Source organism: Leuresthes tenuis, unplaced genomic scaffold (assembly GCF_036924035.1).
Source record: "Leuresthes tenuis unplaced genomic scaffold, fLeuTen1.0.hap1 SCAF_2, whole genome shotgun sequence".
In the NCBI taxonomy this organism is placed as follows: domain Eukaryota; kingdom Metazoa; phylum Chordata; class Actinopteri; order Atheriniformes; family Atherinopsidae; genus Leuresthes; species Leuresthes tenuis.
In genome coordinates, this window is record NW_027325356.1 from 36,869,730 (window position 1) to 36,941,818 (window position 72,089).

Sequence of the window (72,089 nt, forward strand, 5' to 3'; positions counted from 1 at the left end):
ATGTAATGCTAAAACATAAATCTATTGCTCAGAAGGAGAACCAAGCTGACAAAACTTTAACATGCAGTCATCAAGATAAAGATATAATAAGAACAAGACATATTTTGTGTATTCAAATATAAGAAATGGACACTATATCAATGTCTGTACACACGAGTGTCCTGGAAAACTTACAAATGTCTGGGATTTCAAATCAGATACACATAGAAGCCTCTGAAAGAGGGGGAAAAGAAACCCCACAACAACTAGAAAATAAAAAAATATTTAAGAAAATAAGCGGCATAGATGTTGGCTGCAAGATTTAAAAAGAAAATGCATTTGATTAGTTTATTTCTTTTACTGCTCAGCAATGCCTGTCTTGAAGAGAAGTGACTTTGTGGGAAGTGGTTTCTTTAGATTTAAATTTGTACAGTGGTTTAACTGCACAAATTTAAGACTTTATCAAAGCCTCACAACCTACTTCTTTCTCTCCCTCTCTATCTCTTTTGCTCACTCTCTCTCTTTCTCTCAAACACACACCGCTGCAGTCCTGTATCTCTATCTAACATTACCTAAAGACTTCTGGACTCTCCTGGGCAGGCGTCCCCCCTTGAGGCTAGTCTGTGCAGAGGGACAACTTGATGGAGTGGCACAGGATGGTGGTGAGACAGACTGCAGAGGGGCTCGGACTCTGACATATTACCTTTGCAGAGCAGCAGCAGGGCCACTCGCAAGAAACCTATTAACAGGGGCAACTGCAGCCAAACCGAACACAGTTAAGTGCCATTACTGCTAGGTTAAAGATACACACTTCTAAACGGAAGCATGCACTGTGCAACCATCAAATCCTTTTGAGAATGCTTTTTTACTTTCTTTCTTCCCTGCAGAGTTGGATAAGTGTATTATTATGTCTGTACACTAAACATACATATATATGAAACCAATAGTATGCTTTGCTAATTGCTGTCAACAGAAGCATCCACCTTTTCTTATGATTTTTTCATTAAACCATACTAAGTGCCAAATATCAGTTTGCCATTTCAGTCGCTCTTCTATGTGCAAATTTATGTCTTGGTTGGGGATAGTGACCTCCTGAAGTGTATGCTTATACATGCGAACCAGTTTTTGGCAGCAATAGGTTAGTTGAGCTTGTAGTCATAATCAGACAATTCAATGGCAACGCTGCACCATTTGATAACAGACAACAATCTTCACTGTTGACTTCCCCCTCTGCCAGCTTCTGACTCTGAGTTAGACTATGGTCTACTGTGAGCCATACATACACCTCTGGAACATCAAAGCAGATTAGCATATGTTCATCTAGCACTATGAGGAATTCAGGCATTAGATCCAGGGATTTTTGAATTATGTGAACTTCAGAATCTCTGCAGTGATATGATAATTCCAAAATCCAAAGGACTGGTAAAAGTATGTGTATGAAAGCGTGCTTGAGGTAATTATAACAGAATACAATGTAGTTGTGCTTCCAAACGTACGTATACACGAGCGTGAGAAAAGGCATGTTTGGCTGTCCTCATGTGGATTTGACAACAGCGATGGATTATCATAAATTTGTTTTATGAGAACACAGTAGAAACTGAAGAATGGCAAGAAGAGAGGAGATTATTACAATCTCTGAGTGTCAGGGAATTTTGTACGTCACTGTTTCTATTTTTTTTCTGAAGAGATGTGAAGAAGGAATTGAAGTGTCAGGAAGGGCAAAGAAGGGATTCTCTGCTGAAAAAGTCACTCTGTTGCCTGTACAGGGGATAATAAGTGATAGGCCTACCAAGTGCCAAATGAGAGGAAGGAAGGTATCGCACGGTTGGTTTCTTCACCCACTTTTCTATTTTTTTATTTTTTTATTTCTTGAAGATAGGTTAATTGAACTCTATAAAAAATAATCATATCTGAAACTGGTATTTAGGGTGAGGTCCATTTTTTTGTTCATTGTACTATGCATCCATACAAAGGTTTCTTTTGGCATTATGATGAAAAATATATACATTTGCATTGTATAGCATAAAGACCAATCAAATAACATAAAAGCTTATATTTCTCGCACAAAAGGCAAAGTCTACAGGCAAGATTGTTGCTTTGTTGCTGGGTTTCCATTCAAATACATCTATTTATGTTGTCAACTCCACGATTTAAAGTATTCATACCCCTCCAGCGACTTTTTTTTTTTTTTTTTAAAGCGATTAGCGACAAATTCAGGACTTTTTCTGGTGTTATTGAAGACTTTTTCAAGACTCTGAAAGCACATATTGTTCTCACTCTTCTCAAAAGCAGAAGAGTGGGACCCTCCCCATCCCAAAGCACTCACAGTCGGCCCACTCTTCACGCAGAGGTCCCCCACAGCTGCAGTCAGAGCAGGTGATGTTCACCCCTCTGCGTCTATGAATTATCACTTTGTGCACTGACTGAAAATGTAAAATTTTCTTTGTCTTCAAAGAAATAATCACTGCACTAAAACAAATCACTGCAAAAAGTCCATTTGTAGTCCCAAACATATTTAGGGTTTTCTTTCCTCAGTTTTTGTCTCTCCAACATTATTTCTCTGTCCTACAGAGTCTATTACAATTACATGCACATGGCCAATTACGGAAATTAGGCAATGACAATCTTCTAGCGATTTTTAGGACAGCCAATAGCTACTTTCCTTACCGAGGAGTTGGCAACATTGTATCTAAGGTCTTTGGTTAAGAGTGTTTAACCAAAAAAAAATTGGCAAAACGTAATGGAAATTATTACCTTTTTCCTTCTACTACAATGCTGCATAAAGGGTACATGCATACGCCATACTTGAAAGTGTGCTGGTGTAACCTGGATTACTTGAACTTCATGTTATAATTACACAAAATCTGTTGAAGTGTTCAACAAGGATTACTAAAACCTCTGAGTTTCACTTTAAGTTATAAGTCCCTTCTTTCTGGTTTCTTCCTCTATAGATTCCTTTGGCTCCCTTACACCTGCCCCTTTTTGTACAATTCATTTTACATGGTGGTTTTTGTGACTCTCAGAAAATAAACGAGACTGTCTCTCCAAGAGATCACGCTGTGTCACGGCAATTTAACAACCAGCAATTTAATAACTAGCACAATGCAGGAACTTACCGGTTACACTGGTCTAACCTCAAATGGTGAGGAGGAATGTTGAAACTATATGGTTTTTCATGTTTCTCATTGAGGAGGGCTATAATTTCAACATCTCTCCACACAGATCTCACATTTTTTGTCTGCTGCTGTTCTTTTCCCTTGAAGCGTACACGCTTCAGTGATTGATGTGTCACATTCAAACTGAAATTGTGCGTAAAATGGATAGATGTAAGTATCAAATCCATCAAATTTATGGTGAACCTTTGAACAGTTCATCTAGAAATTACTTGAGAAGCAACACAAGGTCTTTTAAGGTAATTATTTAACATTTGTCTTCCAACATGGCCTCAGTAGACCTGGATTTTACATACTTTTTAATTGCAACAATTACAATATGATACTAGCAAGTTATTCAAAATGGATAGTTAGTTTTCACCCTTTGGATTTTCATACACACAGGGAGCAACATGTTCACAAAAATAACTTTATTTAAAGGGATTTTGGCCAATGTGCCATCAATGCTCAAACGTCCCAGCTGGCATATTACAATTGTACTTAACTCATTATATTCATTGATAACAGCGCCCAGGCAGGTGATTGTCAAACCATAGCAACATCTGAGCTTATCAGGTTAGCAAGTGAACTTTGAACTTAACTCAAGTTTTTCTGCTTTCACATACATTCAAAACAGGTGCAGCACCCAAACTATAATGATTGGAAATGGTTTATATTCAGGCTGTTGAATCCTATTTGCTTCAATTATTGTCAGCCCATTTCATGAAAGTTGTAGTCTCTTACAAGGGCACTTAAGGGCACCTCCATATTTTGCATGGAGGTGCCCTTCTCCACCTGCTAGTAGGCTCAAGTGGTCATTTTTACGAATCCTACATCTGATAAATAGAAAAGGACTCAAATTGAATAAATAAACTCCTGTGGTGGAGTGAATAAATGCATGTAAAGTCTCATGTGGTGTCATAATTGTTCATTTTAAAGCAAGTAGTTTGATTACTTAAACTGAACCAAGGAAATTCAATTTAAGCTTGAATTAATCTGATTAATTTACTCAAATGTGGTTATCGAGACAGGTGTGGTCAATATTGTAATTTTCTTTTCATCTGTTAAACTGGTTAAATGTCTGGAGTTGATTCCAGGTATAACATTTGGATTTGAAAGCCTTTACTCGGAGCAAAACAAGAAAAAAACATTTATGGAATATCATGAACATTAAGATCATTGAAAATATAACAGTTAGGTACATTCTGAGAGAAAAGAAGGAAATTGAAGGAAGAATAAGATAAACGCAAGGATGAGCTTAGCTTAGTTGATTACCTGCTGAAGACCACAGTGCTGGATGATCACAGCATTATTTTCATGGTAGGGACAAAACCCTTTTTCTATATCCTGCCAAGTAAGGAACGCTCTTAAGGAGGAAGGCACATACATTAAAGTCTTTCATAACTACCCTTTTACCTGATCAAATATGGTTCACCACAAAGTGAACCATTCATAAGCCTCAAGAAAAGAAATGCTGGAAAAAACTTGTTAAAAGCCTGCACAGATGATACTTATTTAGTATCCAGTAATTTGAGCTCATATTAAAAGATAAATCATAATTATATTTTTACACCAAGTTATCAAAATGTGGCCTCTTTCCAAATATTTCTGGTCCATCCTTTCTATTCAGAAACTTCCCTTCAAATGAATGACTTACTGACCATTAGAGAACCACACAGCACATATTATTTTCAGCAGCAGACGGGAATGACTTACTGAAGAAAGTGAAAGATGAGGGTGCATAAACCTATTATAGTATGCTGACACAGTTTAGACTTGCCCTTATAGTGCAGTCACCTTTGTAGTCATTTGGTAAACGTATTTGCCTATACAAAGAAATTATTGTCCCATTATTTTCTTATAAAGGATTGTAGCTGCTCTTGGTCATATTTTGTGCCACAAGCAAACCGGAGTGTGATCAGTGCATATCAGACCGTGTTATACAGTATGTACAGTCTATCAAATGACAGCCATCCCAGATCTACTCTTTAATGTCTGTGCATTACTTTTCTTCCAAATATGAACCTTTTGAGGGAGAAATATTTGCTTGTCACTGATGCTTATGTATAGACCCACTTGCTGTCCACATGACAGATCTCAATATACCCTCTGGAAATAGGCCACTTTTTGCAACCACCATCACAGTATTAAATTACAGTTTGGTACCACTTCCCCTCAGAGGACGTGAAAATGTTAGAAAAAATGAGTACATTTTCAAAGGCAACCAAGGAAATAAATGTGCCTTTACTACTTAGGCCAATACATGCAAATACAATCATAATGTCATGATAGCATTGCTGTCACACTCAAATAAAAACAATTTTTGATCTTAAGCCCTCCAGTGGTCAAAGTGTCCAATGCTCTCTTGTGTGAGTGCATTTATGATAGAAAAATATAGTTGCATGAAGTAGAGTGTGCACGAATGCGTTGATGAGAAACACATCATGAAGTACTTTGTGAAAACCTATCTGAGGTTTAAAAAGTGCCGCTTGAATACAGAACAGTCACCACCATACAGTTGCTCATCCAATAAGTCGAACATGCAATCAATCATTACTGCAGAATTTCCATCTAATTCATGTCCATTTGTATGAGAGGAAGAGCTCTGTTTGAAAGATTGCTTTGTGTTTGAAGTGAGAAGGAACTTGTGTGTTGTGAATACAAAGAGTAAATGCTGTCCTGCCACAGTGTTCTTTTTTAAAAGAGAAATTGTTCTCCAGGAAATATGGGTTATTCCATGAATGGTTTTATTTACATTGTACTTCGATTTCATGACAACATGGCATTATAGGTATTGAAGAGGGTATTAACAAGACTTTACAGAGTAATCCAAGAATTACCTATGATTAACATAAAGTGAACACTGTGCTTTGGTTTTCACTGCTTATTAAAATACTCTGAATAGAGTAGCATCAGTCCACGTCTGTGCACAGCGATATGTCATTTTCGTCTCCTTCCACATGCATTCTTTGCAACGTTTTCTTTCTTTCTTTTTTTTCCTCAAGCAAGCGGCTTGAAGCTGTCAGAGCTTGCGTGGTGATAACAACCTGGGGTGGAGAATGACACCTTGAGAGTGACAGATGAAAAGGAATCAAATTCTCCCTGGAGCCAACTGTATGAAACTGATACAGGATTCATCCCCATTTCTCTCCTCATAAACAGTAAACTATATTAACTTATTTAAATAAGGGGTCAAGCCTTAGTTTAGACACAGGACCTGTCCCAAAGTGCAGTGCTGGAAGAAGGAAGAGAATGACAAAGATTTTGGGAAAGGAAGTTGAGTAATTGTACTTGCTAAATTAATGCTCTTTTAATCTCTCCGTTGGCCATTGAGTGATAATGAAAAAAGTAAGAAAAGGGCATACAGTGCTGAGAGTTTGCAAGGCATTGTGACTTCATAAAAAGACAGACTCACCAACACATTACAAAGGCAACCAAACAGACATCTTGTGATGAGAGCCCTCAAGAATCCCCTCTCAAGAGTCCCTTTGCATTTTATCCATATGGTCAGGAATCAGAATCCTAATAAGAGAGGTGACTGAAATTCACACTGCATACACCCAGCGCCATTCTGATATTTACCACCGTCTGTGAAGGACACTCAGAACCAACCCTTACCTGATCCTTCAATTAAGAGTAAGCAGCACAGGATAGAGTGGGTCTGGCTCTTATGAAGGTTGCTGACATTATAAGATGTGCTTGTTTTGCTCCTTGAAGTTGAACCCAAGGAAAGGGTAAAGGTTGGGTGACACACACACTGCTGCAGAGATTAGAGATCGCTCCCCTGGCACAAGTCTTTTCCTGTGTACTCTGGGCTTCTACCACCGTCTCACACTTTTCCTCTTATGTCTTCTTGGAGCGAGGTCCCATGCTGTGTTGCAGATTGAAGACGCTGCGTTTGGAAATCAACTGCTTGGCTAGGTAATTTGGCTAATGGACTAATCTCAGCTAAACTTTTGTAAATGAGGGTTTTATGAGGTGACTCTGGGAAAGAAACATTTCGCCAATGTCATGGGTGATAAACATGCAATTGAGCAATCACATTGAGATGAAAGCTGTACCGGAGCTGTAGGGGAATGGAACTCTGTGTCCTTATATCTCCCCATGGTAATGATGACTAGATCTATTATATCGATATACAATCTCAATTGAACTCTCACTAAATCACAGAAATGATTGAATATTTTTTCAGTTGTGGTGAAGAAGGGTACTAAAAACTTTCCTGCAATAACTTAATTGTAAGGAACATTTCATTTCTGGTTACCACCATCTGTTGCCAAAGAACGTGTCTACATGTTGACACATTTGTTTAATGGCTTCCACCTGTAGTCTAAACTGAACCAAAAACATTTCTCAGGTACCTATAGACTTTCAGGTTCTGAATTCCCTGCATGTGTTTTACTTCTACAGCTTGAGTGCTTTGCTTTTTGGTACTGTGGTAATTTTAGGGAACACAATGTTGCACAGTTTGCCACTTTCGCCTGCAAGTATCTGCATAATAAGAGACAGCTACTAAAATACCATTCAGAGTTCCTTAAGTCGTTAGTTTTCCATCCTGAGCTTATGTGAGACTGGAAAGCTTAATCATGTGAGAGCCTTACAAATGACTCACATTTGCAGAAATTAAATGATTAGGTCTGTAGGAATTCAACTAAAAAATAAAAATGCAAATATCACCAAGCATGGTTGCAGCCACTCACCTAATGATTTAAAAGCTCTTGCCCTGATCAAGGCTTTTCTTTACATGTACATCCTTATTCATTATATTCTTAGTCCATTTCCCTCCTCTGTCTGTAGCGATGAAATCACAAACCTCCTTTAGAGATTTAATGGATATTATTTGGACACGCAAATGAATCCCATCAACCAATCATGACCAGACAAGAGAGATGGATAGAAAGCTGAGGCAGCATTAGAGAGTTTCATATGATTTAACATGGAAGCATTACCAAATTTAATTTCAATGCTTTTTTTGTGAGCTGTATTCTTTCTATCTCTACTTTTAGGAGTAGGACGATTATGCATCCACACAAAGACTTTACACATCAAGGCAATTTGCAACTGCACTAGCATAAGCCATAACTCTTATTATGTCCTTCATCTCCAAACTCAGAAAGCAATATCTTGCAATAGCACAAACTCTGAAGTCAACATGGCCGTTGAATAAACTGACAGACAGACAATATGTCAGGTTTGATTAGGACTAACTGGCGGTGTGATAGAGGAGGACAGGGCCAGTGAGGTCTGCTACGCCATCTCCACTCATACTGCTTGAAGGAACTCCAAATTGTCTCACCCTGGAGGTCAAAAGCACTCTGGATGCAAAACTCCTAACCCCCCCCACACACACACATGCATATATCTTGTTTGCCTGCTGACTGTGGATATTGCAGATCCGCAGATCCGTGTCCAGTCCTCCAGCGAAGGGCTGGTGATTGGCAGGTAAATGGCTGCTCTGTATACAACATGGCTGTGGGATTCAAGCCCACACTGTCCTTGACCTGAAGCTCTACCTGAGGTGCATAAATTTGGATTAAATGTCCTTCCCATCAAAGGCACCCAGAGGACTTGAGCCTGTTGATTTCTATTGCATTAATAACTTGGCACTTCACTGACATAAACAGCATGGAGATAATTGAGAATAAAAGGTAAGAGATGTCATGGATCGTTTTTGCTCTCATTGTATTTATTTGGTTTCTCTCATGATAAACATTCGATTTGCTAGAGAACATCAAATATATGCTGATGTTCCAGCTACTTAAAGTATTATACTGATTCAGAGCCTAACCTATACATTTTTTTTTTTTACTGTCTCTTACATATTTTGTCGATAAGCACCTTCTTCATAAGGATAACTGATTGGACAGCATGACACAACAACCATGTGTTTTTGTATTGGATACTCTAAGGAGTTTGATATGAGCTTTTAAAGGTTAGCTACAGGCTGTTTTTGTTGTGAAATTTGTTGTGTTCAGACGGAGTGCTCTGTATGTACTCTCTAGGTGCCTCCTGCAAGTTAAATTTCTTGTGCGGTCCAACAGGCTGGAGAAGGGAGGGTGCTGCAGATTGACAGTTTGAAGAAAGTTGCCTGGAGGAGGCCTCAGCATGTGTGTGTATAAAGCAAAGTGTGCACATATATGCTGTGTTTGTTCGATGAGTTTTTCTCCTGCAGGTGGTGCTCTTATGGCAACTGGAAGACAGTTTACTTCCACTTAACCCCCTACTATCTAGTTGCCTCTAGGAAGGGACCATGTGTGTTTTCTGAGGCTCATTCTACCCCAACATATACAAACACGCATGATACTAAAAGGCACGTCCATCCACTGGCATATCCTTGCCTCCTACTTGGCTCAACCCTTCCATTACCCCCCCACCATGTTCCCCCACCCTCCCCGCAGTTGGAAAACACCTGCAGTTAAGGTCGTAGCCCCTCCTGCCAGCCCCCTCTACTGCATCAAAGCTTCACTCTGTTCTTCAGATAACTCTCTGCCTTTTGATCATTTGTTTACATCACAGAATGTATTTTTACGATGCATTCAGATTCCCTTTGAATGTCTCAGTCTTGCCTTTGGGGATCATCACATAGCTCTAATCAGCCAACTCTAGAACTGTCTGAAAATGGCACTTGCTTCTTCATCTTTGAAAATTTCTGAAATCATTTTCCTATGTGTTCAGTCCCAATCTTTATTTCCCCACATATTCTATAAATTTCTAATCAGTGTTTTCAGTGAAAATTATGGTACAAATGTCAATTTGTCCATGTTGCAATCTCAAGTGTGGAATTTAATACAAACTCAAGACTTTAAATGACTCCAAAATTATTTTGTGGGGATGGTCAGTGTATAAAGACCAGATGGTGGATTTCTACACCAAGGAAGAGAAATTTACAACAAATTTTGCCCCATGAAAGTATTTTGGGGAAATTTCTCCGCCCCTCTTTCACAGACCTGTGCCATAAACTTAGGTGGATGCATTAATGACTTAGTGCTAACTAAGCTGAACAAACTATGGACCCTCATAGGATAGTATTGGAGAAAACCCAGACTTTAACACCCCACCTCATCTGGACAAAGTAAACCAAGGGTGACATATACCCTGACTCTAATCCAGCCTGACGAGAGACAGACGTCTCATGGTCTCATAGTCTCATGGTCTCATGGAACTCTTAAAATGACCTAACTCAGAGTCACTTTCAGTCGAATCTTTGTACAAGTTCTTTCAGGTTCTCAGTGAAATCACGAGTTGCATTTTAAGACCTTTTTCACGATTGTACTTGGAAGAATAACGAAGAAATCATGATTTTGGAAAATGACTAACCTGCCTATGGAGCCACATTGCCCCTTAGTGGTCTGTAGTATTGAATAGTTAAATCCAAAAGGAAGTAAATAACTGGACATTTATATGAAATAATCCAACTGTTAACCAATGTTTCCTGCTGTTTCTTCATGTATTCCAGGTTTAACACAGGAAAATAACATTGTTTGGTTCGTTATTCATATGCCATCATTTTACAGATATCCATCTGAACTTTGAAAATCATAATCAGTATGTTATGTTATGTTATGTTGTTATTTGATGTCTTTATATCATAAATCTATGTTATATCTTTAATCTTTATATCTTAACAAGTTGTGGTGTTATCAGAATCCACTAGACAAATGTCTATAAACGGAGGAATGGAGAAATCAAGTTTCTTTGTTTCATCCAAAATCTCTTAAAGCTAGATTGTCTTACAAAACACACCCAGGCAGACGTCACAGCAGTTTCAGGCATAACATTGGATGAAAGTGTAGCATACGCCTACGTCATGCCCTGCCTCCGTGAGTCAAACTCCGGAACCAGCGATCCAAAGTCAGAAAATGATGGAATGAAAGAAGTCCAAGAGATCGAAGAGAGAATAGAATGAAATTACCAGGAACAGAGGTCAGAACAGAGAGCAGCAGAAGAGAGAGAGAAAATTGGAGTAACCAGAAGGATGAAGGAACAAAGGAGAAGAAGATGGAAAGAAAGGATGAAGTAGTAGAAAGACGCTTTTGTGTTTTTCGTTTGCCCACTGTCTCGTCTACATGTTTTAACCTCCGCTGCTGCACGTGTCATCACATGGTTTTGCCATAAGAAAAGTTTTGCCAAGAGAGCCAGTGTTAAGCTGGTCAAACTTTTGTTCATATTTTGTGAATTTAAGTTCACCTCATCAGAGTTTGTCAGCAACCAAACCAACTCAGACACTTGGACATTTTTGTCATTCTTTGCTATGAACCCTCTATACCTCCCAGTTCCGTCTCCTTGCACGGAGAAGCTCCTGTGTAGAAGCAGTGACCTGCCTCAGACGACTTGAAAGTCCACAAAGTCACCCAAGACTAACCGGGCGCTCACACCAAAAGCGTCTTGAGCGGCCGAAGCGGCCAGCTACCATTCATTTTCAATGTAAACTGGCGTCGATGAGTGGCCGGCGTTGTGAGCTTCTTGAGCTTCTTGAGCTTCATGAGCGTCGTGAGCTTCAAAAGTTGAGAGAGGCTAAACTTTATGCAAATGAGCAGCGACACGACACAGTCGATCTGAATTCCGAAGGCAGAAAAAAGGCGGAAAAGGGCAGAGCGAGAGTAAAATCCATGGAGGAGAAACTTATTATTGCAGGAACCGATGTATAGATGGATTATTAAATATGCCTGCTATTTGAAAGCCCCACCCCTTTGGCCGCTTTGGCCTCTTTGGCCACTTGGGCTTCTCTGGCCGCTTCTGGCAGCAGAGGCAGTGGGTTGTGAGCGCCCTGCCAGCAACCACGGCCGCTCAAGGCGCTTTTGGTGTGAGCACTTGGTAAGGAAGGCCGTGAGACACGGAACCAAGAGAAACCACTTGGATCCCCTGATGACCAGCTGTTGTTCGGAGCTGACTAAACAGGAGGAAGGCGTCAACCATATAAGATCCACCCTGTTCTTACATTTCAGACGGAATGTGGTGGGTGTTGAGAGAATTCACTGTTAAAATGATAAATTAATCCAAGCTGTCAGCCTTTAACTTCAAACAGTAACAAACCTAGACTATTTGAATAATTCCGGTATTCCTCCATTCACCCCCCTTATTTCTTTTCAATTCACTCAATGTTTCCTATATAATCCTCCATATTCAAAGCATTTCTACTGTTGTCTTAAGGTTCATGTCTTTGGTCATATCGTTTTAATAAATGGTTCATATTTATATATATATATATATATAAATATATAATTAACCGGTCGTGTCGTATGTTTGCTTTTCGTATTCGTCAGTCCAACCAAACGAGAATTTCAAGAGTAGCGCATGAGACTGTAATATTAATTTTGACATACCAGAATCATAAGTTTCTGTCTTTTCCTTCGATTCAGGTGGTGCCCAAAACATGAAGTAATATAACGCCATCTCTGCTGCCTTTAATAACTGCCATTATCCATTCCTCTGTCCCACCATCTTTTAAATCTGCTGCAGTGACACCAATATTTAAAAAAACCTGGTTCAGACCCCAGCAACTACAATAACCTTCGTCCCATCTCCAACCTGCCACTTCTATCAAAAATTCAGGAAAAGGCAGTCACATCACAGGTTCAGGCTCAGGCTCATCTCTCCAACAACCTCTATGACCAATTCCAATCCGGCTTTTGCCCCCGCCACAGCACAGAAACGACCCTCCTTAAAATTACAAACGACCTCCTAATGGCAGCTGACTCCGGACTATTATCCATCCTCATCCTTCTTGACCTGAGCACGGCCTTCGATACCATCTCACACTCCTCCTCCTTGACAGATTGGCTTCAATTGGCATAACTGACACACCCCTTGACTGGTTCCACTCATATCTCTCTGGCTGTACTCAGTTCATCCATTTGAAATCATTCACATCCCATCGATCCTTCCCACTCCTCCGGTGTTCCCCAGGGCTCTGTCCTGGGCCCTCTCCTATTTATTATTTATCTCCTCCCACTTGGACTGATATTCCACAAACATAAAATCCTTTTCCACTGTTATGCGGACGACACCCAGCTCTACGTTTCTTCCAAACCCCCTTCCACCTTCCCATCCTCCTCCCTCTGTGCCTGCTTACAGGAAATCAAAGCCTGGTTTTCCTCAAATTTCCTCAAACTCAACAGTAACTCAACTGAGCTAGTCCCAATTGGTACAAAGTCTACCCTCTCCAAACATCCCAGCTTCACCCTTAACATCGACAATTACTCTGGTTCCCCCACTCCACAGGCTAATAGTCTGGGTGTCGTCCTCAACAGCACCCTATCTTTCCACACCCACATCAACAACACCATCCGGTCCGCCTACTTCCACCTCCGGAACATTAACCGCCTCTGCTCTTCACTCACTCCCAACAGCGCAGCTATCCTGGTTCACTCTCTGGTCACTTCCCGCCTGGACTATTGCAATTCCCTTTTATTTGGTCTTCCCCACAAGCTCCTCCATAAACTCCAGCTGGTCCAGAACGCTGCTGCCCGGATCATCACCATCCATCAGTCACATCATCCCCGTTCTACACCAACTCCACTGGCTTCCCATCAAACACCGTATCAACTTCAAAATCCTCCTCTTGAAGTTTAAGGCCATTCATAACTTCGCCCCCCCCATACCTCTCTGCCCTCCTATACATCAGTACCCCCACCCAGTCTTTCAGATCTTTCTCCTCCATCAGCCTTACTGTCCCCCCAGCATGTCTGTCCACCATGGGGTTTAGAGCCTTCAGTCGCTCTGTCCCTCTTCTCTGGAACTCCCTGCCCCCTGACATCAGGACTATTGACTCAGTTTCAGTTTTTAAGACTGATCTCAAAACCCACTTATTTAGACAGGCATTTGACCTGTCATTGTCTTTTTGTTCTGCTGCAAAATCTGCTGTTGTCTGTTGTTTAAATTGTGTTTTATATTTTGATTGTTGTACGGCGACCTTGAGTGCCATGAAAGGCGCCTAACAAATAAAATGTATTATTATTATTATTATTATTAAGGCTGGTTTAGATAGTGAGAACTTTCTTATAAATCCTTATCTTATCACATCACACTACATCAGATTCTTCGCATTTAATAAGTTATTAAAGTTATGTATTTCCAGTGTTACTACATGTACCGGTATTTATGTGTATGTATGTGTGTGTAGGCTAATAGAAGAAAAAAATGTATTTAACTGTTTTCATTCATACTATTAAAGATGTTTATCACAAGTTAAAGATTACCAGCTGTTATCACCAGTCCAGAGCCATTGTACAAAAGAATAAAATGCATTTAGAATTTTGAACTCATACACACACAAAAAGAAAACAAATTATCAGAAAATAAGATTTCTAAACCACATGTACAGTGCTCTGTAACATGCATCCAGCTAATGTTCATATTTAAAGCCAAAAATGCCAGAAGCTAATATAAAATCTATAAACTGTTCAGTCACCGCCTCCTATGGATTTGAAAAACATAAATCTAAGTCTCTTTTTGCATGAACACATGTAAACAGAGAAGGTAGACATATACAGTGACGGATATGACAGAGAACACACAACAGGCCTGCAACACGTTCCATATAAACCACTTTGTAATATTGACATTCTCACAACACTTAAAACATGTTCTGAAAATAAGGATAGCAAGCAATTAAGTGTTTGAAGATTTTATTTTTTCCCATTTGTCCTGCAAACAAGTGTCAAAGTGTATCATTGAATTCTTTTATTCTAAAATTCCCCAAACATTCTCTGTTTGGACAGGTAAGAACTGCAGGCAGGTCAGTCCAGTACTGGTAACCCCTTTTTCTATTGCCATGCCTTTGTAATGTGTGCAGAATGAGGTTTTACCTTGTTGAAAAAACATGACAATTCTTAAATAGATGTCAGAATCGATGACATCTAGTCATCTTGTCATCATGTCAGATTCTAAAATCTAAACTTTTTATGCATTTTACTGCCCTCAAAAAAGTGTAAATTAGTTTGGCCAAGGACATTAATATCATCATAGAGTGTAGCATTTTGACTTGTTGATAACAGTCTGGATAGTTATTTGGTCCAGAGGTGTCAATTTCCTTCCAAAAAGATCTGGAACAATGATTCATCTGACCATACATATTTCCATTGTGTGATGGTTCATCTCAGATACCTCCAAGCCCAATTAAATCTTTTTTGGATAACCAAATAATAAAGGATTACAGTGGTCCTTCTTGAAGTAACACATGCATGGGCCAGTTTTTCTGTATCACCGTGAGACAGGATGTTCATAGTTTTGGCAATATTACGAAGGTGAAAGAAGGCAGTCCTAGAAAGCAACAATTTTAATTTTGTCTGAATTTAGGAGCAGAAAATTGGCTTCAGGTCTTTATGTCTTTAAGACATGCTTGTAGTCTGACCAACCTATTGCTGTCATAGATAAGTACAGCTGAGTATCATCAGCATAGCAATGGAAATTTATGCCATGCTGTCTAAAAGAATTGGTCCAAGCACTGCACCTTGCGGAACTACATAACTTACTTTGGTGTGCAAGGAAAGATTCTTTGTTTACAAGAACAAACTTTATCTTTCAGATAAATATGACTTAAACCAGCCGAATGCAGTTCCCAAATAAAATGTTCATGTCTCTGTAATAGAATGCTGTGCTCTATTGTATCAAATGCAGCACTGAGATCCAACAGGAGAAGCACAGACACAAGTCCGCTTTCAGAGGCTAAGAGGAGATCATAGGTGACTTTCACCAGTGTTATTTCTGTATTGTGATGCACTCTGAATCCTGACTGAAACTTTTCAAACAGATTATTTATATCTAAATGATCACAATGTTGAGCTGCAACAATTTTCTCAAAAACTTTAGACATAAAAGGGAGATTGGATATAGGTCGATAATTAGTTAACACTCCAGGAAACTCCAGAAAAAAAAAAAAAAAGTTAACACTCCAGGATCAAGAGCAGGGGCCCCAAAGACTTGCGTGGATTTCTTACTGAAACATGGCGTACGCTCAAACCAAAATACCCTCCAACGTACAAAAATATCCGGATGTATCAATGTGGAATTGTGCACACATGTCTGAGTACCCGACTCCTCCCTGTCCACGCCCTTACTTAAATATGCAAATCATATTTTAATGAGCCGTGCACTTGCGATTCCTCTCTCTGCACGATCAGAAAATAAAGAAAAAAGAATGAGTAAGACGGAAAAAAGAAAAACTTTACAGAAAGCGAGATGGAGGTTCTACTTTCTGAAGTGGAGGCCCACAAAAATGTGCTCTTTGGCACGCTGTCCTCCGACATAAATAGCTAGTAAAATGAGTGGGTCCACGCCGTGCGTGAGCAAAGCCTTTAATGCTGTGGGGTCTGAGAAGCACACACAAGCAGAGGTGAAAAAGAAGTGGTCCGATATCAAGGTGGATGTGAAGCGCAGACTGGTTGCCCAAAGTGTGGCTAAAACAGGCGGGGGAGGCTGTTTGAACAGAGAGTTCCATTGTTGAACTAGTTGAGAGCACTATTGTTGTTAGTTCAGAGAGATCGACTGGAGAAAAACAAATTGTCTAAATCCAAATCAGGCTCTAAAGACACTTCTTAAGCTGCTGTACTCGATGATACATCAGTGATAATAGTGGGAAGGATTCGATGAATCTTCTCTCTAATAGAAAGAATTTTACTGGTTAAAAAGCTCATGAAATCATCGTTGCTGAAAGTTAAAGGAATACATGGCTCAGCAGAGCCTGAAAAGAAACCTACTACTACTACTTTATTTATAAAGCACTTCAAATGACGGTGAACCAAAGTGCTGTAAAGAAAAATAAGTATAGAGTGAGTAAAAGTCCTGAAAACAATAGAAATTAAATAAATAGAAACAACATCTCAAAAAGTGTCAAAAGGCCAGAGAGAACAGGTGGGTTTTAAGAAGAGATTTAAAAACAGACAACAAGGAGACCTGTCTGATGTGCAGATGTTCAATTTGGGATCAGCAACAGCAAAGGCACAATCCCCTCTGAGCTCCTGCTTTGTTCTTGGCACACTTAAGAGCAGCTGATCAACTGATCTTAGAGAATGTGCAAGTGTGTAAGGGTGAAGGAGCTCAGAGAGGTAGGGTGGTGACCATCGAGGGATTTAAAAACAAGAAGTGATTTCAAAATGGATTCTAAAATGAACAGGCAGCCAATGGAGCGACATTAAAATGGGAGAAATGTGTTCATGTTTATCTGTGCAGGTTAAAAGACACACAGCAGCATTTTGTACCAACTGAAGATGTGCGATGGAGGACACGCTAACCCCCAAATACAATGCATTACAGTAATCCAGCCGAGTGGTGATAAAGGCGTGAACAACTCAAAATGCTGCCTCAGAATGATTGGCTCACTTTGGCCAGCTGCCTTATGTTAAAAAAGCTTGACTTTTTGACTGCTTTGACTTGACTGTCAAGCTTAAAATCAGAGTCCATAATAATGGGATTTTTCTTATTCTCTTCTATAAATAATATCAATAATGAATAGTAAGCAGTTCTTGCCTTACGAAGGGCTTTCTTATGTTATTATACTATCTTTCCAGACTATCAAAGTAAGAGGAGCCATTTTCTTTCCAACTTTCTTGCAGTCTGCTTTAAAGCATACAGGCAAGGCAAAGCAAGGCAATTTTATTTATATAGCATTCATACACAAGGCAATTCAATGTGCTTTACAAGAGAAATACATTAAAGGAACAATAGATCATCAAAAACAAAATCTAAAAGCAAGACAAAACAGTGCAGAAAATGCATTTTTAAAAAGCAAACATAAAGCAAAAGCAACAGCAGACATATAAAAACAAAAGCTACAGATTATCCTACAATATCTAGTTCACTGGTAAGCTACAGTAAATAGTAATGTTTTAAGCCCTGATTTAAATGAGTTGACAATTTCAGCCGACCTCAGATATTCTGGAAGTTTGTTCAACAGGCGGGAAGCATAGAAACTAAAGGCTGCTTCACCATGTTTGGTAGATATTTACCATTTAGTAGATATAGGGGAATGTAGTAATTTGGTGACACTGTTATGATAGCAGGTAGAGGACCTAAGGTTTCTAACTATGTCTGTCAAAGTAGCATGATTTAATTCATGAAAAGGTGCCAAATTAACTGGCTTAGTCTTATGAAGCACAGGTGAAATAGCCACTGTGTTGGAGTTACAGGCTGTCTGTCTTTGAAATCTTGTCTGTGAAAAAAGAAGCAAAGTCATTGCATGCCTTGGTGGATAGCAGTTCAGGAGGGAGTGACGCTGATGGGTTTGTCAGTCTGTCAACAACAGTAAATAAAGTTTGTGCATTGTTGTTATTTTTGTTGATAATCTCAGAGAAAAAGGACTACCGCGCCATTTTTAGCTCCAAGCTATAGATGTACAGAGTTTCCTTATAGATGTCATAATGAATTTATTTGGTTTTTCGCCACCTGCGTTCTGCTTTCCTGCATTCTCTTTTTTGAGCGTTTACCTGTGTGATGTTCCTCCATGGTGGTTTTTTCTTACCAGAGATAACTTTGACCTTAATGGGGGCAATATTGTCCATAATATTTATAGCTTACGAGCTGAAACTATGAACCAGATCACTGACAGAGACTGAGGGCACAGCTGGTGTGGGTATGAAATCGTTGGTGAAAAGGGTACAGGTTTTTTGTACCTGTGTACTATATTTTGGAGGCCTGTAAATGGTTACTAATACTGTCTGACAGGAGGATCTCAACTGCAGTGCAACATATTCAAAAGACTCAAACTTCCCATATGACAACTGTTTGCACTGGTAAACATCCTTAAATAAAGTGGCTACTCCACCTCCTTTCCTAAGTTCTCTAACTGAGCTGATAAAATGGAAGTTTGGGGGGGCTGATACAATAAGTACTGCTGCACTGTTGTTTTCATTTAACCAAGTTTCAGTTAAAAACATAAAATCAAGGTTTTTCTTGATAATAAAATCATTCATTAATAGTGACTTGCCAGCCAGAGGTCTGATATTTAATAAAGCTAAGTTTAATGTACTAACATTGTCTGAAAAAGTCTGTGGCTGACGCATAAGTGGAGTCAGATTAGATAGAGTAGCTGTGCACTTGGAGTACACATTGTTTTTCCTGATGCTAGTCAAAACAGGAATGACAGACCTTGGAGATGACTCTGGCTTATGCTTTTCAATTTCAAGATGTGTTTGACCATGCCACCGGCTATTTAAGATTGCCGGTATGTTTAAGGAAGCGGCATGGGGTCTGTCTCATCTCTGACAAGCACCTGAGTGATGATGTCTATGGCTACTATTTAAGAGTTCATCAGTTTGACTGAGCTTTAATTTTAGTTTTAGTGTGGCAGCATTAACTAAATACTTGATTGGTGAGCGTGGTGGACAGGGGGAGGGTTGACACTGGCTCCATGGTGATTGTGGTGGTTGTGGGGAGTGTCGACGTTGGCTCCTTAGTGGTTGCGCCGGTGCTGGGGGGGAGGAGGGGGGTTGTTGGATCCATGACTGGGACAGAGACATCCTCTGAATGCCTTGGGTGATGTGGAGCAAAGGGTCAGGTGAAGGTCCTTGTCCTGTCCATTCTTGTTTTGGTATGGCCTTCCAAGAGCATGACGTAGGTTGGCCCAGAGTAGTCTGCATCCAGTGCTGTTCGGATGAATCCCATCACGCTGAAACTGAAAGGGATCCTTACAGTTCCAATAGATGTTAAAATTGTCAATAAACTTTATCCCATGAGTGAAGCATGCCAATGTCAGCCATGTATTCAGGGAAATGAGTCTAGTAAAATACTCGATTCCTTTCCCCAGGGTTGGAATAGGGCCAGACATGAACACATTTTGTGACTGACAATCACTCAGTTTCTCCAGGAGCAGAGAAAAGTCTTTTTTAGGATCTCAGAGCCAGTTTTTCCTCGTAGAATGTCAAAAGACCCAGCATGGATGATGATCCTCATGTTACTGGGGTGTGTAGAGAGGATCACTGGCACAGCTCGCTTAGCTCCCTGACAGACGTGTCAGACACTGTTAGATTTTCAGTCTTTGCCATTCTTACATGCTTAGTTATTGAGTCTCCGATCAGGATGGTATGTGGCTGATCAGATGTGATACTTCTCCTGGCCCTTGGCTTCTCAGGTGTGGAATTTGGAATAGTTTTTTCTGGTCCTTGGTCTAGCAGTGGTTTTGGTGCTATTGCTTGCATATCCAACCTTGGCCTGCCTGGCTTCAGTGTAGTTCGTATTGTCACATATTTCATTTGAAGCCAGTGCATCATACCTGTTGTGTAGAGAGAGTTCAGGTGGAAGGGTGAGCGTTGGGGCTCTCTTGACTGGTTTCCTGCTGGATTTGCGTTTGCGTCTAGTGACATCAGACCAAGTCCTGGTTGGAGTTGATGCTTTTGGTCTAGCATCAGTCCTGTGCAGTAGGAAGGGTTGTTATGGAAGGCCAGTTTGGGAGCCTGTGCAGCTGAACCAGTGGTGTTAGGACATATCCATGGGATTGTGTCAGCCAAGTCAGCGATGGTATGCTCCACATTTGTTGTATTTCCATACACACCAGTCTGTTCATCAGCACCTTGTATGTAAGCTGTCACAGAGTCAATGAATTGCTCACGCTCACAAATTTGTTGTAGCGTTTCATTCTTCTTTTGAAGCTGCATTATCATCTCGGGTAGACGCTCACACTCTATGCAGCTTACAGATTTTGCCATCGTGTCCTTGTCCTAATCACAGGTTTCCAGTCACAGACACAGCAAAAGGCTTGCATTGTGCCTCAGCCCTGCTCACACAGTACTAAAGTGGTGAAAAAGTGATGAAAATATGGCAGTAGTCCTCTGTATCTTTCACAAATTAAAGTCCAAATGCTTTATAAGTATCCAGGATCTACTTTCAGAGCGATGTCCAGACCGGCTACCTGCGACCCTTCCTCGTCCTCTGCTGTCGGCTCGTCTGTTCCGTCCTCACACCTGCACAAATGTCCCGTGGAGACTTCCTCTTGTCCGTGTTGTGAAGCAGTCTGGTTCTCCACCACCGAGCTACTAGCAACAAGGCAGAGCTAATGGCCAAGCTAATGGCCAAGCTAATGGCCAAGCTAATGGCCAAGCTAATGGCGAAGCTAAGACAGCACGATGAATTTACAGCTGTGAATTATACCAAGCAGCCAACCTCTTCTGACTGATTGACTTAATTTTCCAATGTAGTATGCATTGAAATTGTAGTGATGACAGCTAGACAATCAAGAGTAAAGTTTAGGTAGCTGTTCTCTGTTGTTGTACATGGCAGTGAAAAAAAGAAGAAATAATAATGAAAATAATTCTTTAGATTTGGTTACATCATTCACTGATAGACACCTATGAAAGGCTTATTCTCAGATGCTGTGTTGTCAAGTAATGTAAATATGATAAAAGATTATTAAAAATGGTCAGATAAGACAGGATTATGAGGAAATACTGTTAACTGTTCATTCTCAATGCCATAAGTCATCACAATATCAAGGGTATGATTAATATAGTGAGTAGATCTGTGAACACTTAAAAAAAATCCAATTGAATCTTTTAAAGAATTAAAGTTAATATTTAGGGCTGTCATTTTCAACATTGACATGAATATTAAAGTCACCCACTACAGTGACTTTTAGCCGTACTCACTGAGATAAAAACTGAGATAAAAAATCTGAGCATTCAGACAGAAACTCAGAATAAGGGCCAGGTGGATATTAAACAACAAAATATACTAAAAAACAGAAACTAGTGCTGTAGCACTCGCCAAAGGTTTCCCACAGTAATCCCTTGTTTATGTATTCATACCAGCTGTTGATGAATGACAGATTTAGATGAAGTGCAGTCTAACTGAGTGATTCGAGATCATGGGTGTCCAGCTTTAGCTTGTGCTCTTGCTCTTTAAATTAATCCAGATTCCTTGAATGTTTTATTGATATTATGCACTGTAGAGGGAGAAATATGTAAATGCTTTCAGATCTATCTTGAGGGACATTGTTTTTGAAAATTTCCATAAGATCATCTGCCCATCTTTGCTCCTCAAAGCATTACCCTCTCATGGACACTGCTTCTGTACTAAATAATGAATGCAGTCACCAACTGATAAACCTGGCATTATCAGCATTATTAGCTTTCTATTCATTTCTAGCCCTAAAAAAAGTCACTTTATTGGAATGCAAAAAAGGACATGTATAAATAAATAAGGTTGAAGAGACAAAACTTGAAATAATAAAACAGAGAAGAAAATAGCTAACTAATGTAGCTGACTATAAAAAGACATCAAGACTGCAATACAGGAGGGTGGGTGAGTAGAAACTTTCTTTGGACATGTTTTTTTATGAACATTAATGTGCTACTGAAACTTAAACTATCTCTCTCTCACTCCCCCTATCCTGAGGGAGGCACTGCAGAGAAATACACAATAAATAACAAGATATGCCACAGCATATGAAAAACAGAAAACATCAAAACATACAGACTTAACAAGCATTACTAACTAAGCAAAGCAAGTTCAACACAGGCAGGCTTTCTTTGTGACAGAAATATGAAACTCCAGGCAATGGGTACCAAAAGTGTAGTTATCAACTTTCTTTGTGATCCAAGGGTTTCTTTTCTGGCTCTGTGTGCACATTAGACAAGTTTTTTGATTTCTCATCAGCACAAAGTGTATTGATCTTGTGCCACTTAATCCACTCGAGAGGACCAGGTTGTGTAAATGAGGATGCAAATGATATGGAAAATATTATGGAGAGACAGCAGCACTGTTGTTTTATGGATTGAATACACCAATTAGTTGTCTAATCTGTCTTCTGTTAGCTGCAGTATCTGCTGTGTAAAATACAATTGGCAGCAGATTGGGACCAAACATAAAAAAGTTGATAATGCATTTTGTAAACCACCAACTAAATGCTTGTAGGTCTCTGTGGCAGTGATATACATAATTTGGCCTACTAACTGCTCTGCTACATGAAGTATCATTACTTATATATTGCTCAACAGGTTTGCATATATAACATTATCCCACAGCTAAGAATCTAAATTTTAAGTAGAGAAGTTGTTAATTCAACATAGACTTATTGCCAAACTGTTTATCTTTGGTTGTTGCTAAAAGTCACTGATGGATCAACCATGATGCGTGTAGATTACTAAAATGAGTTAATCTCTTCAACCCTGGAGCCCCCAGTATCGGGGGTGGGAGAGGAAGATCTGATTTGAACCAGCCCTGATGAAGTCTCACAAATGTTAGCTTTATTTTCATACCAAAATGGATTACACAAAATTTGTAAATGCAGAGAAATACTCAATTCATTTAGGAACCCCTGAAAGACTCCTGGGGTTGAACAGGTTAAATCAATATTACTGCTAGTTATTGTTCAAAATCTATCCCTTACCAAGATTTCTGAGATAGCAGATATTTTGCTTTTTGTTTATATGTACAAACAAAGTTGTATCTGAGATTTTTCTATATGTTTTGGACCACTGAGTCTTCTAAATGTGCCAACTAAATTTGTTAATAAAGGTTCAGCAGTAAGCAGCACGGTGTGCTGTATATCTGTTCACTTGTCTGTTTTTCATTGGGATATCATTAAGCAAAAGGCTCCACTATGGTGTTGTGGTTAGAACTGTCCTCGCACATCAAGAAGATTTCTGGTTCAAATCTTGGCAGGGGCCATTCTCTCATTTGTACATTCTCCCTGTGGATATGTGGGTTCTCTCCAGGTACTCTACAGTTCAAAAACATGCATGTTAGGTTAATTGGTGATTCTTAATTGAGTGAGTTTGAGGTGCATGGTTATTTGCCTGTCTTGTGTTGGTCCTGAGATGGACTGCCTCTTGCCCAGCAGCTACTGAGATAGGTTACGGCCCCCTTGCGTCCCTGAGTTGTATAAAGTAGGTCTATATGCAGGAGACATCCAAATCAGATGTCTGAACTATCAGCTGACTCTTTACAATACAGAGGACCAGTGGCTCCACTCCAAGCTACCTCCATATGCTTCAGACTCTAAGACCTGGAATATTCTTTTTAATGACACAAAATTTCACAGAAGCAATTTGTTCCATCATGGGCATGATTGCTTGTCACCGGAGGATTCCACGAGGGTGACTCACACTGGAAAAAACACACAATTGGCATCGTCCCCACTCCGTTTCTCTACAAGCTTGTCTTCAATTCTATCCTCTATTCTTATCACTGCAAACTCTACAACAAATTCTGAGGACGTGCTCAAACAAACACTCAAAAGAAATGCAGCATATGCGAGACAGCCATGATAAACATGCCTATCTTGAATTCAAAGCAAGTATATTCCTGGCCAAAGACTGAGCCCAGCCACCGTGTAAAGAAAACCCATTTAAGCCACTGTATCCACTATCTCATTCTTTCGATAACTACCCAAATCTTGTGACCAAAGTTTCAGATTGGAATCAAGACTCACCAGTAAATCTAAAGCTTCAACTTCCATCTCAGCTCCCTCTTAACTACAATGGACCAGCACAGCACCCTCATTACTGCTGACAAAGCCCCGATCCATCTGTCCATCTCTGGCTCCAACTTGCCATAATTTGTGAGCAAGATCCCAAGATACTTCAACTCAGAGACTCATCCCTGATCCGGAGGAAGTGCTCTAAGCTTTTGAGAATGGATGGATGGCCGGATCATCAGGAAAAGAGTTTATGACAAGGTGGCATTTTCTACACCCAATTTAGATCTGAAGCTTTAAACACAACCTTCTCCTGAGCAGGTTATATTTTCAGTGTAAGCTTGTAACATCTAAAGATAAGTATATCCCTAAGTTAAAAAAAGAAAAATGTTCCACCTCACTTTTTCAAGTTAGGAGAATGATTTGTCTCTACTGGGATCAGAATGTTGGAGACTGAGGGCAACAAATATACTTGGGAAAATCAGTTTCTCATTCAGTTTCAACTTTTGCGTTAAAGAACTTTTTTCTCGTGGCATGATGATTTGAACTTGTTCAATATGATAGCTTGGCTGCATCCATCATTGTGGACTGATTGGGGGTGAATTGAAAAGTAAACTGCAAGTACCAAACTATTAGTCTTCTGTAGGTTAATATCCTATTATATCCTATCAGTGGTTAATTTTGTATATGTTTGCATCTATTCCAGTAAATTATTTGTCTGAATAAGATATAAAGTATAAATATGACATAAAATATGTTTTTTTTGGAGATTCTTTGTCACACACTAATAGTTTGTTGGATCATCTTTAGCTTTAAATATGGCAAGTATTTTCTTTGAAGTTGTTTTGATAAGGCTATGCAATTTATGTCCGGTGTTGCATTCATTTTTTTTAACCAAGATCTTGTTTTGATGTTGAGGAAGTTTGTAAAATTATATCCAGCACATCCCTTAACAGTGGTGTTAAGGTCAGCCATTTGTAGTTATTTTTATACAAGGAAAAAAGGAATTATCGCAGTCCATTAAGCTAAATTTGACTGTACTTGTGGTTTCAGATGGTTATTGTGGGTTATTCAGGGTTATTGTGTTTGCTGGTCTGTATTCTATATCCCTTTCGACAAACTGCAGGCTGTATGAGCTCCCAGCTTGCCCTCTGGATGCTGAAAAGAAACAAGCAAACGTGAACTGGATAAATGCATAAAAGTATGAGCTGATATAACATTCCTTCGATCAAATGTGGAATTTTGGCATAAATTGCACAAAGCGTAAATAGAATAAATAGTCAAATGACTACCCTGTAATTCGGGCACAGTAGACATGCAGTCCAGTTATACAATGACATGTCATCATCACACTGAATCTGTAAAAGTATTTTCCTTTCATAAAGTTCTCATGTGTCTCAGTAAGCAAAAAAAAAAGGACGTCATACCTTACCTCAATCTGAACTGTATTTCAGTTCTGTGATCCCACTGCACAACTGTCGACATATCTTCCCTTCTATAATACTTTGTTATCTGAATGCAGTATGAAAAAAGGAAAGAAAGAAAGAATGAAGACACCGCCCTTCTAGAGAAACAACTGGGATGATGGAAAGCTGTATTTTACTTTTTAAAAAGTGCTGGATGAGGTCACAGCAAGTTTCTGCCTACCACGTCCCACCCTCATGACAAATTTTAATTGGTCACCATGATCTCATGATGTATAAGTGATGTCTAAAAAGAAGCTCATATTTTCATCTTTTTTTTAACTCGGAGGCACACTGCAATGTTATAAATTGCCACAGCAAAATGTCTTTTGATGAACAGATGTTCTACTTTACAGAAAACCTCATTAAGTTCCAGGAAACTTACAGAGTAGCTGAATACATCAAAGTCTATGGTTGTCTTTTTTTTTGTCCATAAAATCTTTGACTGAGGAGGGCTTATCTAAGGGAAAGTAGCTTTGTAATGGATTCAGTGAGTCAAAAAGTCAGTCCTGATGTGATACATTTAGGATGATCTAACTGCAGAAATTAAACACAATATTCATAACTATGATTTCATTAGTTTAGAATTACTTGACAATAAGAAAAACAGTATTTTAACTACTAAAGAATGTTCCTCTAATATGTGCAGATGATGTAGATTTTCCTTCTCACAGTCCACAATGCTGCACCATCATGAGCAAAAAAAAAACACAAGTTCTGAGAGGGCTTTTTGCTTTATTTTTGCAGAAAATAGTCCTGTTACACACTTAGAAGGAGGTGGCGATGCTTGTGGGTATTTACTTGGTTGCAATCTGCAGCTGTGCTCCCAGATTTGACAACATCCATCTGTAGTTATAAATGTATTGGTACTTTTTGATATTAAAGCTGCAAACTGTAATCTAAATATTCGAAAAACAGACCAAGTGATTTCTGTATTTCCTCAAACAGAAGCCAGTGCTTCTGTTACTTCAACAACTGAAGAGAGCCAGGCCTCTATTTGAGGCAGACTTTAATTTAAACTCATAGTTTTTAGAGTGACTTATTTTTCTACTATGCCATGATAAATGTCTGGGAAGATGCTCATGAACAATTATGGCTAGTTTCTACAAAACTGTGTTCGTAAGTCAACTGGATTTCCAGTCATTTCTATTGACTCTTCAAAACACAGCTGTGATGTAATTTCTCCTTCAGAAACAGAAAATTTCCTTTACTCTGAACTGATGAGGAAAAGTGGTATATATCATCTTTGCTAAGCACATTGTAATGACAGGGATGCTTCTTTTTCTTTCCTCTCTCTTTCTCCGCCCTACCTGGCCAGCATTAGAGACCACAAACAAATTGTGAAATAAACCCACAAAACTGTGTTAATGTGCTAGAGATACAGATTGAAACCAAAACAGGATTGGGTAGCTTTGCAAATGCTGGGGTTTGAAAATACCAGTATTGTGTGTTTTCAAAGATGGGATTATGCAGATTGAGTACAGCATTTTCAGTCCATGTGTGTGTGGGTACTTTGTATGGGTTCAATTGTTGATGACTACCCTATTGTTGTTCTTTGTACTTGACAATCTCTGAACATGTGTGCATCTGAATCTTCACCTCTCTGCTTCCAATCGTGCCAACTACTGTGCTTGCTTTCTATTCCACATGTGCTTCATATGACATTAAAGTGTGAGCTATTGGTGGATCTCTTCCATGGTAACAGTAATTTGTCATCTTCGAGACTACATACTACAATAGGCATATGATACCTGACCAGGACACTCCTAAAACCCTCTCATTTACATTTAGAGTGAATGCCACACTTCCAGTAAGGATCCTGGCTTTTAGTAAGGGAGGGCCCTTCACAGCATCTCTGCCTCCTAATCCGTAGTTCATGGAATAAAAAACAACAACAGCTGTTAAGACGCTGGTGTGAAAAGTTATATTTAGATTGAGAGGCATCACTTTGAAAAGTGGACAGAAAAGACTGAATCTCACCATGACAAAACTGGAAAAATATAAAATTTGAAATTAATAAAGAAGCTAAAATACCCTATACTTGACAATAGATGTGGCATAGTTGTCACATTATGCTAACAAACTATCCTTTTCCTGGACCAGGTTCCAATCTGAAAATCATGCTGGATGGCATGAAAAGATCTGTTTGTCCATGTGCTTAGTTACTGTTGTAGATATTGATGCTTCCCCCGAAATGGTACAGAGTAGACTATTTTTCTAATTTGACTGATGAAGCTGGCTTGGTTTGACTTGGTAGCGTGGCGGGTCTGGAATTGACAAGAGATGAAATAAGCAAAGCAAAAGCTGGTGAAGCACACTGGTAGACTTAACAATCAGGAATGAGACTGGAGTGAAGAGTCAGGTTAACGTACTGCAGCTTGATGAGAAGATGAGCAACAGGTATGCAGGCAGACTGGCAGGAGCAAGGATGGAGTGCCACAACAAAGGGAACAACAGCAAACATATGGAAGACAAAACTTAAGACGATAGAAACATTAGAAATGAGGGAAATGGGAAGCCAGCTCCCATTCCAGAATATTTCTTAATATGAGAAAGAATATCCCACAGTGAGAAAAAAAATGTGTGAAGAAAGTTCAGAGCAAGCCTGAACCGATTTGTTGCCAGAACAATATTCACCAAAGCATCTCCGGTGTTTATGTGTCAAAATGACTATTGACATTTCTTCAGTCACAATAAAAGAAATTACATGATGACATATGCTCCTGGCTGAAGGCCAGCAACTGGGAGAGGTTGGTGATGCTGGATAGACAGCACGCGCTATAGGGCACCACTCAAGCTATGAACGAATATGAAGAACGATAACCCACCCGAGTTAAGAAAGAAAGACCAACTCACTCGCAACCATAATGTACAATACAAGGGATGGCAGGCTTAACCGTTTCTTGTGGAGGTTGGCTGCAGAGGTTTCCCCACCAAATTAATTTAGCAGTTGTTTTCAGCACTGGGCATTGAGAAAAGGAGCAAGAAACAAGGAGCTTGTAAGATGAGGGGGGAGGCTGGATGTGCCTCCAACTGGATTCGGAGTAGGCAAGAGTAGGGAGGCTGGAAATCAGGAGCAGATGGGCAGTGACTTGTCCCTCAATTGGAAAGCACTGTGATTGAAAGCTAAAAACACTAAAACAAGTTCTGTACCACCTGATGACATCTGCTCCTGGCTGATTGCATCCCACCACATGTATATCACAAGTGCAGTAAATGAAAATATATTCTTTTTGACCACACCAGTAACATCTTACAGATATTGTACTTAACAACTTTGGTGCCAAGAAATAAAACAACAAATAAAGAATGCCTCGATTAAAGTAGGCAGGACATGGCACCATAAATAATTCATTAATGAGTCCGCAGAGGTGCAAAAAAGCAATATTAAACTTATTTCATTGTCAGATTGTGTCTTTGGGTGAATTTAATATTTCACTTTATACCTCACCTGATAATTGGGCTCAGAATTATGACTCACTCTTTGCTACCTTGTGGGAAAGCTGCTGTTCACACATCCATCTACTGACCCACCTGTGAACAGCCTCCTGGTATCACCAAAAGATTAAAATGATGTCAGCTTTTTGTTTATAGATCACTGAAAAATTTAAGTTTTAGAGTTTTACTTGTTATTTAGGGGTGAAAATGATGCAGCAGAGGACCGGGGGTGCTCTGTGTTTGCAGGAAGCACTAATTATACCTCTACGAGATAATAACTGTATTTATCGTCTAAGGGGTTTGTTGTTTGAAGGGTTATTCATCAAATACCATGTGGGATTAGAAAATCAATTCTGGGTGTCACAAATTAATTTGCAGCCATCATCTTGCTTGTTCCCATGAGACAGCAGGCAGCAGAAGCACCTTACTAATGTGGAGATTGCTGTAGCATTGATTTATTTTTTCCATATCCTAAATATCTAATGAAGAATGCTGGAGTGAGCCGTGACAGAAGAATAAACGAGTATGTGCATGTAATCTGTGCTGCTTTAATAGTTTTTCCCTTCGTCAGCTTTAGGGGACACATACATAATTATCAACAACTTGACTCCGACCAAGCCCATTATAAAGTTGAAGCAGGTTGAGCCATGAATTACATCCAAAATGTTAATATGTTTGCAGCCAAGTGCAGTGTGAATGTTTTCCCTCATAATATTTCTCATTAACTTAATCTGAAATGATATTCTGGCTTTTTCCAATGAATCACAGCCAAATGGATTCTGACTCGCACCACAGCATTTCTACCATATCACTGAATCCTGTAAAGTTCACTTAGTGTCTTGCAGTTGCATAACATGTCTACTCACAGTAGTGGCAAGATTATTAAACCTAAAATCTGTTGCTTTCTGTTGCTGTAGCAAAAAGAAGAGAAAATACATTCTCTAGATTAATAATTTGATCATGTGTGTCTAGTGGAGTTTGAATCCTGAGCTTCTCGTGTGTACAGGGTTGAGAAAGATCATAGTTTCAGTTAAACACTGACAAAGGATACATGTTCTGTGTTACTTAGAGTCAATGCTGACTCATACTGCACCAAACAAGACCACAATATCTAGCTAACTTCCAGTGTTGTGAGTGGCAAACCATAAAGCCCAATCGCTGTGAAAATAAGTAGCCAATTATACATTTCTGGAAACCAAAATCACCTCTTTATACATATTCCACAATTAGAGGACGTCCGGTGTGTCTGTGACCATGCGAAATATGTGATATAAGCAGGTTATGTAAGTTGGGTCTAACCCTCGACCGTGTTGTTTTCCTTAACTCTAACCAGGTATTTAAAAGAGATTTAAAACTTCAATAAAATTGTTGCCTTTGCCACAAAAAACTTTTTGGAGTTTGTAGCTGGACTGCAGAGTCAAAAACATTACAGTACCTAAAATAAATAACAGGCTTTAGCATTGGGCAAAACCCGTATATTACCACCATATACAGTAAGATGAAAATACATCTGTTACCAGACACATCAGATGGTTCGCCTGACAGAGCCACCTGTGAAGTCCTCCACAGAAACAGTTTGGAAAAAGGAAGGCAGGCAAAGCAAAAACAAATAAATACTTAGCGGGTGATTTGTCGCAATAAATTCATGAAATGTATAAGCAAACTTCCACCAATCAGAACCAAGTGATTAAACCAAGTGGAAATCAGAAATGTTTGTCCCAATTTCAAAACAAGAATTATTCAGTAGAAATTAGTGTGGAAAAAACAGGGTATGATTTAGGAACAAAGGAGCTTTATTCATTCAGCTATTTGATGAATAGCTGCCTTGAATATTTTCCACAACTTTTTTTAAATACAGAAACAGAATATTTCAAGTCATTTTTCTATGGTCTGTATATGTGTTCCTTAAAGAAGTCCTGAAAGATATGTAATTTATTCAATATAGAATGTGTCAAATGTTTGGCTTGTTGCATAATTAAAAACAACTTCTTAGTGTATGCCTAGTAACAAGAACACATTTTCTTTTACTCATCTTTATTACAACAAAGTCTCATGTTAGGACACCACTTAAGCTCACCTCTGTCTCCAGCAAATTGATATTCTCTAGCCCTCAATCACTATTAAATTTGATTGTGTTTGCATCTGTTTCTTGTCTGTAGTGCACACATAAAAATGTGTTGATTCTGATTCATAGATAAAAGAGACCCCCTGTCCAGAGCTGAATGGATAATCTGTTTATATATCACTGCTGGAGGCAGTTTCTTTAAATGAGTATTTTACTCAAGCGCAGTGAAGTGTGATAAAGTGGTACTTTCATTTTGTAATGCGTTAACAAGTTGAAAAGACAACATCTGTCAGATGAGTGCTTGAAACAAATATCCTGAAATAACAGTAGAATGAAAAGAAACACTATTTCTGAGGAAATATTATGGACAGCTGGGTGACTGCTTTTATAATACGAGTAATGGTTCACTTTTTTTTCCCACGTATGATCGTTTTAAATGAGCATTTAACAGATGCCCGCCTCTCAAAGCCATTGACCAAGCTACAGCCTTGTAGAGTACTTCTATTTGATGCAACAGCCTTGTCGAGTCTGACATGTGACCCCACATAGCATTTGAGATTTCTGCAGTTTATGTGACATGAATAAGAAATATCATGCAAACCCTACAAAGGAAAGCTGAATAGGATGTACGGTTGCCTTGCTTGGACAGTGGTTACAGCAGACCAGAAGAAAACTGCATTTTTTTTTTACATTTTTAGGTCCTGTGGCTGGCATTTTCTGTCAAAGCAAGAGGAGGAAAACAAACTCCATCTACCCACCAAATCCCCCTCAAAATACACATAAACGCATGTATGTGTCTGAAAAAGAGCTGTGCAGCTTTCAGAGCTCAGCGTGAGAGCATTTGGTATTCATAGAAGGGAAGAGGACGGGAAAGTGAAACAACAGCGGGGCCACTGCCTTACACATAATATTACATTGTAATTATGATCTGGATGCAGGCAGTGTGACAGCACTAAAGGTGAGTTACAAACTACAAAAACGTGTGAACACAAAAACACACTGAGCAAAGGTGCAGTAACGGCACATGCTCCTACTGTGGTAGCACTTGAAACTTCAAACCATCCAAGCCCACATCATTGCAGGAATAATGAGGGATCAGCGCAGTGCAGTGCATTCTGCACTTGTTTTCAAAGAAAGGAGATGAGGTCTGCAAGCAAGTTTCATATAACCATCAACAGAGCTGCTCTGATTGGTTTGTTTACCATCAATATTTGCAGATGTCAATCTGGGCGCCTTTGAGAAAATGGATTTTTCAGCATGAAGTAGAATGTTCAGAGAAATCATTGGCATTAGCACTGCGAGAGACTGAGAAAGAGACAGAGGTATATGTGGATGAAAAATATATACACCTGAATAACATTCACATGTACAAATAGATGGGCAAACAAATGAGGAAGACAAACTTAGAAGGAGAGATGATGAACTGCCCAATAATAGCCTGAGAGGGTCGAATTTATGTTGCATATTGAAAACATGTCAGTAGAATTTCAGGTCTGATTTATAAAGGCTTTTTGAATTGAAAAACAAACAGGGATTGTCAAGTAGCAGAAGACATAGATGAAAGGAGAGATTTTGGACTTCCGTAATATTACAAAGAAACAAATACATATGTATGTATGATCACAAATGAACTGGGATGAATTTTAAAGACATTCCTGTGGGATTTTTCAATTCGATTAGTAAAGGTTTGGAGGAGAAAGAGAAAGAGGGAGCTGTCAGACTGTTATGCTGGCACATCTACTCGGCCTCTTTTATCAAAGATAAGTAGTATTGATTTACTTTGAGGCCGTAAAAAGTATTCGTCTTAAGAGCTGACATTTAATAATCTCCACCTAATCCATGTTTTGCTGGGAGCCTCTTGAGATGCTGGTGAGACCTCTATTGTTCTGTTCTCTCCTGTGCCTACTGTATTCCTAATGAAGGAGTATGATGTTATTAACCCTCCACTGGCTCAGTGCTGTATATGCCTGAGATGAAGGCTGCCTTTAGGTAATGGAGGTTGCAGCAAAGTTGAAAATTTAGGGCGTATAAATTTAGATTTTATTCTATGTGGTTTGCTAAAAGTTTGGTATTACTGTTATCATTCTTTATTTTCTTTCTTTTATTCACTGTGCCTGTGACTATGTTTTTATATTGTATGAGATGTCGTTTTTATATGTTATTTTGTGGTGAAAATAAATTGCTTTTGCCAAAGGAAATAATCTCTGGTTGCCACATAGCTTTATTTGTGTAGCCGTCAGAGCATTCATGAGAAGCTCTGCGATTTCTACTTTGTGGAAAGACCAGTTTGCTAACAGGGATAACAAACTACTCACTTCACCTCTGTTTCATGTGCCTCCCAAAGTCCAGGCTTCTCCGGCGAGGAAAGAATTTTTTCTTGCATTTGAAAAACACATAATGAAACAGTTCTAACAACTGAGCAAATATTACGGCAGCTAAAAACTCACAGAGTTGTTTATACCTTGTAGCTGTTAGCAAACTGTTAGCAGCCGTTTATACTGGCAGTTTATATATTTCCTGTCCTTTGATGGAACACATTACAATGGTAACAACTTCACAATTGAATACAATACAGTTGAATACAACGAACACAAACACATATCTTAATGCATATTCCACCAACTAAGGTCTATTTTGATGTGTCTTTGATGTGCTTAAAGGAATGTGAGTGCTTTGAGAACAGTGAGGATATGCAAAAGCATTCTTGAAATTTTATTGAAGGGCATCAGAAAAGTTCTTTGGTGAGATGCTACTAAGCATCCTTCCTCGATTTGTGAATCACCAACAGTCACATCCTAATAACAAATTTTCAAATGTAAAGTTAACCGGCACCTTTACTGAACAGATAGGTATCTGTGTGGCTGTTGCTATATATGTTTCAAGTGCCTGCAATGTTAAAAAGAGGGCAACATCCATCCATCTGTTTTCCTTAAATTATGGGCTATTGATTGTAGAATTTTTAGGTAAAAGATGAATGTATATTCTGGCTGTCCATTGATTCCAGGCGAGTTGGCAGGAAATATGTTGTAATTTTGTTGTACCAAACATACCACAAATATGTTCTGTCCATAGCATTGAAAAGTTTTTTTCCATACATGCAAACAATATCTGTATGCCTTATGTACCAATTTTACGTGTCTTTTGGGACACATACACAAGCTATTTTAGGGGCACATGCAAATATCAGTATCAACCACCACACTATTCTTTAATAGCAGCTAGGTCGGGGAGCTTGACTCTAGCAGTAAACCTGGAGTAAGTCCTCCATCCATCCATCCATTTTCTATACCTGCTTAATCCGTCCGTCGGGTCACGGGGGGGCTGGAACCTATCCCAGCGAGAGGCGGGGTACACCCTGGACAGGTCACCAGTCCATCACAGGGCCACACAGAAACAAACGAGACAAACAACTACACACATGCTCACACTCACTCCTAGGGACGATTTAGAGTCACCAATTAACCTAACATGCATGTTTTTTGACGGTAGGAGGAAGCCGGAGTTGGAGTAAGTCCTGTTCATGGATTTAAATTTTTGTTTCTGTTCTTTTGTCTTTTCACTAAAATTACTTATATGAAAAATACATGTACTGGCATTAAGCCCAGTTGCTGGGAAAAAGGCATGCAGACAAACCTTTGAAAAAGATTAAATACTTAGGCACTGAATGTTTCCACTGCATGCATTTAAAACATTTTCTGGAAATAGGTATGCTGATACCAGATGATCAAAATGGTCAAAGGTGTGTTTCTTGTCATGAGAAAGCTAATATGAAAATAAAAAAGATTCAGAGAGCTTGTGCATTGTTAGTTTTTTCCCCTTCATATTGTCTGCAAAAATTAGATCATTAATATGGTGCTCACAATAAATTTCATGATTAAGATTTTTGTCGGATCAAACTTTATTAATTTCTAATATTAGATACACAAAGGGGGCTAAAACAATATTTGACTTTGCAGTTTGGCATATTCTGAACAAGGTTTTAAAAAAGGTTAGCACTAACATGTAGTTTGTCTCTGCAAGCAGAATCTTTTCAGGAAAGTCATTGAGAAAGTGTTCCAACATCACCAACACAAAAACAAAAAGAAACTAGTTCTCATTCTGTATTTGTACACAGGATACAAGTGAAGGACCCATGACTGGTTTCTCTGCGGACACTGTAACTTCCAAACCTGGCTTCTGTCCATTAGCAAAGTTCTGCTTTTTCCTAGCTGCCCTCGCTGCCTGCCGTCTCAGTGGAGGTGCTCTGAAATACAACACAGCAAATGAGATGTGACTTGTGCTTCTATACTGTTCTATTTATATTGTATAGGATGACATTGAGGGAGAGATGCAAAAAAGCATTCACCTGCTGCTTGATGAGGTTTGGTGACTCTCCAAGCCCATGGAGGGAAGTGTGTAATTTTCACCCTCAGATCTCAGGGTGTAAGGGAAACCTCGTCCCCCTCAAGCACTCCCCTCCATGCTCACATAGCCTCACCCACCTTCTTCCCAAAGGCAAAGAAAAACAGCAGATAATTACCTGGTGTGAAATTTCTTCACAGTCGGTGTATTCGCCACATAATGTGTGGGTGTCACAGAACTCATATTTGACTGTGGTTTTGAGGACATGCAACAAGGCCATTGTGTTGACGTGTATGCTGGGGCTGCCCTCCCAGGAGTAAAGGTGCAATTCTAAAAATAATGATTTTCCTTTTCGATGTTCCTTTTTTAAAACAACAACAGGTAAGAGCCTAGAACATGCTCTGACTTTGAACAGAAGTTTCAATTATTCACTTCTGCGCTCCAGATTTTTAAGCAGCACCAAACTCACTACTTAAATCTCAGCTGGTTGTTCTCAAATTTAAATTTGAATGAATTTTGAACTTGATTGTTAGATTTTAAAAGGCTTTATATATTAAACAATACTGATCAAATGTATCAAGTGGCAGTGTGAGGCAACTACTGATATCTAGCTCTCGCTGGAGATAGCTACCATCTGAAAAGCCTTCTAACCACTACTTACCTACAAATTCCATTTATATTGATGGGTCAAAAATCACATTTCGAGGAGGTAACTACTTCAGCACCACTCCAAAAAACTTTGTTCTTCAACAGCAATTTTCTTCAGGGAAAAGACAATTCCATGTTTGTTCTTGTTTTATGCTTTTTCATTCCTCAGATTTGCTTTGTCCCTTTGTGTTTTTTCTTCTGTCACATATTTAGTTCACACACCTGCTCCATTTTTCACGTGTGTGAAAAGAATTGATACACTTCTCCCATAGCAACATCAACAACTACTGATTCCTCCACTTTCTTGCCTTCGGAACAGTATTCTTCTCCGACATGACTTTTGTGACAACAGTATGAACATTCTCCTGAGCACTCCTGTGTCCTTCAGTGCAAACAATTACTAATAGGTAATTCTGAAGGAATAACATCTTAATTCATTAATCGAATTGGTCTAATACAAATAGAATAGTTTTTTTATAGTATAGTATTGTTACTCATAAATCTTTACACACTGTTAATTTAATAAGATATGACATTTACTTCAGTTCCTTGTGGGCAGCATAATCCTAACGTTAATCTAACCTCAGACGAGGGTGTGCCCTCAACTTTTGACAAAAAGCAGGACCCCAGAAATGACTGCCTCATTAGCACCTGGCCTCGGTAGTCAAAAATACTATTGGTCCCAACGAAGACTGTGATTATACCAGAAAAGATCGCATGGAAGGAGCAGCAACAACCCACAAAAATCACAAAATGGGAAACAACATACTTGTGACAATAAAGCATGTCATTTATTGAGTTTTATTTTGGCTTCAAATTGTAGTGAGTGGTGACATTTAACTCCAAAATTGGTTTTGGCTGTACCAAAAAGTAATTTTTTCTTTTTCATTTTTAATGAAGAAAGCATACAAGCTCAATAAAAGGTGGAACAAATATTTGGTCACCCAGTTATCTATACATTTGATATTTGTTAATGAGAATATACATCATTAGTCCAAATAGAAGTGAGTCTGGGGTTGTCACACTGGAACAAAGACACAATTACTCTTTGCCAATAATGCCAGTGCTCAGTGGCATTCTCTCCATACTTTGTACCTCAATCACGAGGCCGTCTTTGTTGGGGGATTAGGCTGCTCCTAAACAGATATTTGTCACACGTTGGGAAATAGTGTTGCTTTCGTCAACGAAAATTATGACTAAATGTCACCGTCAACAAACCTTTATCACGTGACGAAAACGAGACGAGACGCAACATAAATATTGACCATGTGACGATAACTATGATTAAATATATAATGCAATATTGTTGACAAATGAAAACAAGACTAAATGTGGTTTACAAAATTACAAAATAAAACATCTGCTAAAATGTCTCTTCATTTTCATTGTCTAAAACGAGACGAGACGAAATGTTACAAAGTTATTTCGTCTCATTTAGTCGCGTTGTTATCATTATTTTGCAGTATTTCTGTTTCCTGTGTCTCACCGTGCAGTCGCAGGCGTCATTTAGAATATGCAGCTGCGGTCGGTTGACAGACAACCAACTGACACAGAGAAAGGGGGCGATGGCCAGCCAGACGGGGTTCGTCATTACTTCTAACATGTTTGGTTGATAAGAACATTTTTGGTTTCATCTAAACTACTAGGTAGTTATTCTATACTGACTGGGTTAAATAGAATTGCATTACAAAAAAAGAGACTAAAATACAATTTTCATTGACTAAAACTAGACTAAAATGTCATCAGTTGTCGTTGACTAAAACTATATGAATAATTCTAACTAAAATAAAATGCTCCAGCTTTTAGTCGACTGAAACTTGACGAGATTAAAAAGAGTATGAACGTGGCTAAAACTAATACAAACTAAAATGACAGCTTGACACAAAGACTAGATTAATACTAAAACTAAAACAAGCAGCCAAAAACAACATTATTGGCAAATTTGTTTGTGTATTGTCCGAGTAAATTTTAGTAAGAGAGCATTCAGAACCATTATCAAAAATCTTTATATTATCTTCTATTGCCCTTATCTCCTGCCAGTGTAGCTGAATGGCTCGGCAACTCCACAATATGTGAAAAGGATCTGCCCAGATCAAATTATTTGCATTCCTTAAGCTTAGTATTGAGGGGAATTTTAGTGCACTGATTAAAAATGTGCAAGTTCTGATCTTATTCCTTTTTATTACTTCGGAGAGATTGCATTGGTATATCCAGTTGTGACATTTCCAAGTTCTTCCACTTTGCTATGCACAGCTGTATACCAACAATCTGAGCTACTTTGTAGAAATCTGATAGGCTTAGTAGAGACTTACCCCCTTTCTCTATAGCCCGTTGCAGTAACTTGTAATGCAATTTTTTCAACCTTAGTCTATACTTCAGTATCGCTGTTTCTCTATAAAATCTGGACATCTTTCTGTATACAAATCTACTCCTGAAGGGATTCTCCCTATAAAATCATACAAAGAATTTTAAGCTCTTATCAAAATGGCAAGCTCCACCTCCATTCCTCCTATGGCACCTCTGACCTCACATGTTAAAGAGTCCTGCTTTGCAAAACCACCATTACGCAGGCCTCATTAGGCCCATGCCCTCAATAAATGCCAGAAATGGGAAGGAAGGGAAAAGAAGCAAAGAGGGAGAGTGTTGTATAAGAGCAGGGCTGTGTTGGATTAATGATCAGAGATCAAACTTGGCTTTTGCTTGCATCAGGTAATCAATGGCGTTAAGTGAAGCAGACGTGGCGGACAGCAGAGGGGCTCGTCGAGAGCTCTAAGAGCCAAGACTAACCTCTTCTCATTTCTCAATAAGATAGAGAACACCTCACTGCCAAGCAGACAAGGTGAAACACGGTGGGGACTCGAGTTGAATGGCAAGGGCTTTTATTCAGTTTAATGATTTTATTTATCCAATGAGTCAAATACACATTTGATGAGTCACTGTAATATGTCATTTGTCTTTAATGGTTGTCTTCACCTACTTGTTTTGCCTTTCACAGGACGTACATACATTTTCAGAAATACTGAAAACACAAGGAAATAATAAACACAGTTTTAAGCTTGGCACAGAATTGAAAATAAATTCTGTTACAAAGAGCACACAGCCCTCAAACAGCAGTGCTTTTGCTGGAAAAAAACAGTGTAGGGGGTGAAACCATTGTAAATTTATAAATATGCCATTTTCTGTTTTCAGGCAGTCATTACAAAGCGCATTTTCACCACTGCAAGGATTTTATTCCCCCCAGATTTCAAAGACACAACACTTTGATTGGCATGTTAGTTTCTTCTTATCAATTATATTTTCAAAGATCTCTCAGGGATCATGGGGTTGAGTAGTTGTTGTGTTTATCATATTTGCTGCTTTCTTAGTTGCCTTTGATCTGACTTCTTATGCTCTTGGATAAATGCCTCCTTTTTATTTTGCAAATGCACTTTGATTTCTGCAAGATGCAAGAGGCTTTTTACCTTTATCATTAGTAAGCACTAACATTATGAGAGGCCTCGAATAAAAAATAAAGGGTTACTACGCTGATGTGTCTGTGCTGCTGCTGTTTCTTCTGAGAAATCCTGCATTGGAGTTGATAAGTGCGAACATGTCTTGACTTCTCAATGCTATATTATCGTAAAATGTCATTATTGTATTAAAAAGTATATGGCACAACTTAAGATGAAAATTAATGCAAGTTTATTTAGAATATGAATATCCTGTTTGACAGCTATCTTACACCATACAAGTAAACATGTTTCCCTTGCTGTAATTTGGAACATAACAATGTTGAAAAATACACAAACTGCAAACTCATATCTATTGTTAGTGCCTCCAGGAAATGGGGAAATGTTTGCACTCAAAGTCCAGTATGACAGAGATCTTGTTTCTGACTCCTCCTGTTTACCCTTCCAGCCCTTATATCTTACAAGACTCTCAGTCATGTGAATGACAACATTAAACCCTTCTGAGTAAACTGTCATTTAGTTTCTTACTGTTGGGGTTGTCCAAAAAATATTCTACCCAGATACGAATTGAGATTTAAAATGACAGAAATTCTAATTGAATACTCATTTGCTGCAGAATCAATGCTAAAAACTTCTGCAGTTGACAAAAGACTTACCAGCCCCTACCCCAGCTAGTAGCTGATATAGTTCAGAGCTGCATTTGTTGCAGCATAAAAGTAGCTTAATATTGTGTCATGTCATTTTAAAAGCTCCACATTGCAACCACTTATGAAATATACTTGCTTTTGAATCACATGTTCAGGTAAGAAACTTACTCTGCAGAGGGCATAATTGCTCACACACTTGTCTGTGTACTGTGCCAATTACAGAAGGATTCCTCTAGGGGGCACGCTAGATGAAAAAAAACACGGCACCTGCACCATCCCTACTCGATTTGTCTCCAACATTTTCCTTCATGCACGGATGTTTCCAAAATGGTTACGATGTCTCACCAGGTATCTTAACAAGCATAATTGTTAAATAATAATCTTTACTGATGTCCAGAATAAGTTTATAAGTGTAAAAGCGACCCACGATGTTGTCCTTGACCGTCGGACCATTTCCCGCTGACACAGGGACGTAATACATACACTACATGTGCTGGCAGCGATAAACCAATCAGAGAACATTAGGTAATAGTACGCCTTATAATCTGTACTTAGTTTGTTAAGTACAGAAATGGACCCCGTAATTGAGGGTGAGCTTTATAATCAGGTGAGCCTTATAGTGCGCAATATACGGTACTTGTCACTGTGCAGTGGCAAAAATATAGCTTAAAAACATGAGAAACTGTGGGCTTTCTTTACTTTACTTTGCTACTTTACCAATACCGAATGTTATGACCCTACATCTGGTCAAATTTGGCCCTACATTGTCCCTACTGGTCACCTACGTTTTGCGGCTTGCTCATGTGTAGCTTTAATTTCTGAGGACAACAAACACAACAAACAACACTCAAAACAAACACAGGATATACAGGCAATCATGACAAACATGTGTAGCCATAGTTGAAAGCAATTATATTCCTGGCTTTAGCCACATTTTGCAGACGGGTAATAACAGGTCATACCAGTTTAACGCAATGCATTCTTTTTTTTCATTACCATATATCTTATGAAACACCTGGATGGACAAGAATCTATGTGTGTATGTGTCTTGACAATTAGAACCTCTCTAAACTGTCATCATACCAACACTGGTGGGAACAATTAAAACTGCAGGTCGTCCCCACACCACACTGTCATCTACCTGTTTGGTCAGTAAGCAACAGATTGTTGCCCTGTTGTCACTTCACCCTTGCAACTATGGTGTTTTTATCAAAACAAACAGTCCCAAATGAATATTGTAGAGAAGATGTGAAATTAGCAGGTCAATCAGCAAAAAATCCTCCTTCTGACCTGAAATGGTCACACAGTTTGTAAAGTTAAAATACTTCAATGAACACACTGTGTAATTTAAATTCATCACTATCACTGTGGTTCAGCATTTGCGGAGATAACTATAGCAAATGCAGCTTCCTTACTTGACCACAAACTTACTCAAAAACAGACACATTGAACTGGAGCAGGCTTGCACATGCATGTGGAAAGGCAGAAAAAAGGTCATCATTCTGCAAAGAAAACTGAATTTACAATGAAATTCTGAAAATCTGGCCATATTGTTAAAGAGGAGCTGCCATTTTATACATATGAGTCACAGATTATCATTGAAAACTATATATATATATATATATGTCTGTGACTCAGAAATGACATAGTTTGTGTGCAGCTCACTGAAAGTGACACTGAAGTGTTATCAAATAACTTAGTCAACATGCAACTCAATACGTCAATATCTCTTCCATCTTAATGTTACTGATAAATGTTTTAGTAATGAACATACAGTGTAGACTGCTGACATACCAAAGTGAAGTTTCATTTTAAAGGAAGCAATTATTTACTTAGTTGATCTCTGTGTTTTAACAAACATTTGAGCAGATTTTTTTCTTGCAAAGTAATACTAGTAATACTAAATAGTAATACTGTGTTTTCCATTTTAAGAATAAAAGTGGAATTAGGTATTTTTGATAAATTGCCTTTTTATGACAAAATATTTGATCAAAAGTGAAAATAGTATCGAGTATCAAGTATTTTCCAACGTATCAGTATTGACTTTAAAATTTTAGTATTGTTAATTCCCTACTCTACAGAACCATCAGAGTGCGACTTAGGTGGGAAAAATGTTATTCAAACATAGTTGCGGAACCACAGCCCACAAGAGACCACTGGAGGGCATTGGTGCTCACCAGTCTCCTAAAAGTGGTATGACCTTGGCAATACATGGCTATTAACCCTGTATGGTGGGGTGAATCTTGTTGTTTTCTGTACAACAAAAAAAGGTTTGAGAGGATTCACTATCCCTGCATAAATAATAAAAACAGATGGCCCCTTTCAGAGGCAAAAATCCGCCCTTCTTTATGACCTCTTAGCTGCAGGTTCAACAAACTCTGAGGCTAATCCTGAACTCTGAGTTCATTTATTTAATTTAGGTGCATTCCCGTGGGGGAGAAGCACACTTAGCAGCAGCTTAAGATGAAATATAAAAACATTGGGCCTCATGCTAGAACTGTTCGTACAAACAGATTTGTTCTTAAGTCTTAAGTCTTAAGACTGCACACATATACACGTCACAGCACCCTTGCCGTTGTGCAGCGCACTATTGAGCTGAAGACCTGGTGTGTCTCGGAGGGGGGGTGGGGGCTGTGGGGTGGGGGTGGTCCTGCAATTCCACTACTGACACTGCTGAAAGCAGAACTTCAATCTCAGACCCTGTAAAGTTGTTCTTTTTGGACCTTGATGCCATTCTCATGACTCAACACTCAACACTTCCTGGCACAGGAGAGAGGAAGCGTAGCCTTATATGGTAATATTTTGGGCGTGGAGTATGCAAATTTACGATCCTGTGCACATGCACTTAAGACAGATAATGCCTTATTTAGAGGCTGCATCGTCCCTGCCCTGTTCACTCTGTTATATGGATATATGCCGATCGTGAGTTTTCTAAATAGGACGCCGACTTTCGCCAACTTTCGTTGAGTAGATAAACGTATTTCATGCCAGAAATACGGTCTAGGTTTAAAAAAAAAAAACAGAGTTCCCCTTTAAGCTGATCATTTTAGGGGATGGAGTGACCCATTCAACTCCACACTGTCCCTCCTATCCTCAGCGTTTATCTCTTATGAGATCTGTGGTACATAAGCCTTGGAGCATCCTATTATGGTATGAGCATACAATAAAAAGCCTAAGAGGTTAGATAATTTACCAAACTGAAAGAAAAACACTTGACTGTCAATTAGCTTTTCTCAAATACTGATATTCCCTTTGTATACAGTTAGACCATGAGCAGCTGGAAGACTATCATCCCACTTTTAAAAACAATCTCTTAATGAGTCGTGTTGAGTTGTTAAAACATGCGTCACAGAACATAGCACCGGCTGGCTGATTAACATAATTATTAGACCCTGCGTTATAGTTCCTTCAACACATATCAACTCCATAAACTCTGGATTTCCCTTTCTCTCCTCGTTGATGTTTTTTTTTTTCCTTTTTTAAAATTTTTAGCAACAAACATAAAAGACTGCTGCTTTAATGGGCTGTACTTCAGTGATGATTTTTTTTAAATTGCTGTTACTGGTGCTGTTCTGGTGGTGCATACAATAACAAATGAGACACTGGAATTTCTATCTTTTGACTGGTAAAAAAATCAAAGAACACCAGTTACAAACCGTAAAAGGTTCAAGAAAATACTAGTAGAGCATTATAAACTTATGTATTTCTTCAATTACTATACTATATAATTTTTGGTGAGATCTGATGTTACAAACTCTCACTTTTGAGGTACAGTGAATACAATTTCATATGAGGCTAAAGCTTGGTGGTAATAATGAGAAAATGAGTTTACCCTACAAATATAAAGCGGTCACTGAATGACCCATCCATTTTCTAAACCTGCTGAATCCAGGTAAATTCAAACTGTCACATGGGTGCTGGAGCCTATCCCAGACATCAGACCAGAGGCAGGGTACACCCTGGACAGGTTGCCAGCCCATCACTGGCGCAACAGACAGACAAACACGATAAACAACCATGCACACTCAAACTCACTCATAGGATCGATTTAAAAATCACCAATTAACCTAATGCTTGCATGGTGAGAACATGGAAACTCCGCACAGAAATTGCAAGCCGAGATCTGAAGTTTGACTAAATCATACTTATCAATGCAAACTCTTGAACCATGATATATGAAATGTCTTTGACTTGTTAAGTTTAATATATTACAAGATAGTACAAGGTAGTTCACTGCTAAAGTTTGACTGGTGGAACCAAGTTGTCAATGACTACAATCACTTTGCTCAATTCAATCTTACAACATGCTGGAGTTACATTTTTCAAGTTGTCATTTAATTTATTTCATTCTATCTTTACTGAATCTATAATTCTGTCAAGAGCTGGCATATGTATGCACGTTGAGCACATAAGGTCATCAAAGAAAATCCTTTTAACCTTTACTTGTTCTTATCATACAGCCAGCTGTCTACAAGGTGGGTCACAGTGGTGATGAAGAAGCCATTAGCTTGAGCAGACTGACCTTACAAAAGGAAATCTGTCACAAACTAAGTTCTCTCAAGTGTCCGGCTTCCAAAAATGCATGATCAATTGAGCTGACTCAAGTGTTTTTACGACTGAGATTCGCAGGCAAGAGTGTCAGTGCGTGATTATACCTCCATCTATCATTGTGATGGGACTAAGTATTGGCTCCCTGTGACAGACTCTGAGGAATAAGAGTCGACTTCAAGACAGACTTCACAGACTTACTACATCAGCAGTCTAGAGTATTCACAAGAGAGGACAGCCTTTTCCCTTATCCTTTTTACAACCTCCTAATTTATAGTTCAGGGCTTCCTCTTCTAAGACTTTTTATGCTCCTGTTTCCATCTATGTCATGAACTCTCAATGCAGTACCATCCTGCTGAGAGTTATCTGAACTGTAAATACATAATTAATAACAAAGAACCAATGTTCTATTGTCAGATTATTTTTCAAAGTTATTGAACAAAAAAAAACAAGGTTTCATGAAGTGGAATAAAGCCAATACACCTAAAGGTAGTTAAGACACATTTATTGGTACCTCTTTCTAATTTCTAATTTTTTTCAGCAACCACATGACCTGAGCTGATTACAGTTTCTTTTTTTCACAGTTAGGGAAAAGTTACTGTTTGAGACTAACAGAAATTGTTTAACCAAGGGGGAAACAAAAAGTAAAAAATTCAAAGGCCACAAATTTTTATTGTTAATTAGAAGTTTTACAGCAATAAAACTAAAGATTATTTCAGGATGTTGTCTAATGATAAATTAGCCTAATGAGGCTAGTGACTATTGAGTAAAAACATTACAAACATAGAGACATCTAAAGCGCTTCAGACTGACCTGGTAAAATCTCTAGTTGTGATTCCAGGCCAATATAAACATGGATTGTTTTTGTATGTATCGCCAGAAGTCCTCCTTTTAACTCTCTTTTTAAACTTAACATTTTTGCATTCGTGCTTTTTATTGCCCCATGGGGATAAATATTTTCGTTATCTATTTTCGTTTGCTTCATTTGTAGTCCCTGAGAAAAAGAACAAAGTTTACTTAAGAGTATAACATGGAGGAGCTTCTTTCTTCTGGTACTGAGGCACTGAATGCATCAACGGATTGATGCAATCAAGAGTTAACCAAATCATTTTAGTGATATATCAGAATTTGCACCAGAAAACTAAGTTTGAGGTAAAAGTCAGGGTTGCTTTAGCAGTACAACTTAAAGCACACATCCAGCATGGAATAATTGGAAAAGAAAAGATGAGTTTAAGCTGGCCAGCAGTCAGTCTCACTTGATAATGACAGAGTGGCAGAATCTTTCAGCAAACAGGTGCAAGAAGCTTCAAATTGCCCACGAGAAACATTTAAAGGGTGTTTTTTTTTTTTAACCTGAGGGTCTGTGATCAAATATTGGGAAGGAGTGCCAATACCTGAGGCCCAGGTCCTTTAAAAAAATATATTTTGAACTGTAATCTTGGACATTATTATTTAAACACATTTTAAACACACATTATTTTAAACACCTTTGGCCTGATTGTGCAGCACCAAAATGTCTCGGGCAAAAAAAAGTGTCACAGGACAGAACCAGACTCTGAGGAGTAAAAATTCAAAAGGTTTAATAGAACTGATGTATTTCTGTGAGTTTCCAAAGAAGGTTTCAAAGAGTTCTCTCTTGCAGGTCTTGGTAATCTGGCAAGGTGGTCACGGAGTCCAGTGCTAGTGATCGGTCAGAGAGGTAAGTATCCAGGCAAGTGGCAGTTGTGGATTTGGGGATCTGGGGTGGGTCCGATTGGATCTTCCTGACTTGAGTCCAGCTCTGGCGAGCAGCAGACAGGTAGGTATCCAGGTAAGTGGGAGAAGACGAGGATCAGAGGCAGGTCCAGTTTCATGAGTGGCAACGGCAGGTAGTGCGGAGTTCAGAACCTGCAGATGCCTTGAGCAGCCACACCCACACCACTCATCACAAGGACTCACCAGACACACAGCAGGGGGAGACAATAACAAAACACACACACGAGGGAAAAGGAGAAAACGACACGAAAGGGAAAAAACACACTGGAACCTTGAGAACCATGACAAGAAGTTTCTGTGCTGCATATGTCAATTAACGCTTGGAAACTGATTGCAAGATGTTTTGCTCTTATTTTTCATTCATTTTCTCCCCCTTGTCCTGGGGACAAAAGAAAAAGACAATTTTGCTCTGATGGTATACAGTAACAGAATATAAATGTGGAATTTATATTGACAGAATATACATTTCCTCTTGAGGAACTGACGCCCAACTGACTATCAGTTACATTCTGTTACAGTTAAAAGGTAATGAAGGTATTCCTTTTATATTGGCAGCTGATGCCTATTTTCCTTTAATTTGCTGTAATTTGGAAGGAATCAATTTAATGCTGCATTCGACAAGAACCACATGCTACCAATATGGATTGTTGTACGGCAAGTTTAATTGATGTCGAGTGCTGCAGCAGAATTCTCAACAAGAAAGCAATAAGTGAAAACTTGACAACTTCTCTTCTGCTTCATGTTATCGGAGACACTGATTTCAGAGTCTTCTCATCTAAATCAGTCTGCACTGTCTGTCAGTCTGGACAGGTGTGTGCTTGTCGAAACCACTAATTGCATGGTGACTTCATTTGAATAACAGTGAAGGAAAAAGGACTGAATATTGCACTCGTCACCTTAATACATTTAATTTTTTTTGTCTGATTAAATTACATGTTTCAGTGAATCTTAATTGCCTTTTTGTGAACCTGCTTATGTGATCTGATTTGCAATTTGCAAAAGGAATTGCATTGTATTACTTTGAATATCAAGGACAGTCAGACAGGGAAACAAGGTTTCCATAATTCGCTCTTGGACTTTAAATAGCTTAAAATATAGTTCAAAGGATTCAAGGACTATGACTGTCTGAAAAGGCAGTAATTGTTCATTTACTAAATAGGTGTTTCTATCTTTCACCTACTTGCTTGAATGCGAACTAGGAAAAATAGAAAAAAAATTCTCTGAAAGATTCTGAAGAACCCTCTCGAGATGACCCTTGCACTTCTTCTGCAAACAATCCCAGGTGAAGGTCTAATGAATGTTTGGGCACCTCTCCAGTGATCATCTGCTGTGAGATTGGTTCTTAAAATGCATAATCAGCTGTAATCAATCGAACAAAGTGATTAATCATGTTCAGTTCCCTTTCTGTTTGCATGCAACCTGTCATAATCAATTATTTGTGGGATAAATTGTGGCTCTGGAGATTGGGGAAGCGGGAGTGAAGCAGGGTGCCTGATGAAGACTGATGACAGTCCTAAACATGGGACATGACAGTAGGAACATGGCGGAGATTGAATCCGTAACCCTCTGAGCACACCATAAATTATCTCACTCAAGATAGAATGATTGATTTGCATCGCCCCTCACCGCACCTGGAATTGCTGTCCTTCACAGCAACAAACCAGGGGGATGAATGCAACACGCACCATTATAAACTAATACTGAGAAAGAAAAGACTATAAGATGTGTTATTTAAGGGTGGCCTCTAGACATCTCTCTTTTTTTATCCTTGAGTAAGCGCATCAACACACAGGTAGCAGTTTGTCATAGCCATATTGTTTGCAAGTCACAGAAGTTGACAGATCCATTTGCTTTCAAACTAACAACCAGCAGCAAGTTTGACACAAAATGTTTCTTTCACGGGATAAGAAGTATGTGTACCTTTATTTAAAGGTGAAATCTCTAACTTTCACACTCTGTCACCGTCTACAGAAGTGAGAGGCAGCTGCAATGACATTGGCACTACAAGGAGTATGAAGTCTAAAAGGTTTAGAGGAAGACTTTACTTAAACTATGGAAGATTTGCCTGCTAGCAGAGGCTATATTTTTGATATTTGCCTTATGCTTTTGATTTTGGTATTTTAAAAAAAAGTGATTATGTTGACCTTTTTTTTGTAGGACAAGCCAATCACCTTTTCTCAGATGGAAAAGGAAGGCTTGTGGTTTAAGCACCTGTTTCTTTCTAATATGCTGAGGAAATGCTAGTGCTTAGACTCAAAATTCTGACAGTGTTTCTTTAAATATAACAAATCAATATGGTCTTCCATTTTTATTTTCTTTATTTTTTAATATATCTAAAATTGAAATTTCTATAAGACATTACTTGTTATACATACAATACATAAAACCTTAGAATTGAAAAAAGGTGTAGTATTTATTTATTTATTCTGAAAACATTTCATGAAAACATTTCAAAACAAAAAATGAATCTTTAAGAACTGCAACTGCCACAGTTACAATCTCAGAATCTCAGTCAGATAAAACAAATCTGAGAAACCAGTCCAAAGAGGCAGACGGGAAAGCTGGGGCAACTGTTGAATATTCCTCGATTCTAGAATACTAAATGAGGCAAACGTGTAATGTTACATCAATACCATTTTAAAGCAAAAAGGAATTATTTTGATAAGACAATGGCTTTTAGGTTAAATCAATGCATCTGGTGATGAACCAGTTTTAAATATTGCAATGGATATTTGAAAAAAGAGTTTCCATATGGTGGCTGTTATGCAAAGATTCAACTCCTTGTCAGTGCTGTGGTAGTGCCCACCCATCCTGAGCCCAGAAAAGGCCAATGAATAATATTCTAAGAATTAGAACAAAATGTGTGTCTTGGCTTCTTAAATTGATGTGTTTTGTGACTGCTCTTCTCACCTATGAACAATGAAATTTTTTTTCTGGAGCACAGTCCATTTGATACTTTGATCTTCACAGACGGACATACAAACACTCTTTGTCTTGGGGAAAAGGATGTGAAGCTCTAGATAAGCCCGGAGAGAAGCCTTGTGTTGGCACAGCCACCATAGCGGGTCAACACGCAAGGTGCCACAACACAGTTAAGAGTGTTATCTGGTATCAGTACATGCATCTCTCTTATGTACTTCAAACAAACCCTCACACCAGTCTGGGCCATGTGACACACTCAAATGCACACACACAGCATCTCTAAAGCTACAAAGATTGTTGAGGCTGAAAAATCTAGGGGGTTGATGGGTAGTTATGGCAGGTGACAGAGTGTGCTGCACACTCAGACAAATGGAGTCTGGCTGCTTCCCCTCAGAAAGACTTGTGGCTGTTTTTATTTTTTTCCCCTTGTTTTTTCTCCCCCTTTTTTCATTACAGCCTGACTGACTGCCTCTGCCTTCTACCAAACATCCATTGTTTACCTCTGTTCTGTTCAGTCTCACCTCAGATGACAAGCCATCCGTGGAGAGCCCCTTCCTTTTCATTCTTCCCCTCTTTTCTTTCATCCTCTCTGTTTAGTTTCTTCCTATTTCACCATTTGTTTTAGAGTTTTTCTTTTTTTTTGTAACATCATAATGTATGAGCTTTAAACTGACATAGTGTCAGGCTTTCTCCCTGGGATTCACAGTTTTATAATTAAGTCTGGCAAAGCTCACCACCAACTTGGGGAACAATCATGTGACAATGAACAACACTCTCAGCTGAAACTTGTGTGTATTTAGATCAGGATTCGAAAAGGTATATCTAAAAGAAATGAGATGCATCAGGATTGTGATGTAGATTACACAAAGCTCGCACTGATCATAAGAGTCTCTGAATATGCAGCAATTCAATGTCACCTTATGTGTCAGACATTTACATTTTGGTGTATGCACATTTTTGTGCATGCACCAGATTCTGCCTACGCTTGATTTCGTCTGACTTTGTTCACAAGTGACATCAAACTGCATCTCAGCTGTCTACAATGAAATTGCATTGATTTTTCTCGAGCAGAAATTAAATTGCCAGGTGCACAACTTCCTCTCCCTATGTTTACCCTGTCTTAAACAAGTGGAATGTCATATTATGTGCAGGTTCCCCTCACATTTCAAAACAGAGGAAAATTCTGTCTCAACTGTTAAAAAACAGTTAACACATTTGACTAAAGTGACTTTTTTATAATCACAGCTTCGTATCATTTGTTATTTTAAATCAGCATCTGTGTTGTTCAATTTCTCTTTCTATTTCTATGGACAAACCATCTTACTGAATGACAAACTCAGGCTTGCGAATTAAGCTATGTGCAGTCGTGAGTCCCATTCAGTTATGGGAACTTCTGAAGTTACTACATAAATAGTTGCTTCTTATCTTGTCCATGTTTTTTTATAGAGAATTGATGACATGATCAGAAATAGATACAGAACTATTACACATAAGGAGCTCCAATAGATAAGTTAATATGAATTTAAACGAATATATATCTAGTACAATAAAGTAGAAAATGTATTTATGCTATAATTAGTGTACAGAACATGAAATAAGTAGCTTTTCAACTGCAGTCTAGCAAAACATAGGTTACCTGTTTTACAACAGAGTCACAGAGATTGGAAGTAGGGAGGCTAATGGTGCTTAACTTGCAGTCTGAACAATGACCTAAAAGGTGTCAGTCATGCAGCTTAGATTTTTGTTCTAGCTCTATGAAGAACAACTATATACTTCAAACAAATCAATCAGTGACCGGGAAAACACAGCTGTCACAGTCCGCTGAATTAACTTTTTGTATCATAGCTCGAATATTGGAAGTATTGGCTTTGATACCTCCAATCTCAGACAGCATTTTTGTGAAATAAGATCTCTGCAGCCTGATCAACCAGTATGTGAGAAGCCGAGCCCATGACTCACTCTGAAAAACTGCATCCCTTTTTGAATAAAAAAGCAGAAATGGATACAGGAATGTGAAAAACATAGAGAAATATTCAAAGAAAACATGGACATAAATGGACTTGGGAATTCAAATAGAGGAAGCTATTTTAGTGGAAAAATAGTTGAATATGAATACATCTATGAATAAAATAAAAGTCTTAAATTAAAAAAACAATGTATTGGGGAATTAAAGAAATCAATCAAATGGAAGGAATGAACAGAGCATTAAAATGTAAAGGGAAATGATACATAAATAAATTCAATTCAATTCAGTTTGATTTATATAGTGCCAAATCACAGCAAATGTAATCTCAAGGCACAACAAGCCTCTCTCTTGAACCCTCTTGGTTGAGGGTCACGTCAATTTTTTCTTATTTCATCAAAGCAAAGCGTCTGTCAAAGAAGTTTAAAAAATTTCTGGAAGTAAAGGTCTGATACATCTCCCCCGTTCATTTTAGGTGTGTAATGAGAAAGTGAATGTATATTTTTCCATGATCTTTTCAAATTTTCATACTTACCTTAAAGTGATATCTCAACCTTTTGAAAAGACAATATTGATTCAAACACGTTTCCATTCCTTCTTTTTTTTTAGCAAAGAGATTAAGGCTTAATATCATACATCTACACTGATGAGGCCTCTTGCCAAATTCACAACAGAGTAACAGACCAAGTTAGCATTAAGTATGAAGGAGCGTCTGTTTTTTTATGTATGTAAAACACACAGCAAAGACAACATTCACCTTCAGACCAAAAACACCAGCCTGGCTCACCAACAACCAGATCATCAAAACTGCCAGAGGAACGTCCTCAAAGGAAAGTGGTAACCTGGCACACACAACAGGGCAGTACCTGAACAATGTTGTACACAACCAAACACAGAAATCCTTAACGTCAACTGGTTTACATAATTATGTTGATTTTTTAAATTTATTTTTGTTATGATTTATTTTGTTATGATTTATTTTGTTGTTTTTGTCTTGTTGTTATGATTATATTTCATAGTGAGAATATTGTGTAGTGGCTGTACCGTACTGTTTAGATGATGCTTTAATCTTCTGGTAAAAGCATTTGACTCTATTCACTGGTCTGTTTAACCCTTAACAAAACCTTCATCTTATATCAGCTGTTGATAAAGCTATTCTAGTTAAAGTAATTAATACATTCATGATTCAGTGGTAAATTTGATCTGTTTTTCCTTCAACACAAGGTCATTAAGTTTAATTTCTGACCAGAATATCCTGGTTGTCACACCATGTTGGTGCCATTAGAAGAGACATAGTGTGGTTAATGCCAACAGCTACATAATATATAATATGGTTACATCTCAAACAAAGGCAGCAATACATTTAGACATGAAAATATGCAGCAACACATATTTATGTTATATTATATCCACTGAACATAATGTCACCGAACTTAAACAAGTATATTGACTCGCAGTAAGCCTTTGGTCAAACAAGCCATTATTTGAACTGTCAGCATATCAATACATGTAAGCAGGTCATTATTGATAGTCCCTGACATTACAAATCTTGTATTGTTTCAACCACAAATACATCTAATGGCAAAGCATCTTTTGAGAAACCTCATCCAAACGCTTTTGTCAGCATATCTTTGAACTGACTTGTTTTTTATTACCCAGCACTCATTTGAAGTAGCACCACACCAACCCATATTTGACTGATTTTTGCTCTGTGTTGGTGAAATAAAGAATATTTAAAGTTGCATTAATTGATTTCTTTACCACTAAGAGGAAGTGTAACAAGTTTTAAAAACATTATTAACATTCTATCATGTCTTCAGGTTTGTACGTAAACCTGAACAGATACAGAGCAACATTCCACTTTGTTTACTGTAATTTGGATGCTTTCACACTTCTTCTTAATTTGGTGTGGATCAGAGAAAAAAAATGGAAATTTGCTTCAATTTATTTGTAGTCTGCTTCCCATTCACATAATGAATGAAGAGGAGCAAACATGAAGGCACGCAGAATGACAAGTAACTCATTGAAGCACAGCTCCAGCAACCATCCTCCTGCATTATCAAGGCATCATTAGGACCCATAGTAAAAGGGAGAAATGCAATTTCTGACAGACAGCGAGCCAGGTATCATTTTAGTCTCTGTTATCTCAGAGCGCACAACAAAGAAATAAGCACTTTTAGTCATATTAGACTGAAAATTGGCTGCATGTTATGAAAAATTCCAAACAGGTTGTAATAGAGGCAAGCCTGTCATGCAGTAAGAACCTGGGAGGCATTATTGTGAGATGTCATTCTTTGTGATTTTGGTGGACTTCTTAAAGAAAGTACATAGAGTTAGAGCCAACTGCAATTTTAGTTACCCTTGACATTGATCTGATTGATCAAAAAATATCCCTATACTCACTTCGCAATGTGCTACAATATATAAATGATTTACATAAATATACTCATATGTAGGTTAACTTTTGAATAGACATTAGTTTTAGATGCTTGAAGTTGGATCAATCTGCCGTAAAAAGGAAAAAAGGAAAGAAAGAAAAATAAATGCTTATTGCAAAGAAAGCTTCAGACCTAGACTGTAATATCAAAAGAACGACATGTCTGTCCATTCGCACAAACGCATTAGGCTAACACAAAGGCTGAGGGGAAATCGGAGTGAGCCTTCTCTTGTAGTTCCCTATAGTGGGTGACGCTTTCTTGTGTTACATAGATTGTTTATCTAAATAAACAGATTTTCAATCAGCTTTTTACCACTGATCACATCTGTTTGCTAAATTTGAAAAGGGTTTGATACTGTACTGAAACAGTCCTCCTAAACACTTTTATGACCTGAATGGACACCCAGAAAGAGCAAGCCTTTCGAAGAGACCAAAAGCCACTCTTGTCACATTTTTGTAAATAAAAATTGGAAGCGGTACAGTTTGATCAGACTTAAACATAATTTCAGGGCAAAACACCAACAATTTGCCATCATGGGTGTAAAAGAACATTCCATATACTAAGACTAGTCTTTGTTTCTGTTTCCGTAAAACATTTTTTTCTAAAAGAGATGAAAAGAAAGCTTACTGCTCGTTTTTCTGCTCTTATTGCTCTTCTGTGATAGTAACCCAAACATAAATGACAGTGAACTTACACATTACAGAGAAATTCAAAAGTTAATTTAGCTCAACTATCTTAGTTAAGTCTGCAATCAATGTTTTATATATATTTGGATATGTTTGAGGGAAGCTGAAGAAAACATGTCAATACTGGAATGCATAAGGTTGGATGTTTCTAAACATGTCAGTAATGTCTTTTAATAGCAACTTTCTTCACTGTACAGAAGTCTATAAGATATAATACTTTCCTGACTCAGCTGTACAGACTACAACAGAATGCATTTGCTGTGTTAGCAAAGTATAATCAATTTACCGCAGATTTAGCAAATGTCATCTCTGGGTTACTAGAAAAAAAGCCTTTCACTTTCCCTGTGTATTTTTTCAGTGGCCCACTGCTGGTGTGCAGCAAGGCTCACAGCCGAGGCTATACACTCTTATTAGTAGTCTCATTTAAAATTGTGATGTTTGGGTTGGTCCTCGGTTATACAGAGACCACAAGACCTGAGGTGTTTATACATCCGTACCAATCGTTTTGAACAGTTACACAACCCTCCTCACACACACGCATTCACTCGTACATTTTTTGCCAGCTACAGTTTTTAAGTTTATGCAGCTCTGTTTTCTTTTCTCTTTTGGTCCTGTAGTTCAGTTCTTTGTGAAAAGAAAAACATCTGCAGATTTTGAGTTGAAAGACGTGGCTTTCAAAAGTAATTACAGGCAGGGTCATTAATGTCACTTAATATGCACATATTTAAAAAGAGAATAAATCAACTACATTAGGTGACTGATCACTCTGGAAATCTTTGTAATCCACGGCCCATCTGCAGTTTTGCAGTAGGTCTTAGATCTGTGAACACAATGAATTTTATTATCAAGTCAACAGAAGTTTTAACAGCCTCATCCATCATAGCCCTTCATCTGAAAGCTGTTGCAGATACACAAAATCCTGCTTCTGAAAAAGCAGTTGGTAGACCTGAGATTGTAAGGATAGTTTCTCTTCATTTGCAAATTCTTATTCACCTAATAATTAATTAACTCAACCATGAACTCTATTTCATAGTTCCAGTTTTAATATGGATCTGGGGAAAATGTAATCTGAAAATACCTCTGAGTGGTTTAACCAGGTCTGTTCCTGCTCTTCCTGTTTGACAATTTCAGCAGCGATAAGGTAATGTCACTGAGCTAATTAAGTAAAAATGTTCAAGGCTGGCCACATGTAACAGAAATAATACCTACTGCAAACATAGGTCAGAAGTGACAGTGGCTGGCATGATTGCAATGTTTGCCTTAGTTATATTGTCATTATCAAATATACTGAGAAATGACCAGACAATATTCTTTAAAACATGAAAATAACTGTTTGACATTTTCAAATTGATCACCGCATGGTCTGATGTATGTTATTGTAGAGACCAGCATTTTTGCAAAGGGAATTCTGTTTGCATATATTTCCTTAGATGCATGTATTTAGGTTCTTTGTGTTTTTGCATGAGATAAAAGTACTATGACATGGGATTAGAGTTTGACATGTTTTCTATTTTTACATGTGACTGAGGGCACTTTGTGTAGAAGCTTGTGTCCATGTAAGGAACATTCAAAAATAACTAACGGCAAAGTATGCCATTTCAGCATTCGCTCATCACTGAGCAACACTCAGCTGAAAGTTGACATGGAGATGCTGGACATTATCACGTTCTTTTTTTGCTGACAGCAAAAACAAGTAATGATCATGTGGGATAATTTTTTTAACCCTTGGGCGGATGTGCCATTTCCCACTGCAAAATTGCACTGATTCTCTAAGGAAACGAGTGACAACTATCTTTTCTTCACAGGGAGACCTTGAAATTACAAGAAAAGTGCTACAAGATCAATTGTGAGGTGCCAAATATTTGGTGCATTTACCTTTTCCTATTCATAGCAGCCAAGTGATTTTGCAACCAGTTCATGGTTACTGTGAGCTAAAGCTGTCTCTTATCTATCTGACTGGCCAATTGCACATCCAAGCAAACCACATGCCGACATTAGAAATGTATTCAAACTAAGGCCTTTTTATCCCAGGGACACATGGAGAAAGTGCTCTATATATTTTTTTCCCTATTTGGATTGCTGTGCATCACTCTGTTCCTCTCTGCAGTTTCTGAAAAGTGTTTCTCCCACCCTTACAACAAAACCAAAATGCTTCAGCAACCCTTGAAGAAGAAATGATTTCTGCTGCTGTTACCTACGAGTTTCAGAATAGATTTTCTTAAGATTCGACTTTTATGGCTCAGTTGGTTAGGTCCTGTGGTTACATCACAATCCTTGAAGTTCTGTGCAAGCTGGAGCACACTTTGAGATCTTAAGGTTTGGACTTTTTGATTGTTCCATGTCTTGATTGAAAAAAACACATTTTGTTTTTTTAGAAACTACATATGCGAGGAGTTTAAAAGGAGGGAAAAAATGCATGTTTGGATTTGATTTTGTGAGCTGAGTATGGACACAGACAGAAATATTTAACTCCAGTCAACTGTCAAAATGGCTTGTAGACTTAGTTCTTTCTCTGTGCTTCATTACCTGTTGTCCAAAATACTTCAGTATAGCAACTATTAAAGGCTTATTCAAATTCTCACCACCCATTTTGGACAAAAAAAAAGGCTTTTACTACATTCAGAAAGAGTCCATGTATTACACCTGCATTGATGGAAAATAAATCCCTACTCCACCCATCCATCCATTTTCTATACCCGCTAAATCCATTGGTCGGATCGCAGGGGTCTGGAGCCTATGAATCCCTACTCCATTATGCAAAATCTAACCCATGCCTACAGATACAAGAAATTGCAGGGGGTGTTTATATTTGGTAACGCATATAGTTTTAACAAGATACTTTTCACATAAAATAAAGTAGTAATGTAACTAGTTACTTTTTAATGGCAGTAATGTTGTAATCTTACATCTAACAAGATTTTAGTTTACACAAAGACACATGTACCAACAATAACGTAAACATTGATCAATTTCAATTTCATCAATTTTACCTGTCTACAATACAGGTGGCAGCTCACTCTCTGACTGTGTTGGTTAATTTCCATGGTTCGGTAGTCATCGGTTACAGGTTTGTCCTCTAGGAGGTAGTAGTAATAGTTACTAAACATTTACTTCAGTTCTGTGAGTGCATTGTAGCCCTCAGGGCACTGAGGGTAAACATGCCACAATTTGCTGTGGAACAGGATTTAATTGCCTTGTTTTAGCAGGTGTACCCATATTTTATAGGAGACATATTATGCTATGTTTTATCAAACTGGGACAATTTCTTGAGGTCTTATGATAATTTATGAGACTAGCTTTGGCTTAAAGCCAGCAACTGTTGTCTCACCCCAATTGAAACAACACTTCCCAGACCAGACTGTTTTCGGGGTGGGGAGTGGAGCCTGGAGAGTGGGGACATGAGCAGCCTCCTACTCCACCTCTTACTCTGGCCCCCTCTTCCTTGAGGTGTGACCAACAGCCTCTCGCTACCATAGTAACTGCTGAGTGAAGCCAGAGAGTAATAAAGTTTGACCACCAGAATGTCTCTGACAGAACCGTGAAACCGTATCAGCTTGAACAGGAGTCTGATCCTGAATAAGAAAGAGCTCCTGATGAAGTTCCACCATCAACGCTTCAACAGAACATTGATGAATGCTTAGTTTTTGTATGTTTGTTCGTTAGCTAAGGACACTTTTTGAAGCTGGCTGTTACGTACAAGTAACTACAAGTGACTTGATATTACACACTGTTTCAGTACGATACCTGTAATAAAAACCTGGGCCCTTGGTGTGTAGTTTAATTTCATAAACTCAAACATAATTAAGCTTTTCTTCCAGTCACCCCAACAACATTCAAGTTCTCTCCCAATATATAGATATAGTTGCTTAACTGATCCCATGAGGGAAACCTTTTTAGCAGTCCGGTATTAGCAATTCCAGCAAGCAATGTTTTCAGAGGGTTGCAGGGAAATGGAGCCCATCCCAGATGTCATCAGACAAGAAGTGAGGTAGATAATGGACATGCTACCTCTCCATCAAAGGGCTAAAAAATGGAAATCATGCACACTTCCAAAGTGCCTGGAGAAACACAAGGAAAACATGCAAACTCCAAGCGGACAGACCTCAGTGAAGGAACCAGGAATCTTTCAGCTGTGAGGCAACAGTGCTATTACATACAAATGATATTGGATAGGTTAGAAAATCAATGTGGCTTATTGTAGAAAAAACAGAGAACAGGCTACATTTCTAGAATGCTGAGCTTTTAATCTGTAAACCTGATTTCTTTTGATGCAGGTTTAAAATGTGCTCAGTATGTTAAATACTAAAGAAAGAAGAATACTTCAAATAGAGAAGAAATCTTAAAACATTAAAGTAAAGCACAAGTAAAGCATAGTAGTTGAGGGAGGCCATTTGTAAACTTCAAGCACCTGTCTGCTGGTTGGCTCTGCCACCCTCCAGTTGCTAGGTGTCCAAGATCTTTTAAAAAGCTTAAAAAGACTTCTTTTGCGATAGCATATTTCCACTCTTTGCAATGATTTTCTACAAGTCCTCCAGTCAATATGACCAGATAGCTTGTCTGTTATACCCTTAAATATGACCCATAACGGTGTCCTGTGAATTAAAGCCTCTCGGAGCAGCAGAGGGAGAATGTGACTCTCATTAGTCTACGTGCAGTGCTTTTAAACTTACCATTTTGTGTCACACAAGATTAAGACGCACATAAGTAAACTGTTCTTTCATTTTTGAGTTACCATACCATAACAATACTAAACGCCTGTGTTCAAACAATGATATCACTTGCTTAGGAAAATGTTGTCACCATCACCTCCACCACATTAAACTGAAGGTTGGGTGTTGTTTTTGTAATAGGCTTGATATAGCTGTCTAAAAATAAGCTGATGGACTGCTTTTCCAAAGCTCTTTGTTTATTTTTTTTTTGCAGTATTTGCTGAATTTGATCAAAAGTTTAATGGTTTGGAAAAACAACCTCAGTCTTTAATTAACTTAATAATAAAGATTCATATTAATTTGCCAAATTTCCTCCCAGTTCATCTCTGACATAAAATAACGACTTTGTCAGGCAATCTGTGTGCAAGATGCAGCATGATGTTATTGTCATTTGACTGTAGGGACTGTGTTGAAGCATCACATAATCTAAGATGACTTAACCACTTTTTATCCCAAGATAATATTCTTAGATGTGAATTATCTACTTATCAGTTAATCCCATCACACTTATTCCCTGAGGGTTACAGTGGGCTAATGAGATTCCAACATGTTTTGACATTTCTCATCATTGCATGTGCAAACACACTGTCTAGTTGAGCAGAATTCACATGCAAGCACACACACACAAGCACATGCACAAAGCGGTTATTCTGTCATCTTATTGCAGGCTTCCTTGGAGCCAAGTGAATTCCTGTGTGGCTCGATTGCGTCCCTGCAGTGAAGCAGGACAGGGAGCTTTTATCAGCCACTATTGCTGGTGACAATTAATGTCACTGATTTGATGTGTCCTAGCTCTTGGGTGGAGATGTCGGGGGAGGATGGGTTAGAGGTGAGTATAGCCCAGATCTATAGGCCGAGAAGAGGTAATGGTGGTGAGGGGGGTTGCATGTCTGCTAGCTGAGAAACTGTGGAACAATGCCAAGTTCTCCATTAGGGAGCCCTGCAAGGTCACTCCTGTATGCAGTCCTTGTGCCAAGCGACCCAAGCTCTTTGCTGTGGGCTATAGGGAGGGTGTTGGAGGGCGAGAGCAACAGATAGAGAGAAAGACACAGAAAGAGGAAGAAGAAGTTTGGGCCAAGATCCAACCCATCTGGGATGTGCTCCACAGACAGTCGGTGCCAGAGGTCACTGACAAATCCGACCCCATTTTTGTTGAATGTCTGAAGGTTCTCTGCAAGAAAATGAGTTTTAGGAGGGAATAAAAAATGCCAGCAGACTGTTCTAGATCTTTAATCAGAGCAAAGGTCCACATGAAAACAAGAGTGTCGACTCACAGAAATACTAATGTTCTCCCTCCTTACATGAGTTTCCATGGCACCTTGCCAAGAGGGGGATGAGAGAGGGCGTGGTGAATGGCAGGAGAGAAAAAAAAGATTGGACAGTAAGTCTTGCCCTTGAGACCAAAAAATGTTTTGCTTTAAACAGTTTTTCTGGGCTGAGAGAATGCTAATTTTTGTTCCAGGAGGAGTGATTTATGCTTGCAGATGGGTGCTTCCCAAATTTAGAAGAAAACAAAGGCCACTGCACAGTAGATGTTTGTACTTACCATTTTAAAGTACCACTTATTGTTGCTTATGGTGTAGATTGTCTGCTGAAGAGTCCTGCGTATTACAATACAAGTCCATTTACAGAAAACCAGAGCTCATTAAGAATGAATATGTGCGTGTGTGAGAGTGTAAATGACTATACGTGATGTCTGTGTACCTTTTTTCCCAAGCCTAGGCTTTTCAGCCTAGCATTCAGCCTTGCTGCTCTCCCCTTCAGCAACACTAGCTTTAGAGCTTTTAAATTGTAATGTGATAGGGTTCACCTGCAAAGCTACCACAATGAATTATTAAGCTCTCCTCTATGGATGAGTGAGTCTCATTATAGCTCCCCTCAGTACTGCAGAAAGATAAGCATGGTTGATTATTCCTGAGTTCCCTTTTGCCGTGCTTTCTGGAGTGGCTGGAAAAGCCAGAATTCTGCAGTACAGCAGGAGTGAGATAAGATTTTAAATGTGTATTCAGATGTTCTTTCACGCTCTGGGAACTGGATGCTGAAGAAAAAAGTATGGCAGCATGATTCAACATCTCCTCTGACTTTCTCTCTTCATTCGCAAGCCAACAGTACAGGCTGTATGGTGATAACTTTTCAAAGTGAACAAAGGCATCAAAAGGATAGAGGAGACCCAGGGATTATTTAAATACTAGGTGCATTAGAGACCCCGGTGTGCTTTCCATCCCTTAAGTCATCAACAAAACCTGTTCCACTTTTCTCACTTTGGCTGAGGAGCATGTACGCACTGACAAAAGAAAGGCAAGATGGGGATAAAAAAGACGCTCCTGTAACCTGGCTTAAAAGTATTATGTTGTGTTATGCTGAGGAATAACACTGAGAAGGCACTCCATGTCAGTGGCAAGACAAGACACCAGACGATAAAAAGAAAAAGGAGTTTTTTAGGCAGAGTTCACTTTTTAAATGAATGCAGGCTAAAATAAACAACTATCCAAATACAGACTAATGAAACAAAGCCTCTCTTTTGATTGACTGAGGCCTCTGTTGCCATGTGGCCTGGAGACAGCTGCAACATTGAGAGTGGTGTCACTTCACAGAGCTCAAACTGCAGAACAGGTTAAAGAAGATGTTTGTACATAGACCCAGAAGCAGTGCAGAGCTTTCAAGTTTCCTATCAGCCTTTGATCAACTGATACGATAACACGGCATCATATTGCAGGCAGAGTCGACTCATGGCGTGAATTCTTCCGTCGTGTGGCATGTTCTCTGCCCCTGGTGTTACAGTGAGGGGCATATCATTAGCGCCAGCTGTCATCACATACCCCGAGTCAGCACAAAAGACTGGGCATTCAGTATGCTGCTACATGCAGAAGAAACAAAAGTATAACTGGAAAGCTAAAACTGAAAAAAAACAAACAAAAAAATATATGAAAAGCAGGAATGATAGAGATAAATAGTTTCTTGGTGACAGCAGACTATCTCCTTGTGACAGACAAAAAAAAAAATTGTAGCAGATGATGCAAAATCAGTTAGGAGAATATTTACAAAACGAAATTGACATCTAAGTTTAACGTAAATGTCTAACATGAAAAAGCATGCTTATCAAAGAGTTTAGTAAATATCACCTCAAGTGACTGTTATCTGTTTCTAATTATGCTTAAAGGTGTAATAAAACTGTTGAAATGAAAGATGAATGACTTGTTTTTAGAGGCAAGCAACTCAATACAGCACCTCAAAAGGCATTAATGGCAGTAATACTTTTCTCTCCCCAATCGATGCTGAACAAAATTAATATTGGAGAGTAAATCTTTCATTTTCCTGATTGATTACCATCATTAAGAGCATTGATCAGCAGTGAGAAGAAAAAAAAGAAAACAGTGAGTGGGAGGGGGAGCAGCTTGTAGCTTTTCATCTGCCTCAGACAACATTATAGAGGAAAACCAAGGCTGATCCTCTCCTCGCTGCTCCGTGTGGAACATAGATGACAGGGGGAAATTTGCAACCATCAGGGGAATGTTTTTGTTCTGACCTCCTCTAGCTAAATGTATGTCCTTGATCACGGGAATATACAGTATATAGTGTATAAAAAGAGGAGAGATATGTGCAAAGTCTTCAAGGTTAATTTACTCTTAACTCTTATTATTAAGTGTTTGTCTGTTGGGGCTTCATTAGGGTGACATCCTAGTTGCGGCTGAGGATGATGTTAACCTTGTGCAGAAGGACTAGGGGAAGGAAGCAGGCTTTCTTTTTGCATTTTCCATCTATCCTCATACCAGCTCAATCGCCATGGGGCGACTGACGCATGAGCTCAGTAAACATCTGCAGCGCACAAAGCATCTGGCATAACAAGGACAAGGAGGCAGCACTGACACAATGTGGAGTCGTGGGTCACCTGCACAGATAAGTGCAATGAGATTGCCGGAGGTTCTGCTCTGTCTGAGACAACACCTCTCTGGTCATCAAGTCTCCAACCGGTGCCCTTCATTTACACCCACAGCCGGTAAGCAAGATGTTCGTCCAGAGTACTCAAGCTCCAGTGCATCTTCTCAAGAAAGGACAGCTGGCTCAACCTCAACCACCTTTCCCCCCATTAACACTTGATTATTGGAGATGGCATAAATCTGAATGTAATGTTTTTTTAATGCAATCACACACAGTTTTCATAGTGAAACCACTCACTACATTTCACGCAAGCTCCAGAATGTATTGCCATCTCTCCCAGCTTCCATATCCAGAATTATAGTTCATGTTGGAACAAACAACACTTTCCTTCAACAATCTCAGGTGACCAAATCAGCTGCGGAATTTTCTGAAACATTAAGGGAAATCAGTTTTTCTCTCTGTCTAACCTTAAACAAACTTTGAAAAAACTCGAAAGAAAATGGCGCATTATCAAAATTGAAGATTGCTACCTTACTTTTAAAAACTGCTTCATAACATATACAAATGCCCTACAAAGGACAAGATAAAGCATACTATTCATAGCTAATCGAGGAAAATAAAAGCAATGCCAGGTTTCTCTTCAGTGCTGTGGTCAGGCTGACTCTTAGCCGTTCTGCTGTTGATTATTGTATTACCCCACTGCCCCAAGGCATTTACCCCATTATTTTATTAACTTTTTAAATTATAAAATCTAGTCTGTTAGGGGAGATCTTTATCATTTAGTTACAGCTGCTGGAAAAAAAAGTGTTTATTACTACTATCCCATACCAACTTGATCCTGTTCAAGGATGTCTTACCTCTGATCAATTCTTCTGTACTTCATCAAATCAATTTTTCTCTCTTCATGGGCTATGTACCACAGGCCGTTAAGACAGCTGAAATGAAGCCACTGTTAGAAATAGCCTACTCTTGATCCTGAAGTAGTGACAGACCTATACCTAACATACATTTTATTACTACATTTTTGAAAATATAGTCGTTAAGCAACTTACTTGACATTTGAAAAACAACGGTTTATATGAGGAGCTTTAGTCCGGTTTTAGAGTACTCCATAGCACCGTAACTGTATTAATTAAAGTCATAAATGACCTTCTTATGCCTTCCAATAATGTTTTTTATCTCTTTTTGGGTCATGCCAGATCTAAGTGCAGCTTTTGATACGATTGACCATAGTATCTTATTACACAGACTTGAACACTTTACCGGGATGATGGTACTGCTTTGAACTGCTTTAGTTCATATCTATCTAATATATTCCATTTTCATATTTCATATTCATCTAAATAGGGTATTCCACAGGTTTCCACAGGTGGACAACATTTATTAATTTATTCTTTACCACTTGTTTTTATTGCCATTTAAATTGCTTTCATGAATGTTCTTAAACTTTTTTACCTCGGCTGTTTTGTCTTGATTTTGTTTTACCTTTGTACAGCGCTTTGGGTTATTCTTTTCTTTAAAAGGTGTTATATAAAGCTGAGTTGAGTTGAGCTGAGCTGAGCTGAACTGAGCTGAGCTTAGTTGAGTTGAATTGAGATAGTGAAGGGAGATTCTAAGTGCATTTAAGATCAACACTTTTTGAAAGTTTGCAAAAACATGCACACATTTTCCTGCAAAAATCTATTTGATACGGGCTCCCTCCTTTTCACTTTAATAACTGATATATTTCTTGAGAACATCATGTGTGTGTGAGTAACCTCAACATAACTTTACATTTGATATGCTGAGGTTTATTTCTTACAGTTTAAAATACTTTATATAACTTCATATTCATGCCTAGATGTGAAAAGGCAGACACAATTGCCTTTATTAATATTGCATACAGCATTAGCATCATCATGAAAATCTATGGATGGGAAATAGAAGGAGGTAATTATTGATAATAAAATGAAAACTTTATGTTTTATCTATGAAATAGTTATATTCACTAAGTAATTGCTCAATTAAAACTTTATGTATTTGTACGAGTCAGTTTAAAAACGTATCATCACAAAAGCTGAATACAAATAGGGAGAAAATATTGTGAAAAAATTAATTGTAAATGTAACTAGAATACGCTCCAGTGCTATTTGAAATTTTCAACAAACCAGTTTCTTTGCTAAAGGAGCCAGTAGAGTCAGCTTTCCGACCTGGAAGGAATTTTTACAGGTGAAGAGTCAGGACTTCACTGATGCAGCTTTAACAAATTAAGGAGCCTCCTTTTAGACATGGTGATAAAGTACCTAGAAATTTTCTGTTGTAAATGGGATGCAGATTCATGTGCATTTGACAGCATATAGCAGTTCAATCCATGTACCAGCTTCTACTTCTACTTTCCATTGGCATCAGGTTCCCAGAACACCGGTATATGATCAGAGGGATAAATGGTGATGGAGATGGAGAGCTGAGATACAGCCCAACAGAGAAGGAAACTGCTCACTGCAAGTCTTGATTTCTAATTGAATGATTTTGAACTCTTGAACTACATGTGAGGGACGCTATTTCTCCTGATTCTAGTATTTTTCTATTCATTTTGACCCTGGTTAGGCTGTCATGTATTTGTGCATTTACATACTCAGTCTCTCCAGCGCCAAATTTTTCTTGTTAAACTTGTCCTAGCTAGTACGAAAATGAAGCAATCAAAAAATCCATAATATAACATTAATTCTAATCGTTATAAAATTTTTGAGGTTTGAGTTGTTTTGACCTGATTCTAAATAACTTTTAGCTTCTGCTTCAGGGAAGCATCTAATTCTCCAAAATGAGTGTTCTGACAGCGCTCTACTGCAGATAAGACACTGACAACTTATAAGTACAACACACAACCATACATTTAACATATTGTTTACTCTACATTTTCTATTCCTCTACCAGTTAAACACAGACAAAGTGATGTTGAGGTTTTGGGAGGCCTTTAAGCTATTTAAAAGGATCTTTTACAGACCTTGCAGAGTCATAAAAGTTATAAATGCAGTCAATTAACTACATTTTCTGATGACGTAATGACTATTTAATTTGGTAAAAGGCTATGAGTAATCAGTGAGATTTCGAATGACATGGCCGAGGCTCTGAGCTGAACCTGCTCAGGCCTTCATTGGAGGTGTTATAGAAAAGTAGGTTAAATGAAGAGGAAACTCTCAATTGCCTGTAGGTGTGAATGTGGGTGTTCCCCTTTTAGTACTGCTTTGTACGCAGAACATGCAGTAAAGGATTTTGTCTTCTCAGCCCCAAACAGTAAGGGTGAAGAAATGGACAAATGGATGATGGGGTCATTAAAAATGAGAGGGATGTGATATAGCTATTAGAAGCAATAGTTTTTCACATGGCACTCACTGACAGTAATTTCCATAAGCCATATTTCAACGAGATGATCTGACTGTCTAAGACACTGTTGCCCCATTTTGTAAACAGAAGCATGTTTATAGGTTGTTATTCCTTCAAGACTAATTAAATCCACCAGTAGACAAGCTTGACATTAAGCACTCTCGACAACTAAAATAAACATTATGAGCACATAGTCGTGACCTTTCCAGTGTTTGCTTTTCTCACAGCTACAACATAATTGTCGGACTCCACAACTTTTCCAGGATTTCCAGGACTGTGGTTATTATGGGTGTGCTGCAGCAAACGGATAGGTAGAAGAATGTGTACTGGTAATAAAAAAATCCCTGATTTTTCCAAAGATGGCACATTTGCCTTCCGCAGACATTTGGTAAATCTTTTTTAAATATTATGCGAAATGAACAATAAAAGAACTCCTACAGAAACCTTTAGCTTTTGATCACAGACATCAATCCTGTGATGCATAGTGCCAAAAACAACACCTTTCTCCACCAAAGCAAAAGTGCTGATGCTTCAAAGTGTCAAGCTGAATCCACACTAATGTTGTTTAAGGTTATGGCTGGATTTCAAAGCAAGTCAACATTAGATTAGTGAAATCCTGCCTTTGTTTATGACCGTGAACTCCTCATTTGCAATATTCTGAGTGTATAAGCAGACCCATATCTAAAAAATACGAGATTCTGCATCTTTCCTCGATCATTACTCTTTCTGCACCTACAATCTGGAGGAAAATCTGCATTTTCATCTGATAAAGATATAATTGACCTGTGCAAAGAGGAAAACTTGGAGAAATAGGATTGATGTCCCCCAGAGAAAATTCTTCTTCTGGCAGAGGGTGGTGATTGTTCTGACTCAGGCTACAAACTCAGGTAGTCACTCTCTTTATCCCACCCACATGCTCTACCACTCTCTATTGCCACCTCTCCATCATCATCATCATTCTTATTTCAGCACTTCTCCTTTGGAAATAAAGAAGATGTCAGCTCGAAAAGACAAAGACATCTAGAAAACCAACTGCTGAAATCTTTGTGGGTGCAACGAGAGGGTGCTATGAGTACTCAGTTTAATATTAAGGTTGCTTTTTCTTATCCTACACTCTGTTACAGGCAAGTTTTAAGATTAATTTGGGCTTCATTGGGTATTGATCTGACCTTTCATTTTGTCTTATATCTTTAGCTTTCACTAATGCCAGCTTTAGACTACACCTCTTCACGAAAGTTTCCCTTCCAGAATGTAAGTTTTTTGTTGTATTTCAAAGTGGACTCATCATGCATTTACTGCTAACTGCCAATGCTAATCCATGAATAGATATCCAATAAGATGAGTAGTCATGATGGCTATTGTTATTTTCTCTATTAGGAGGAAAAATAAGAAAAATCTCTCACAGTCTGCCAAATTCCATTTTCCAGCATCTCTCTGCTGGAAGGGGCAGAGCAGTCTGTTGTTTCCTGCTGGAGAAAAAGCCTGAGGGACAACAATGTAAGCCTCAACAAATTCACTCCAATTGTTGGAATTGAACAATCTGCTCTGAAAAGTCATATAAGTAATTAATTTATACCCTTAATATGACTCATGAGAAAGTTCTTAAAAGTACCACTTCTGAGGCAGCAGAAGGGTAATTTGGCTCATATGGATGTTTCCTCATCAGAGAAGAGGTCATCTTAAAGGGGAACTCCAGTATCTTTAAACCTAGACCTTATTTCTGGCATGAAATTTGCCGGTTGGAGACCGGTTTATGTAAAGTAGGCGTCCTTCGTAAGATATTTAGATAACTCGCGATCCATATGACGGAGTGAACGGGGTTTAGACAATGCAGCCTCTAAATAAGGCATTATCTGTCTTTATTTCACCAATACTTTAAGAGGAATGAATGAACGAACGCGTAATATTGCTCTGTTAGTACATAGCTACTGTTATGTGGCTACTTGCAGTTATAGGAGAGCTAACGGAGGGAATTCTACACAGGCACTCTACTGCCATTACTGCCAATTAAGATGGCGGAATGGCTCTACTGGAACGATAAAATAATCATCAATAAAATGATTAACGATGATTATAAATGCATAATTTTTTTTCAAACAATCAACTTCTTTTCACACTTCTTTTTTGAGGCTACTTGGAACTAAAGCAAAGTATTTGTAATGATCCATAATGAATTTGAATGTAGCTGTACTAGTTTACTTGTGGTAAATTAATACAGATGGCACCATATTCTGAATCACTAACAAAAAGCAACAAACTTCTAACTAAAGTCCTCCTGATATGTGCAGTAAGGACTATAAACACTCATTCACTGCTCTTGTTTGGAGCGCATGAGACTGATCTGTCAATCATCCGTGATAAAATGCACAGCTAAGGTGAAAAAGATTCTGTGGAAATATCAATGCATCATGTTGGAGCTTTCCTGCATGCTTTCTTAAATGATATGTTAACTTCAGTTTTGATCCCTTTACAGAATGTGGGGAATGCTGTGTCAGTAAAATATTTTCAAGATTAGATGTTGTAACTTGGCTTAAAAGTGTGCTAGACTTTGCAAAAGCACCGATTCTCAGATTCATTTTGGCTACAGATCACTAGCATTAGAAGTTGTGAAAGACTTTGTAATTTGTGTCACCCTTTCGATTTTATCTATCTATCTACCTACCTACCTACCTACCTACCTACCTACCTACCTACCTACCTACCTACCTACCTACCTACCTACCTACCTACCTACCTACCTACCTACCTACCTACCTATCTATCTATCTATCTATCTATCTATCTATCTATCTATCTATCTATCTATCTATCTATCTATCTATCTATCTATCTATCTATCTATCTATCTATCTATCTATCTATCTATCTATCTATCTATCTATCTATCTATCTATGTGTAAGTGCTTCCATATGCTAGCTGTCAACACACACTTTGCCATTTCTTCATTAGCCATCTTGTGCCTGTTATCTAAGTTCCACCAACATTATCTTATAAATTAACATTGGAAAACTTATTCTTGACATTTGTGAATCAAGTCAGAACCTTCGGCATCTGCCTCTTGATGGATGAAAGAGGGTTCCAGGTTCAACTCCCGGCTGGGGCCTGTATGTGTGGGTTCTCTCCGGGTACTCTGTCCAACAACATGCAACAACAATAAAGAATACTAATCATCCAATTCCGTTTATAAACTGTCTATACTGCACTCAGTTGATCTTGCAGTTGAACAGGCTGGCATGGTGTTACAGTGAGGGTTGGGCTGAACCTCTTCATTTAAAACGCGAGAATCTTTCACATCTTTCATATTTCTCCTCATCATTTCCTCTGTTTGCTGTTATACTTCTTTTAATTTCCAGTTGAAACAGGATGTTGTGTTAGTGTATTGAGAGGCTGTTTGAAATTGAGCAGGTGGTACGAGATCCAATATAGGCAGTCATTAAATACTCTGCATGTAATCCCAGTTTAAAAAAGAAAAAGTAAGAAAAATAGAGGAGGATGACAGAATAAAATGTGTGTGCCATAGCACAATACACACAGTGTTGTGCATGTCTTGGCTGCTAAATCTTTCTTTAGGGAAGTAATCATAATGAGTGTTTAAAGACAGAACGCATACAAAATACTTTATCATAATGAAAAGTCTTACATGTAACACACAGTAAATTTAAAACACAGTGAAGGTGACGGAGTATTTGTCAGGCAGGCAGCGCTGTGGGCAGTGTGACTTTACAAAACCAGACACTTACATCAAGTGACTCACTCCCACTACACAGGTACCACTGTAATCATTAATATGCATATGGCAAATGATTAAATGCGAGGCAGATAAAATCTGACGCACCATAATGAATGGAAATTCTAAAGCACATACTCAAGCTCAATTAATCATTTAAGACTATTGCAGTGTCACATTTATCAGATTGTAGCAGGAAATCAGAGGAGTAATGAAAAATTAAGATGGTGGAATGGCACATTGCTTCCTTTCCTGGCCAGGTGTAAAGGGTCTGTGCTGCTGCATATGTAAAATTAAAAACTACATAAATGCATAATGTCAGTAAAATTTCAGTATTGGAAATTTTTGTTGAGAAAATAAAAAAATAAATCTCAGCAAAAGATTCGCCAAGAATCAAATATATGAAAAAAACAGCCATTAAGGTTCTTTATTTGACCAAACATTGCTTATTAAATTAAATACTGTGTATTGATAAATGCCAAATGAATCAATGTATACGAGTGTAAATGTTGCAATGGCCCATCTATCAGCCTTGAGTCCTGTGTTGATTCATTTGTGTAAACCTCTTTTTTTAGCTTAGCTTTAGCTGCCAAATGGGTGCTTTTTCATTCAGCCGTGGCATTCAGATATTATCAAGGAAGCAGTCCATCACCTAACATTACTCTACATTGACTTTCCTGTGATTACCTAACCTTTCTGGCCCTCTCTGGTTTTCCCTTTAAGGTGAACCACACCCTTCTGGGACATAATTAGGCTTAAATGTAACAGAAAATAGAATTTGAGCCACATAGACCTATCTGTTGCATTAACTTGAGAGAGTGCATTAGATGTATTTTGTAATGCCACCTCCGCGACAAGGGGGACTTATTGAAGATGCAAAAGGCTTGGATGTCACTTTCGTTCATTGATTTTTAGATTCAGGGAAAGACATATTTTGCGGCTGGTAGTGAATAAAAGGGGTGGGGTGGGCAGGTTGGGTATGACTGAACGAGTCTATTTTAGATGTATGTAATATCCACTTTCAGCAGATGACTATCTGTTGAATGAAAAGTGAGTTTGTTTTTGCGGAAGGTCATGGGCAAACTGGTATTTAAGATGGAATGTGAACTCAGAAAGCCTACAAATCCAAAACAAACTGCATCGCAACTCAGTGTGTGCACATTTTTGAGAAAAGAAGAGATCAATCAATCTCAAACATCAATATCCGTTTGCATCCCTTTAGCTGCACACGTTTTCCAACTAATGAAATCTGTGCATGGCTCCCCTGTTATCGATTTCAGAGAGGCCCTAATTTGCCGCTTGAGATCAGGCAGCTCCCTCTGCCTCCCTCACCACCCTTCGCTTTTTCTCTCCCCTGTGCAAGCACACACATCCATACACATATCTCATCATGTGTAACATAGTCGTGCCTTGGGCATCATATTGAGCGCTGACTGCAGTACTAGGGAAATCCTGTAGGGCAAAGTGTTGTGTCTGAAGTTGTTAGATATGATTAATATGTACTGATAGAGCCTGTGAGCCATCAACCAACTCATCATGAGCACATATTCTTTGGTAACTATAGATTTAC